The 72,089-nt window shown below is 31.2% G+C and overlaps 1 protein-coding gene across 9 annotated transcripts; it reads left to right on the forward strand.

The window, feature by feature from the left end:
• Window positions 1–3,248: 3,248 nt before the first annotated feature.
• LOC134680897 (uncharacterized) lies at window positions 3,249–59,178 on the forward strand. 9 transcript variants are annotated; one of them, XR_010100532.1, is made up of 13 exons: window positions 3,499–3,607; window positions 20,923–20,955; window positions 25,991–26,077; window positions 32,117–34,348; window positions 41,481–41,895; window positions 42,802–42,956; window positions 43,457–45,754; window positions 46,592–46,728; window positions 47,055–47,085; window positions 53,371–53,445; window positions 54,401–54,514; window positions 54,608–54,781; window positions 56,015–59,178. XR_010100532.1 is itself a non-coding variant. In XM_063540187.1 (12 exons), the coding sequence occupies exons 4-12, from the start codon at window positions 32,191–32,193 to the stop codon at window positions 56,066–56,068; spliced, it is 5,580 nt and encodes a 1,859-aa protein (XP_063396257.1). In that variant the 5' UTR covers window positions 3,499–3,607; window positions 20,923–20,955; window positions 25,991–26,077; window positions 32,117–32,190; the 3' UTR covers window positions 56,069–59,178. The 9 variants fall into 9 exon arrangements, 6 of the variants coding, with proteins under 6 accessions (XP_063396253.1, XP_063396257.1, XP_063396252.1 ...); XR_010100530.1 differs by having other exon boundaries at window positions 54,401–54,781; XM_063540187.1 differs by lacking the exon at window positions 47,055–47,085.
• The last annotated feature ends 12,911 nt before the right edge of the window (window positions 59,179–72,089 follow it).

Raw genomic sequence — 72,089 nt, forward strand, 5'->3', positions numbered from 1 at the left:
GTAATCATACGAAGAAGCTAGCAATTGTATACTTCTTTATTGATCAATCTTATAAGTATTTGCTGGAAGTCGTTTGTACTTTAAATATATGAATTAAAGTCCAAAGAACGATTTAAGACTTGAACACAATTTTGCAGAATTGTATAAACAAACTATAAAACTTGTTTTAAAGGAATTTGAAGTATCTTGATTTTGATCTGAATTATTTTTTTGTTTGTAACACTGTAACAATGTTTTTGGGCATTTTTCGTGATTCCGTCGAAAAACGGAAAACGAAGAATACGATATTGGTGAACATTTCAATGTTCTATGACATGCATGTCTCAGTCGAGCCGATGGTTCACAAGTGATAAAAAAAATTGAACAACAATGATGTTCTACAGAAGGGTATGTTGTTAAGATATTTTAAAAAAAGATGTATTTGACATAACATTTACATGATGAATATATATTGACTTGCATTCCACACGCAATAATTATTTGATTATCGATATTTTGTTAATGGGATATACAAATACTAGGCCACTTCCACTCTGTGATTTTGTTAAATGTGTTTATATTTGTTTCAATCCGAAGAGTTAAGCCTTTTTCAAATGATTTTTTATAGTTTGTTCTTATGTTTTAGTAATACATTATTGTCCCTGGTAAAGGTAAGATCCCACTAACATGTTTAAATCCGCCACATTCTGCATGTATTTGCCTGTCCAAAGTCAGGAGCCTGCAATGCAGTGGTTGTCGTTTGTTGATGTGCAACATATTTTTTTTCTTCATTTTTGTATTTAAATTATACCGTTAGTCGTCTCATTTTGAGTTGTTTTATATTTTTCATTTCATGGCCGTTAAAAGATTATTTTACGGTATGTGTTTTGATCTTAGTTGAAGGCCTAACGATGTTCTATAGTTGTTAACTTCTCTGTCATTCGGTCTTTTGTGGAGAGTTGTCTCATTGGCAATCATAACACATAGTCTTTTGTATAAACGAACGTAATATTTCTTTCTTTAGGGCAAAAAAGTGTTGAGAAGCTAGACTAAAGTCTTCCTTAATCTCCAAATGTGGCAGATGTATTTCGGTTCTTACCTGCGCCCAAGAGGTACTGACAACGATGTACAAACTATTTCAAATCAGCTGTTTTTTCAATAAGCCTTTTTGTTAATATTGGTTTTAATGTAATAAGACACTTCTATAAATACATATTCTTATTGCTCTGAGTAAATACTCATTCTTTCAAAAATGAATTGCTTCATTTGCATATAAGTGTGATAAGTTTAGCGTTGGAAAAATACAGTTATCAAAATACACATTTTAGAAAATGTTTTAAAAAGGGATTAGTACTTTAGATATAATAGCTGTTTTGCATTTATTTTCCGGCTTCTAATATTCATTTCAATACTTTTTGAATTACTAGAAGCAATAAATATAAACCAACTTTCTGTGCCATTAATTTAAAACAGGATATTTGTTACTTTGATCTAAGTCATGCTTACTGGTTGTAGAAACCAGTTTTCAGAAATATGTTTACACTAATACTAAACATATGAATTTGAAATTAATAGTTTGAGAAACGTATTTAGCATTGTTTAAACCTTAATGCATTTTAACAGGTAACACGATCATTATCAAGCCAGTTTGAAAAATAAAATTGAAACGCGAAATACTCTATGCGATCATTGCGTATTTAATGTTACCATTATTTAACATTAACTTTTCAATCAAACAAATGTTTTATAATGGTTGATTAAAATCAAACGCGTTTCTAAATTAAAATAGTATAAAGATCATGAAAGTTTTTCTGACTAATTCATTTCCAATCTGCATTATTGCCATATCGCTACATTACTGACTTTTGTCGGGTTTTATACCTTATACGTTATAAAAAAAACATTTTCCCTTTGATCTCACTGCTTAATATTTTCACTATCATAGACAGAACTTGATACTCGAAAATATTAGAGAATGACGTCATGTATCGGTACAATTACGTCACAGGTTCTTGTCAATCCGCTTCAATTTAGCAATGAAATGCACGCGACCTCAATCATACAACCAAACAACGAAACCATTTTTTTAACGCGTAAAAGTAGTTTTGCTTTTTATTTCATTTCACCTCATATTCTTTACAAAAAGATAAAACAGACTGACGATAAAAAAAAACAATGGCATTTTATTTAATGATATTGACGTCATAAGCTCAAATATCAGCTTCCCCTAGTGGGCTCGATTCGTATTCTTGATAATAAAGTTAGTATCAAAAACAAAAATGTTATTTATCTATATGTATCGGATGTACAAACACAGTCTTTATAACGACATCATCATTTAAAAAAAATGTCCAGGAAGTACACAAATTGTACACACCTTTGAAATGCCTATATCTTCCGCGATAAGTGTATAGTTACATTTTTTTCTTCTACTGTTTATTCATAGCTTTCTTCTAAAGTATAACGGCAGATCCCTGGTCAAATAAAACTAATGATTTAACAATTGGTTTTCTGCCTTTCATATGTTGAAACAAATGACAAAATATTGATGTTTGTGTTGACATAAATATTTAATTAAATTTTAAAGCAGTTTTGTGTTAATGTAATATACGGCAGTAACAACTATCATATAATCGAGTTCTGAGTTGTGTTCGATGAATCATCGCCAAAACTCTACTTGATAAACACTTTACTGAGTGTTATCTGGCGCCATCTGTTTCCTGTACGACAAATATAACAAAGAAACAAAGAGAATGAACTGCATTGTTTTCTATTTGTTATTTAACGTTCATATTCACGTCGTGACTTGGAATTTAATAATCACAATGTTACAGTTTGATTAACATAATGCACATAATTTTAAAATAAAGTCTTCACTTTTGTAGAATCGCCATGATGGTGTTTACAATACATTTATGATTGTCTAGATTTGAAGCAATGTTGAATTTTCGGGGAACATCTGCTACATATTGTTTTTTATTACACGATACAAGTCAATTAGCAAAATGTTATTTTATCTGTAAACGATAAAATAGGTCGTGACTACGCAACGAGCGTATCCAATCATCGCTAAGGAAAAAACACGCTCTTTAAAATGCAATACGCAACAAAGCGTTAATATATGTTAATATTTAATGGTGACTAATAATAAAATCATCAATAGCCGTCCTTGGTGAATCTCAAGCATTTAATGATTGTTTTCCTGCGTGGCCAATATATAATCATCGAGGATTTACAAAATAACAAATCAACATGTCGTCTGCTTTATTCAAATTGAAAATGAAAGAAGACTTTATTGAATCAGACTATACATTAATTCATGTATTAATGACATAGCAACCCGTACTTATCTTTTAATAAAAATAAACTACAGGACAAAGAGGTTTGGGTTTGGCTATCGTCCATCCAGGTAATGATATTTTATAATAGTTATTTAAATTGAATTCAAGGTGAAACTATATCTGCATATAACGATCAATATGAACACAGGTAAGGTATATATAACTTGTCGTCTATTTAACAATTTAAATGGAATCAGCGATTGATTTATATCACGTTGGAACAGGCATGTCAACATTGAGATGTCGTTAGAAGAGGTTGTGTATACACATAATTAATGCAATAACACGTATGTATATATATTCCCTGTATGATAAAAACACCACGGAAGTAAATTTTAGTTTGTACATTATAGAATGACGTGTCTGATAAATACTTGTGTGTAGATAAATAATGGATTAGATTACAGATAAAAGTAAGTGAACATTTTGTTACATACATTTAATGTCAGATATATAACTGTATTTGTAATTACGCATCTAAATATAAATACTAAAAAAATGGTTTCCAAGGATAAAGGGAATGTGTTAGTTTGTGGAATCTATTAACAAATATTTGTCATACTTTGTACATGTATGATTTCATATTATTTAACATGGTTAAAAGGTTCCCATTCGCATTGCATCAGATGCCATTGCATACTTTTGAGGTTCAACATTACTTCTATTGTCAACCTGGTCGTGTAAACAACTCAAATTAATTCTAATGTAACTAATACAACTTTAAAGTATGGCCTGACTAAGACATACTAACATGGCATGAATTCGGTATTTCATTACCGTATTTCATTACGAAAAATGTTCATGATCAGAATATTTCGAAATACACTTAGTTGTGTCGAATTTTCGAGATGTTCTTCTCAGATAATAAACGTAGTGTATTATGTATCCGAATGCAGACAATAGAGTGTAAATAGATATCGGTATAACAATCAGTGATTTAAACTGTGTAACTAAGTAAACAGAATCGAATAAATGCAGGTGTTTTTTTTATGTTACCTGTCGTCTTTTACTGGGACTAAACAAATAAATATCGGTTCATGCCAAATCTTAAATCATTTTAGCAAACTTTATTTTCTGATACTTAGAATGAATATTGAAATGTACGCACGGTCAATTTTGGAACAATAAATCTGATAAACCTTAATCAATTCCTTACTTTTAGAAAAAAACATTAGTGAAACGACGTAAGAATTGAGTAACAAGAAAGCTACTTTGATATGGTGACCCTTGTATCTTTCATGTAACATTTAAATATCCGGTCATCGGAAGAAAGTCTTACTGTGAGCATGGCGTACATTTTGTTTTTCATAAGAAAGACTTAACAATCCCCTCATTAGAATAATTCAAGAATAACACGTTGCTTTCGTTCCCAACGCTTATCATGCCGGCGATTTGTTTACGGGCGATACTACACAGTAAACCGTTGACAAATAATTTGCCCAATTATTTGTTAAAGGAATTCGTTTTAACGGCTGTTTCTATTTTTAGCATTGCACTTTCCAATTTTGTCAAATTTGTAAATTTACAATCCTCGTTGCTTGCCGTTGAAAAATAAAAAAAATAATGGATTAGCGGGATTTCATAGGGGTCGCTTTTTTGGCTCTAGTGCCAATAGGAGCATTGTCATAACTTAACACACTTCAAAAAACGTTCATATAAAGTTTCAATATTATTGAAAAGATGTGAAGTCCTTTCCTTACTTCACCAGGTTTATAAAAATCCTCACATATTTAAACAAAAGTAGAGTTTTTCTGCCTTTTATGTGGGCCGCATAAAAAATTACGGGGACGACAACACCTCATTTACTCTGCTCAAAGTTAGCTATATATTAAACCACATGGTTGTCAAATATGATTTCTAGATTTAATGATTATTAATGGAATCCAACCTAACACGTATGATTCTTCCACTGCACTCTGGCTTCCTCCAGCAATAACAATTGGCCGCCACGAAAACGCTAACAGTGTTGACAGTGGGGTTGCAACTTGTATAAAAATCATTCTATTAATGGAATCATTTTTTTGGTTATGAAAATATAAAAACTCGTTCTTAGAAAAGGATACCACACCATAGTTCAAAGCCGTCATCAATCGAATTTGGTCAAAAAATTCAATTTACATGTGTTTTTAACATGATTATTTTATCTCAATGTATATAGAATTATATAAAGAAATATTTTGAGAACATGTTTTCATCAGGAAAATAGTTAAGTAAAATCTGTGATAACTATTGAAAATAAATAGAAATAATTGATGGGATTTATCTCAGTCAACTGGAAAGAGAAGGAATAACGTCACTAGACTTCGTCATTGACGTTGCATAGGAAAACAGCTATAAACAGATTATCAGTGGTATTTCAATCTTGATGATGTTAATCGGCTCCATACCATCTCAATTAAATTGAGAAAGAAATGGGGAATGTGTTAAAGAGACAACAACCCGACCATAGAGCAGACAACAGCCGAAGGCCACCAATGGGTCTTCATTGTATCGAGAAACTCCAGCACCCGGAGGTGTCCTTCATCTGGCCCCTAAACAAATATGTATACAACGGTGTCGCCCTTCGAAGACGTTGAAGCTGAGACACTCCCTATTGATTGAAAACCAGTGGATTTTTTTTTAATTTGGTTATAGGGACAAATGTTTTCATTTTCATTTTATTTCACTTAAAAACACATTGTGGACATACTGGAACCCTTTGATACTTCGTGTTTGTGTTATGATAACAGAACTTTTGTTTCTATTTGAAAATTTAACCAAACATGTTGAACTTATGTCTTTGTCACTGTTAGACATTACGTGTTGCCCGACTAATATTGTTGAAAAGAGTAAAAATAATGAGTTTGTAAGCGTACACAAACTGTAAAAAATATTGTCTGTTGCAGGGGTTTGAAGTTCATAACCAAGTATAAATATAAATGTTCCATTTAGTCTATACTCCTTATCCAAGTCAGATCTTTGAACCGTCAAGTTATGTTGCAAACCTTACATTTCTAACGAAATCACTTTATAACTCTAATAAAACAAGTTCAAAAGGCCAAATGAAGTTCAAGAGCATTGTCGTTAACACCTCTTCAGGCAGTTACAACATACCGACACCATTTAGATGTCGTTGTCAAATTCAAAGAATTATAATTTCGTACGTCAGAAGCGCGTGTCATCTACACTAGACAAATTAATTTTAAACTAACCAAAGATACAATAAAAAAAATACAAAATTATAAATTATTTGAAAACACAATTAATCTTACAGGTTATTTTGAAAGCAGGATGCCATGGACAGGCACGTGCCATTTTTTCTCTTCAATTTAACGCAACTATACATAAATGTCATGCACAAAGTTGGAGGTTTAGCTAGCAACGAAACCAAGCTTAACCAATAATCTCAGCATAGATACTAGGATTGAAATTTAATATCTACGCCAGACAGAAAATGGATGTTAATAGTCGGGAATCTGACAGTTATTTATAACTCCGTCGGTTGATTGATAACGTTTGATTTCGTCTGTCTTCATTTTCGTCCCTCTTCACTTTCGTCCCTTTTTTAATTTGACCTTAGAGTTTTTTAGAGACTTTTATGTAATTTCATTAACATGCTACGATCTTTGCAATTTTTCTTCATTGATACTATCATGTTTTCCATATTTTATATTGTAATGCATAACTCAACATGTTGTGCTATAAAGTTATTAACATTTATGGCGTTACATGCTGTCTAGACTTGTATTATGTCATATCACAATGCCACGTGTTTCTTAAATTAATTACTACGCCTAAAAATAATCCACTTAACCTGATTTGAATGATGAGTGGGTTATTAAGTTAAATTATATTGAAAAGATAGAAAAATAATACAATCATTCATAAGTTTTAAAATCTAAAATCAATATCTAAAAACGTAAATCAATAACAAAACGTTCATGACGTCACGGTCACATTGCAAAAACGTATGTCTATTAGCTGACAAACAAAAGTCGGCAAATTAGAAGACGCGTTACATCAAAAATTTAACTCTTTGTTTAAATTAAACTTTCTCTTATTTGTTTTGTTTTTAGTAATGATGTCACGAGTCTAGTCGGCTTCAGCTGCTTAAAAATATGTGTTTATATGTTGTGTTGTAAAACCACTGTCCAAAGTACCAGAAATCAAAGGGTTTTTGTTACTTAATACATTTATTTTTAAAAATCGTTTATTGTTGTTGTAAATGTCCGGCCGTTTGTGTTTTTCTTTTTTATTTGTTTGACAGTTTCTCGTCAATTTTGTTGACTCTGTATAAGGTGGAGATAAGGAGCTGTTGTTAAAAACTTGCATTGGGTTTGACCATTTGCCTCGGTGTGAATATATATATCGCACTTAAAGGTCAGTTATATTTTTCAGTTATAATTCGAACTTTTCATCCAATTCGAAGGTTAAGAGAAAACATTTGGAAATAATACCATATAAGCATTTCTTAGCATTTCCAATTATATCTAAGCCAAATCTGTACGGCTATATTTCTGCGCAAAATTTATTATTCCGTTGTTAAAGTTACCACAGACAAATTAAGTTGAATCGGAAGTGAATGTGTGAACTCTTGTTTCAGCGTCTACCTTGAGAATGATACCATCACCGTTTGGTACGATAATTGCTGTCTTAACATTCAAATAACTTTCTAATTAACCTGTAATGCAAAACCTCAAAATATTCAAATCGTTTTTAACTTCATGATAAATTTAAAAGGATAATAGAGAGATATGACATGATCACCAATGTGGAAACTTTCAATCAAAGATAGGAACAGGATATAAATAGCTACATACAAAAAGCACTTGCAGTCAAGTAAACTATAAAATGTGAAAGCTTCGATTTCATAAGACAATAGTCACGACATACAGTTGCCAACTACCAAGTTGATGGTTTACGACTTAGAATATAGATAATGTATTGGGGCTAAACATTTGTGTGAGCGCTGAGGTCTTCACGTATATGTGAAGGTGATGTCACAATATAACATTCTTGTACTATACTGGATACTGGCTATTCAAAAATATACCAAAGCAAAATCTGACCATTTCCTTTTTTAAAGTGTTTACCATTTGAGTCATAATTGTTCCTCTTTTGTGTATGGTAATCTTTAAGTTAGACAGACATAGGTGTATTATTAATTATTTTTCACGTAAAGCAATGTTTGTATCGAAGATGTAGACGATCATCCAAATTATAATGTCGTTAAACGGAAGTCTAACTTTACTACTGTCACATGACTGCAATTAAAGATATTTTCACGAATAGTCTGGAACCATAACAACTTAATTGGAAATGTGTTTCTCATGATACCTTACTCAAAAGGAAATTTATGGACACCGTGGAAGATAGCTTGCGGTACCGTATGAAAACTCTGCTATGTAACGATTTTTGTGTTGACATCTACAGAATTTGTGGATTTATTGTTTGAACAATAGTCAACCAAAATATTATATTATATGTTCATTTGGATGTTTGCTGTACACGCACATTGAGGTTGTGTCAATATTTAATGAGATCCATCATTAGTGAAACTTGAAGTATCATTGATAGTGTATCTCGTTTTACTGTATTTATATTTTGACAATACTCAAGATCAGTCTGTTGCTGTTATTTTATTATTCCGAAAAAGATGAAGCTTTGAATGTTTACTATCCAAATATGTAAAATTAGACAGAATGGAGGACTATGAATATTCATAGGTGTTGAAAGCCATAACATAAATTTGAATAATTCAATTTGATATATTTTACAGTAAATTTATTAAATGATTAATGAATAAAATAATTTCAACAATTATGTCATGATTAGGAATGGGGCGTTTGTAGTCAAATAGCGAATCAGCCAACTGAACTTCTGTCTTATGATATAAGATTGCGAAAATATGTCGCTGATGAAAAGAGACACCAAATCATCGTCTTGGTCAACACAATCGTGATGATGGCCGTACATGTTAACCTCATGTAGTTTCGATCTCAGTGGTTTCCACTGTGACATGAGAATAAATTACGATTTAGCAGAACTTCAGAAGGTAATTTACTTTTGAAATATCAGTGATTACACTTTTTTAAATAAATAAATAAGAAATGATGCAGCCTATCTACTTTCGGTAGTTTTTGGAATCCGGAAAATTGTCATGATTTAAAACAAATCTTTCCAGAAAAAAATCCATGGCTATTTTACTATTCGACTTTGAGCGTCTTTTGTGGTAAAGGATGACGATGATAATTAGGAATATAGATGATTTTCTTTACTTTTTTTAAAACTTAGTTTTTTTGGTAACGTATGAAGTATTGCAATTGATTTTGCCTTTTTGAAAATTACTTTCCGATGTAATTGTTGTTTCCTTGTACATTTTTGACATGGGAACACAGGATATGATGATTAAGGCGGAAATTCATCATAATAGATTTGAACGCGATATGTATATTACATTTCCTGTGATAATATAAGTTCGCAATTATATTTTCCTGTTTTTTGATTCATAATGTGGAAAGTTGAGTAGTTAAAAGTTTTATAATTCCTGGGATATTTCGTAAGTAGATTTAAATTCTTATCATTTAATATAAAACAAAAAATATTAATTTCATTTTTGAAAGATTTATTCGATACCACTGCTGAGCCCCAGGTCGATACGGCTTAAAAGTCATTTTTTTCCTGTACTGCAACTATTTGATATTAAATTTTTTATTTTAAATTCACCTTTCATTTATTATCAAAACATAATACAAATAAGTTCCCATCTTCATCATGCCAAATTAAACTCAGATGGAATTGGCTATATAAAATGTCCCATTCGGACACAAGGCTACCACATACTGAAGTACTTACAAGTCCCTACGGACACTTTTTTTGATTGCTTGTCCTTGATAAAGGTTCTTCAAGAAGAGCGTTTCAGACAAACTAAACCAATAATGTGCAATTGTCATTTTATCAACATATACAATGCAGTGGTTCGGTTGATAAATTTAACAATGTTTTGTTTAATTTTATTTTAATATTTATGAAATTCATACGATGACTAAAGGATCTATCTATACATGATATATTGAAAGTAGTAATTAGCACAACAAATTCAAAATTTGGAAGTTGCTCGCAACCCTTTGTCAACTTATTAATTTGGTTTATAATACAAAAAGTAAAATCACAAAACAACTGAACGTAGAGGAAAACCAATTTGGAAAGTCCATAATCACATGGCAAAATCAAATAACAAAACGCATCAAAAACGAATGGACAAGAACTGGCATATTCCCGACTTGGTACAGGCATTTCAGATGTAGAAAATTGTTGATTCAACCTGGTTGTATAGCGCTAACCCTCTCACTTTCAATTGATGACAATCTCATCAAAATTACAAATGTTTATGATATCGAAATTGTTTTCAACGAAAAGATAATGTTATATTACGGATTACAAATGTGTCGAGGTTTGTGATTGGATAACAACACAGATATGTCAGTATATATTCAGGAAACTGCCGGGGTATATACGACGTTTTTATCCCTAATTTGAACCTCAAAAACCTCATCATAACACCGGTTACTGTGTGACGTAGTCAAAAGCTATCAGACAGTAACAGGCTCACAGAGGGAAAATTATGACGTGCTTCAGTCAATGATACATTTTTGATAGAAAATTTACACTTTTAATACTTAAATTTAATATTAAAAGTGTTTTTATAAATTATACATACACGATAAAATTATGTTCACAGCAAATAAGAAAATCCTTCACGTATGCCAAACATATCAAGTTGGGGTTTTCAATATATATGTGTTGTCAACAAATACCTGCACTGGAAAATAACATTAAGTCAGGGGTAGTCCGTAATTTATGTGTAATTCAGGTCTCAGAAAGGGTATATACTGTGACATTCCAGGCTTAGGTCTTATGTAAACTCTAAGCCGGGAATGTCACAGTATATACCCTGTCGGAGACCTGAATAACATATAATATCACATCCGATTTTGACCAGACCTTCTCTTTGATGTTAAAGAGTAAAACAATCATTTCATTTTGAGCACACACTGATATTCATTTGTTCAAAACACCGTTATCCATATACCTGCAGTATATCGGTGTTGTAGTATGTCCAATTATTATCTTATTTTGAGAATACTATATTCAGATCAATGCAGCTACAAATGTATCATATACTCATATTCGTATTCTGAAATTAGAAGATCTAAATGTACTGCATGATAAAGTAAATAACAAAACATATACTGGTCAATAAACTGTTTTTGTTATTGGGATTTGGAAAAACATATTGCATAAAAGATCAAAACAAAACACACTACGGGTAAACTCAATATATTTATGTTTTTATTAAGAATGTAATTTATTCTCATCATAAATACCTTCTCCGATCTTTTCAAATTATTTTGAGACAAACTATTATGAGAAACAATAGTTCGCATTCGCCAATCATTTTTTTCTCTGTTGTATGATAATCATAGAATATCCCTCGGTTGCCTTACTTGTTTCCTAATTGTAACAATATCTATATTTAGATATGGGGAACTTTATTTTCTGATTGAAATTTTCAATAATTATATCTATATTTAAATCAGGGGATTTCCATACTTCAGTTGAAAATTTTCACTTACATTTTAACATTTGATATGATCTTTAAATTATGATACAAATGTTTGACGAAATACAATACTTTTCCTTAGAATACGGTACAAGAAAAACTAACAAAAACAATGACCAGCATTTTTTTGCACGAATGCATAAAGCTAATGATCTTACGTTCAAATAAATTATATTGTTAGTCAATTTTTTGGTGTAAAAAAAAATATTTACTTAAACAAAATCTCCTGAATTTCTGTGATTATGCAAATCTTGACATACATTCTATAAAGTATTAATTTTAATATTTGTATATGCAACTTTGTTAACTTGTTATAGAATCGCTGTTTTTTTTATTAAAAAGATAGAAAGAAGGAGAAATCTTCCATAAACTTACTCCGATAAAAACTCCGATGATAATGACAAACCATCCGTTGATTCAACGTGATTCTTATTTACGTTTTATATTGTTCTTTAATGTGACGCTGTAAATTATTTACTTTACTATTTAGTCCATTTTTTTGCAATATTCTTTTGGCGTGGTTTGTTCCTATATAACCCGCTGATATGAAGTCAGGAATATGACAGTTGTTTTCCATTCGCTGAAGTATTCGAGCTTTTGATTGTGTCTTTGATAAGAGCCTGTCCGATTTGAATTTTCCTTGGAAATTAACATAATCTACAGTTGGATGAAAGTATCTTCCAATGGATCGGGATTACTACAACTTTATCTTCAGATTTTGTCTTTAGAAATTTGTTGAAGTCGCTTTGATACTTTTCATTTTTCTAAGCAATTGAAATTTTCAATTACTACTGAATCATGCCTATATGCCCATTGGAGATTAGGGGTAAACACAAAATTGAAACATATTGTTATATATCGCTTGAAAACATTTGCTAGGTTCTCTGTGTTCACATTCTTTAGAGTTATTATAACTTCCATCTCACAAATGAAGATAGTTTACTAACTTCAATCACACTTATAACAAGTATAAACAAAGCTGTCAGTTGGCTACATGAGAATCGTATGATTTCTAAAAAGACCTTGAGTCGATTCGTCAAAGTTGTCAAAGTTGTCACAAAGTTTGCAACAGGTGTAATGTAATCTGTTCAGTCCTGGAATAGCTTAATCAGCAACAAAATTACAGATTCAATTATATTTTATATAATAAGAATATCTCGTGCAGCCACGAAAATCAACCTTTTTCTTTGTTTCCGATTAATTGCTATATTCCTAGATAGTAGTTAATATACACCATTTTCATGAATAATCGTATTGAATTCCACTATTTGACCAGTGTAGTCGAATAAGTTGGAAAGTTTGTCAAGCATTTGGCAACAATTATATAAACACTGAAGTACATAATTTAATCATATCTAAATATTATTTACCAGACATCGGAACTAGACATTTGGTTATCCGATACAATGTTTCAGTGACTCAGTTTATCAGCGATATGTTTAAGCGCGATCTATTTGATACCAATTTAGCCGTTTTTTGGGAGCCACATACTATCCGTACAATATCTTTCCCTTTGATGCTACTAGACAATTACGATGAGTAACTCGAAGATTAAAGTGTGTTTAATTACGTGTTTTAGAACACTCTATTTGGGTATCATACCGCGATGAGTCATGTTAGTTGGTATATTTGGCAACAACATTGCGCAATTACAGTTGATGTGTCCGGATTTTAACTTTCACGAATATTGCATGAAAATGCAAAATTAATACCAGTACGGATGTATTCCATTAAGTGAATCTGCTACGCCTTTGTGATCGTCAAATCCTTCATTGACGTTTGCAACATATAAAATACTGTTCTCTTATGTTGCTTTAGATACATTTGTAGCATACAATCAGTTTTAATATTTGAGGTTATGTGTCTCAGTTGAAATAAACTAGCCACAGAAAACAAACGATACCCAGATTTTATCATAAATATTCATTTCATTTTTCAATAATGTTATTGTAGTTGTGTATTTTATGGAACAACAACATAAAAGCATACTATGGCGACCTCTTGCGTTGATAGCAACAGTCAATCTTCGACGCATTGATCCAATAAAACGCTGAATAAATGCCTCTTGAATATTATTCCACTCTTCCATAAAGGCGACTCGTACCTGTTTGACTGACTGACTGTGGTGGCTGATGACGCCTGCATACACATTTATCAAGTTTACCCCACAAATGACTATGGGTGATAGATCTGGCGATGAATCTGGCCATGGAAGAATGTAAATGTTGTTCTTCCCAAGATAGTGTGTGCATATACATGCCACGTGGCACCTAGCATTGTCCTGCTAGTAAGTATGCCGATTGCCATGCCTAGCAAAGAATTGTTGTACATTTGGAGAAAGAATTTTACCACGATAACTAACTTCAGTAAGACTTATGTTTATGAATTTCAAGTCAGTGCGTCCCACACTGCGTGATACCTTCCCCAAAAAAAACACCACCACCACCAAAGCCATCACATTCAGACACACATGCGTCTGCATACCATTCATTTTGACCTCTGTATACTCTCATTCTGCCATCACTTCTACGTTGAAATCTGGATTCATCACTCTAATTGACGCTTGGCCACCTCACACGGTTTAAATACAAATGTGCATTTGCCCAACTTAGGCCTGCAGTTCGAGGACATTGTTTTATAATGGTTCCAACTACTGGACGTCGCGAACGCAAAACAGCCTCTCCTAGCCTATTACGTACAGTTTGTGTGGATATTATTGGATATGCTTCCCTGGTGTTTGTTTTGCGGTTAAGTAGCTAGCAAAAAACGATCCCTGAATTGAGTGAATCTTATTGACGGTCAAGGTGTAACATTGTTTCTCTTGGACGTCCACTTCGTCGTCTGTCATTTGGGGACCCAGTCTCTCTTAAACTCATTAATATTGTTATTGTCAACTTCGAAACACCAAAATTGTTTGCGACGTCAATATGGCGCATACCAGATTGTACCATTCCCACTGCTCTGTCACGCTAATTTTGGCGAAGACGAGGCATATGAAACCGTTTTTTTAATGGCACCTTCAATCGCATTCTATATACCTGTGTTGATCGAATATTTAATCGCCCTCAATAAAACTAAATTCCGTGTTCGGACGACATTAATGTAGTTCCGATTAAAATTCAGAAATTCGCTACAATGACGTTTTTTTTTCGGTAAAACAAAAACAAAAGTGTAGTAACTTATAGACTTATGACTAATTTCGAACAAACAGCTAGTCGCAATACATATTTTTTTTGTTAATAAAAATAATTATATAAAAAGGTTGGGTATTGTTCATTTGTTTGGCTAGTTTATAATACTAGATTTTTATAATGGGGGTGAAACCTTAAATTAAAAATCTAGACAAGTGTGCTATGGTAAACGAGGTGTTATATTGTAATTATCTTAAACAAATTTTCAGGTTTACGGCACGAACTGATTGAGCGGTACGGTGTATTTTTATCTAGCTTCACAAAATGCATTCGACATGGAGCATGTTGATCTTGCACTACTTAGATTAATAGTGCACGATCATGTGGGCAAACCGGATTATATTTCGGACACTTTTCTTTATGTCGATCTCAATTAATTTTTTTTAATTAGCTCGTTGTCGATTAAATGCTCCTGGAGAAAATTAAATCTAGTCGTACTACGGTGCATACTATAAATATTATACAATCTGAATGCATGTGTCATTCTTCGTGGTTTTAAGACCCTCTTAATAAAACTATTTCTCGAAATCATTTCAACCAAAACTTTATTTTTGATATCTTTTTAAAGGCGTGTGTAGTGTAATGAATTATAAGTCTGGTGATATTTTTCTTCCTTTTATTAAGATGTTATACTCTGTCTTTTACTGAATGCCTTTCATATTTGTGCACTGAACTTATTTCTATTCAAGACAAATTGTTCAAATTTAGTGACGCCGTCCGTCTAACAGAGTGCACACACACAAATAGCTATATCGCATTGAATATTCACAATGTCCACGTGTACATTTGAGAAAATGTCATAATGGGTCTATGAGCAAACATGATACGTGTTAAATCAATAGTGGGGATTTAAAATATGATAACACATTTAAAGTTCAGCAGAGATGTAATTCATATTATCTTACAAAACATATCATTATACAAAGACCATGAATTATGTTCCCAAAGGAATACAATTGAACAGATCGGTTACGCGTCGTAAGTACTAGCTTTTCATAGTATTTAAAATATAGCTTATATGAGGTTTTATTTTTACAATTCAACGGTTTTAATTTCGATTTATAACTACTGAATGAATATTTCATCATCGCATTGGTTTTATATTTGATTAACCAATACACTTTTACCGGTTAAAATGCTAGTATAAAAATCAATAGACGTTGAGATTATAAATATAACATTCTTGTATTTAACGGTCAAAGAAAGATAACCTATTATTCAAATTTCAAATGATATACTATCAGAGCTAAATATTATAAAGTATTAGAACTGACTTCATTTTGATGAGACTGATGTACAAGTGAGAGGTTCAGCGCTATCAAACCAGGTTCAATACACCATTTTCAACATTTGAAAATGCCTGTACCAAGTCAAGAATATGATAGTTGTTGTCGTTTGATGTGTTTTGTCATTTCATTTTACCATGTGATTAGGTACTTTCCGATTGAATTTTCCTTAGAGTTCAGTATTTTTGTGATTTTACCTTTTACATGATAAATTCAAGATAATTTCGATTTCAAGCAATCTCATGCATTATGATATAGAACGATAAAAGACAGATTAATGAACAAATATCTGACGAAATATCCTTTAAATTCTGACTGTCTTTGATTCTGTTGGATGCGTTCACCTTGATGTGTGCGGCTTTCTCTAAATCGTAACGAAATAAGGGAAGATAAGTGTTTTTAGCTGTTTTTACCTTTTTCAAATATTATTAATATAATTTCTATTATTATATTTCGTCGGCAAAAGATTGTTTAAACAACTTTCTAGATTTGATGTGTACCGAGGAATACGCTTTTTCCTTCAGACGCTTGTAATAGAATTCATCGTGTTGTATTTATAATTTATCAAACTGATGATAGCGTATCTTTTGCTAATTATAGTATTTTTATATACGCGTCTGACGTACCAGTCTGTTATCGTATTATCTTTGAGTTTTTGTATGTATAATTGTGAACATTGAACCATATGGCGATCTGATTTAACACAGATGTATGATTTGGATTGTGGATCATATTGATATGAAATTTTGATTTCGTTAACCTATCCACAAGTTCAATATTGTCTAGATTGTTTTAACAAGTCAATAAGAAAAGTCCCTCTGACTGCTTAGTTAGTTAACCTTTTGAATTTTTAACGTAACGCTATATTGGTCTCATCTTATATTTAATTTATTCATACGAAATTATTGAAAACATAATAGTGTGATGGACGATATATGCATAAACAAATATTTGGCTTTCGTTTTTACTTGTGAGCGAGTTGATGTACGCCACACTGATGAAGACGAAAAGCGCGTCAGATGCACTTTATTTAAAGCCTGTTATTTGTTCCGACATTGAATTGTATTGATACAACTTCATAAAATACATGTACGTATATTCAATATACATGTCAATAGACGCGAGTTAGTCACGTTAAAACGAGGTCAAAGGCGATATACACTTAAACAATGTCTCGTTTTAAACAAGCATGAACACGGAGCAAAGTTATTTGATTATATATTTTACCAACAAAAAGTATGGCATTTAAATCTTTAACAATTCATTCAATCTCTTGTTTATTGAAATCAGTCGCCCGTTTTTAAGGTTGACCAAACATGTATTAACTTTTCGTATTACTTTAAATAACACGCAGTAAGGATATTTTCTGTACAAGGTAAGTTTTAAATGTTTCTTCAATTTTCTTTATACTTTACAAACATATTTATACAACAGAATTAATTCATAAGAAAAGAGAAGATATTCCAATCGTATATCATGTTTCTCAAATTAGATTCAGGATTCATATTTGTCACGGAATAGTTTAAAAAGCAAGGCATTTATAATGTCTAAAAATAGGAACGCCGGAAGCGTCTGAATAAAACAATTAAACCCTTTTTGGGATTGTTTTTTCTCACACTGAGAGAGGGTTGTAATATTTTAATCATACATAAGTGCTGTCTATTTTAAAAACTATAATAAAAAAGTGACAAAACTTTAAATATTCATCAGATGAAACTTGTGTATGGTGCTGTCTTGGCTGGCAGATAAGGCACTCAGTTTTGCCCTTGTGCGTCTGTCGGTATGTCAAAAACAGTTCCCGTTTTCTGAGTACGTTATTCTGCCACAAACAAAAATGTATACATAATGCAATTACTTTCAAACACTGCTCACTCTTGAATGTTGGTGGCGTTGATATTGATTGTTCTTACGTTATATCTCTTTTTAAATCAAATTTTCTTGAATTATATATTAGGAAGCAGGGGCCGTTGTGTTCCAAAGACAACTTGTTCTTTAATTTTATTGCTTTAAATAAAAAAAATCCAGCAGGCTTATTTTTATAAAACTTTAGTAATTATGGTTAATTCAAATGTCGGCCCAAAAAAATATATACTGACACATGGAAATATGTTTCACAAAACTTTCTGTAATTCTTTGTTCCATATATATATAGTTTAGATTTGGTATTGCCTTCAGATGTCATTATTTTGTTCAAGAAAGTATACTCATTTCTTATGTTAAATGTGATTCCAAAGCCATCATGTAAAATTAAAACGGGTTCTCCTATTCTATCTTTCAAACTAGTTCATTTATCCTAATCCGCTCCCAAATGTAAACTTTTCGCCAACATCACTCAAATTCAAAAACAACCCTTTCGGTGTTACAAAATCAATTATCACGTGGAATGAGAAACTGTGAAACATGCAACCAATAAGGTAACAATCAAAATCTGTCAAAATGGAAAAAATGTAAGGAGGCTTGTAAAGTTCCTAGAGTTAATGAACATCAAAAGTATTTAGATATGAGAAAGCCTTCCAGCCAACACGATTGCAATGGATATGCAAATGCATTCTCTTGTGGAGATTTGTCTCATTGGCAATCATACCACATCTTCTTTTTTATATTAATATTCATCGCAAGATATTGTCGAATATCAGGAAAACAACAAAAGAAAATACAAAAATTACTCTTTCCGAAAAAAAAAATGAATTCAAGAAAAAATATTGGAATAATTGCCCGTGAATATGCATCTTTTCGAATTTTATAGAAAATATCTATTCACTTCTTGCAGATGGTAAAGTCTTAACACAGCCAATTTTGACGATTTTTGTAGAGTTTAACTGTTATTGAGAACACTTCGAAAGATTGAGAGATATGGATAGAAGCAAAACATTATAAGCAAGACAAGATAGAGAAAAATTAAAATGTCTGTAGCCATGTATTAGCTCCTTAAACATAGTACATACCTTTGTCCTAGCTAGACAATTTAATAGCGTTTTGCTGACCTGGAAGGCTGCAAACGATTAACTGAAACAAAACAAAAAACATTGTAAATGGTTTATTGTCCATTTATGAAAATTCCGGCAACTCTACGTTAATTTTGCGGTGGTCTCATTTCTTTGTAATGGCTCCTCTGAGCAATGTTTTGAATTTTCAAACGGCTAAAAGACAGTTACGAAATAGGATTATTAAGGTGGTACCCAACACCTTGACTAAAATTAATTTGGCTCGTTTAATTTTCATAAAATTTTGACAAAATATTTACTTTGACCTTTAACAAAAATATAAAAATTTCAAAAAAATTGAACCAACCAATTTATCAGAAAAATTACACTGGTTATATAGCAGTTTAACAAACACTAATTTTGATCAATGAGAAGCTTAATATTCCCTTAACAACACAACGTAATTAAAACGTTTAGCCGATTTTACAGAGTTATCTCCCTGTAGTGTAAGGTACCATCTTAGATTCCAACCAAAGTTGACATAAAAAACTGATAATTCTTTATCTCTTTACATTTCTTTCAACATGTTGTTGTTTCCATTGACCTTCCATGGAATATTTAGTTCAACAGATGGTTTTAATGACTATTTATCAATATTTAAAAGATGGTGAAAATAAAATTATTGAACGTGCGAATTGAATTCTCCATTACTTTCAATTGTTTATATACGAAAATGCGATGTGACTGCCCAGAAAAAGACTGGGAATGGTACACTTTTCAAGTTTGTTTTCTTGTCTTTTTATTTGCTTCTTGTCTTGCTTTTTAATTATTTGCTATAAATTTTTATTGGAACATTTTTCAGTCTTTAGATAACCTTGAAAACCTTTAAATTATTTTTAGTATAATTTCCAACAAAAATGAAATGGTGCATTGTGTGCATCTTGGTCAAAGATAACTCATGTTTTCTGTGACATTTCGTCACGATTAACAAAGTGCATTTACATATGAAGAACTGTACACTCGTGTGCATTGCCTTAGTGATGTTGTTTAGAACACTTGTAGGTTAAATACATTTTCGCGTGTGAATCATAATGTTACATAGGTACATCGAATGATAACATAGATAAATAAAACATGCTTGTCATCTCCAGATATATTACGTTAACATTGATAATTGTCAAAATATCTGCTCAAATTCACCTTTGTACAAATTATGACCGCGCCCACAACTCTATTTCTATATTTAGCAAAAGGTTTAAAAATTAGGTAAACAATTAAAAAAAAAATGGCATACTAGTTTTAGTGAATAGGTCAACCGTTTAAAATGTTGATCAATGTTTTTACATTCAGTCGAGCATATCACATATATTATCCTGCTTGATACCATTCTTTTTTATACCAAACAGCCTTGACATAAGTTCAAAACAATTACGATTGCTTCCTGTCTTTTGATGTTTTTAGTTTTACAACCTTAACATTTGTGATACTTGAAATAAATCAAAACAAAGAACAAGACCCCATTATATTAAAAAGTAGGCTTAGTCTTCAATCAGTTTGAACAAAACACAATTGACTATGATCTTTACTTTTTAACTTCAGAATTAAGAGGAAATCAACAGACTGAACAGAAAGGTATGTACTGAAAACAACCACAAAGCACTTGCAAAGTCGACGGTAGGTTAGATGATCATCACAAGAGGTTGACTATACCATGATTATGTAAACGATTTTCTTACACCAAAATTTAAAAAAATAGATTCAGAAATATATCTTATGGAATGAATGCGTTGTACTGCATTTATCAACACTGATGGGTCGATGCCACTACTCATGGATTGTAAGTAAACAATTGTAACATAAACTCGGTTGTGCTTCGGTAGTGAATTGAATTGTAACAAACTTTTCTTAAATTTTCCTCTGATCAATTGATAAGCTGTTGACGAACGTTAACCTGAGTTCAAACTCTCTCTAGCAAAGATGTTTTTGAGGTCTTCGCTTTTGTATCATAGTGTTGTGAATTTTACGGCAAGCAATTAAACATGATTCAAATCACCTTTTTTTCTCTTAAAATATCATATACGAAGTCAGGAATATAGCAGTTATTATCAAATTGTCCTTTTCTATGTATGTTAGCGTTTGTTTTGTTTTAGTTCAGTGTTTCTGTTGTTCTGTTGTTTTCCTCAAATAGTTGACATTTTTCCAGCGGTTTTAGGTTTTAACCCGGATATTTTTTAAATGTCAATCGAGTTGTGACTTTTGGACAGCGGTATATTACTGTGTCCTTTGTTTATATCTTTCATCATTGTTTGCTTTCGAAACATGTGCGAACATTTCACTATTGTGTTGTTGGGTTTTTTTCTTTCTTAAACTTGAACTTTCTTTAAAAAAAATAATATAACGCAAAAATTAATAATGTCTGAATCACGGAAACACCGTTTTGCGTATTTCGTTTGTATGTTTGTTCGTTCACTATTTATCAGTTAACTAATTTGCGACATTTTCTTCTTCATTTAGGTCAGTCTACAGCCTTTAAGTCAGAATGTTATCTTTTCCTTGGTCTTTCAATTTATCGCCCCATTTTATCTTTTGATTGCACACCATGTTTAAACCTAACTGTGCATTGAGATAAAGTAATCTAGATCAGTAAATATCACGAGTGTTAACCAAAGGCCATTTATTATCTGACAAATACCGTTATACGAAAAGTTTTAAGATACCAAAGTATCAAATCTTCATTGCATTACATGTAAGTAATTTATTACCATTTATTTTTGTTGCTGGAAGTTATTAGTAAATGCGCTCTTTAAAAGACATCGACGAGTCTGACAAAAAGGAGAAGTAGAATAATAGAAAGTTGGTCTTTTTTTAACTCGAAACGATAACAAATGTTGAGATTTAAACATTGTGTAGTCACAAATTAACGCTTTTGTATTTGTTTGGCTTTTTAACTATTTTGATCTGAGCGACACTGATGAGTCTTATGTAGACGAAACGCGCGTCTGGCGTATAAAATTATAATCCTGGTACTTTTGATAACTAATTATAAATAAAACTTTTATCGGAGATATGTTGCTAAATGAAATAATGTGTCAAAATTGAAATAAGTAAAACATATAAAAATTAACATCGCGATCAAACTTGTTATTATTAAAACGTTAATATGCCTTCAGTTGATTTCTGATCCTATTTGCACTTGCTCTTCAAATCAAAACTGGCGAATAAGTCAACGCTTCTCGGACAGATTTGACCATAAATGTGGGTTTGAGCAAGCACAAATCAGTTCTTTCAAATATTTCAGTTATTTGAATGCCAAATGTTATAGTTTTTTTATATTCCCAATTTGAGATTTGTGTTTCACTTGAACACGAACAGGTACGTGTATTTTATTTTTAAAGTATTTAAAATTATAATCAGATTAACAGCATAAAAAAACGAAAAAAAATGTATAATGAAACTCATACTGAGCAGTTGATAAACTGATGACACAATCGAGAAAAACGTGTTCAACATTCAAAATAAGTGTTCTATCAGCAAACAAGCGTACAAACAACAAAAATGAAAATAATATGCCTGGTATCTTTCCTGAGTCTTATGTTAACGTGGTCTACATCGCCACCTATATATGGAAGTTTTATATTCGAGGGAATCAGTCTAGTATTCAAAACAGTGGTCTTTTACACAACATATAAATCACTGAAACCGTACATATAAAAAAGAAGATGTGGTAGGAATGCCAATGAGACAACTATCCACAAAAGACCAAAATGACACAATCATTCACAATTATAGGTCACCGTACGGCCTTCGACAATTAGCAAAGCCCATGTCACCAGTATGTCGAACCTCGTGTATATAAAGAGCTAGACAGATTTGGAATACTGTTTGAAATTGAATAATTGCAATGCTCTGAAAATTTTTATTTCACTTTGTTTTTCTAAACTTCATTGATAAGTCTTATTCATGCACGTCTAGGTACCGTATTGGGATATCTGTGTTATCTTCTTGAATCGTGTTATGGAAAATGAGTTTGAATAATAGAACATGAGTTTGTATTATAGAACATGAGTTTGAATTATAGAACATGAGTCTGAATTATAGAAAATAAGTTTGAATTATAGAACATGAGTTTGAATTATTGAAAATGAGTTTGAATTATAGAAAATGAGTTTGAATTATAGAACATGAGTTTGAATTATAGAACATGAGTTTGAACTCTAGAAAATGAGTTTGAGTTATAGAAAATGAGTTTGAAATATAGAACATGAGTTTGAATTATAGAAAATGATTGAATTATAGAACATGAGCTAGTTTTATAGAACATGAGTTTGTTTTATAGAACATAATCCTTAGAGTAAGTATAGTTAACGAAAAGATGAAAGAAGCTCAACTTAAAAAAAAATATCAACCTTATATTTCAATCAGCTACATACGTATAGACTTTGAAAACAAAGATGGATGGATTTTTTTTTGAAAATAATAATTGAGTAAATAAACTCATTAAAGATACCAGGATTAACATTTTATATTGACGCCAGACGCGCGTTTCTTCAACAAAAGACTCATCAGTGACGCTCGAATTAAACACATTTAAGGCCAAATAAAGTACGAAGTTGATGAAGAGCATAAAAGACCGAACATTCCTAAACGTTTTGCCAAAACAGCTAAGGTAATCTATTCCTAAGGTAAAAAAGTCTTAGTATGTAAAAAATTCAAAGTTGTTACACATAATTCATTTATCTGTACGGTTAAATAGTAATAAAAAATGTCATGGGACTATGATAACTGGTGAGTAAACTAACAAGAGACAGAACAGTGCCAACAGATATTGTCTTTATGAGCGTGAACTTTTTACATGTGAAATATTTGAAAGGGTTGTTGTAGTTTTAACATATGGTCACGAAAAGATCCCACAAAAACAAGTGCAAATAATTTTGACAATAACCTTGCCATGTTTGGCAAAAACCAAAACAAAAATGTTGTTATTCATTTTATATGTCTTATACGGGAAATTTGGATTACTAAGCAATGATAAACAAATAAAAGATGCATGCCTGTTCATCAAACTTTTGAAGGAGGATTCCGAAAACCAAACATTAAAAAGATATGTATGATGAACTCAAATACAAAAACAGATCACATATACTTTCACCTGTAACTAAACACATATATTCTGTATTATATGTTAACAAAAATATAATACACTTGTTCATTGAATTTAACAGGTACCGTTTATGCTTGATGTTTTCGTAGAATTTCGATCACCTGATCACAGTACGAAATACTTCCATTCTCGAGTACAAATTTGATGATAGGTTACGCTTCAAACCGTTTCAATTTAAAAAGAACAACTGATGATTCCGTCCAATGAAATTATCAACCTCGTTCTTTAGCACTTTTTTTTTTACAAGATCAGGTTCTTCCAGTTTACAAAACAGATCACAGTGTATGTCATAACATAGGTGCTATACATCTTTTACGAAACCGCGTGAAAGTTTTTCTAAAAAAACCAAAAAACACATACTCTTAATTGACAGAAAGTCACTTCAGGGGTATTTTCACAAGACATTCTTTTTCTTATCATTATGCAATGGACCTCTTGGTTTAACCATGATCAAGTTTCAGGTTATAATGAATTATGTGTAATGCTAAGCATTTCAAGAGCTATTACTTATGTATAAAATTATTAAACATATAAGCTTTTAGTTTGCTATTAGAGAGAAGTGTTAAAATCAATAGTTTAAAGGATTGTTTCTGAATAAACTTGCGAATATGCTTACCATTAATGAAGAAATAGTTGTGTTGATATCATCTTGACCTTGCCCTCAACTTTCAAATTATTATACAAGACGTCAGATCTTTTATGCGTGTTCCATATTTTAAAATACAGCACAAGTACAGTTAAAGGGTACAATAGATAGTTTCATTTTAAGATGTTTCTAGATCGTTTGAAGAAATATTTTCATATTGTTAATAAAACTTGTGTTCGTAACCAAGACGATAGAATATCAACAGAGATAGATTGTCTGAGATGATATAGTCAAATGCTTTGCGTAATATATATATATCTTCTTTCTGTAGTTTGTTTGGTTCCCTTTTGTTCAAGCTATGGGCTAGAGATATTAATCATGTTGATTGTTTTTACAACATTAACAAAAGCAATTGGCTTTTATCTGTGGTCTCTGCATGTGAATCTATTATATATGTTCTTTATACGTTCGGATAGATTTTATTGACATGATTCTTTAACAAAAGCTATATTTTATTCTTAAGAACAAACTCATGCACCATGACAAATCAGATCAGATTATATTTCTGTAACACCTGCATAGCGGGGCCAATCTGCGATCAACTTTATTGTTAAAAGAATCATGATTAAAATCATTTACAATTTACATTTACGTTTGACTGTCCCTTAGGTATCTTCCGTCCCTCTTCTTTTACAACAAATGTGTGATAATCATATCTTTACGGTGAATTGTTAATAATAATCAATCCGTAAAGTTACATAATTTAGAAAATGATGGCAGTTGTGTTTTACACATTGAAGTTTAAATTTAGTTTGAAGGCGCAAACATGTTGTTTACACGCATTCTTTAATTATACAAACATATCATATCTTTCGCCATTTGAAATAAACTTTACACATGAATATTTTTGTTTCTTTTAGAAAACCAAAGTATCTATTAGAAAGAGCATACATCTAACGTTATGTGGGGAAGAAAACAAGTGAAAAATATGCTGTAGATCACTACAGGTATAGTATTTTCACTTCGACGTTAAGCAAACAATATACTGTGGTTTCATTTATTTTCGTGGGTACCAATTTTCGTTGGTACCAATTTTCGTGGGTACCAATTTTCGTGGTTTGAGGAAAACTTACATGTTCGTGGATATTTAATTTCGTGGTTTTGTCGATGTCTATACTCATTCCTTTAGAAAATTTGTAATTCGTTGAACATTTGAATTCGTGGTTCTACTGTACCCACGAAATCCACGAAAATTGGTATCCAACTATTAATAATGAATCCACAGTAGGAAAAATCGATTATGACAACATCAACAAACGACAATCAATGAAAGACATTGGAAAGCCATATACAAACTGTGGTTGGGTTTATTATATTTGCTGGTGTCTAACCGTCCCATAACCTATGCCAGTGGTGCTAGAGCACAACATAATTGCAAACTACAAAAATCAGTTGAATAGACTTAACTCGTCAGATTAACCAAAAGTCTCATAAACAACTAAAACAAAACACTAAATGCACAAATTACAGATCAGAAAGTACTCAAAGTCCCTGAAAATAATTAAAACAACTACGAAAAGCCCGATCCTAATTTTAAATTCGGATAAGCTTAACACAAAAGACACACAGAATCTGAAATATTTTTCAAATTGAAATATTCATTCAATCAATCGTTTTAGACTCCACTCCGCAATTTTAATAACGGTTTTCATCAAGTATACATTTATGTTCATGCTTTAAATTTAAAATAGAAATGAAAAGACTCATCATTGACGCTCGAATCCAAAAATGATAAAAAAAGCCAAAATAAGTACGCAGTTGAAGAGCATTGCATATATAGTTACATGTAGGTCCGTGTTAAGAAACAAAGCCATTGTTTAAACATAAATGTTAAAGAGGACTTTACATATGAAAACTACCGGATCTGTCGTAACTGAACAATGGTAACAGTTTCATAGGACAATTCGTTGTATTATTCTTAGAAGTTATTTCCTCTTTATCTAAAAACCGTTATTTCAGTCACAGTCTTGCTTACAAACAAAATGTTTCCTGTTTTTTACCTTTATTTACGAGACATGACTGTTTCCTTCTCACGATATTAAATGGAAATGACTTGTTCCTTCTCAAGTATATTAACTGGAAATAACTTGTTTCCTGTTTAGTTTTGTTTACTAGAAATAACTGTTTCCTGATCAAATAAATCAAGTTTTTATATTCAAATAGTCATTTTTTTTATGATTTTAATCTCAAGTGAATGTTTTTTTTAAATATGTTTATGGTTCAAAGACAAAACCAATTCAAACACAACAAAAAATAAGATAATACAGGTTGAAATTAAATTTAAAATACAATTAGAGAAAGGCAACGTTATGCGCAAATAACAGCGTCAAGGTACAGTACTACTTTGAGGTATCAAAAAATGGATGACATCTGAAGATGACCACCAGAAGACCAAGACGTAATTTACAAACATTTTATGCAACTTTCATACAAGTGAGATGTTTAGCTAGCAAATAATCTTGGATTAATCCACCTTTTCTACACAAGAAAAAGTCGTTACATGAGCTCGATATTTTATTCAGTCATTTGATTATGAACTTTCTTTTATACATTATTCCTTGGAGTTCGGTATGTTTTTGTTTTACTTTTCTTTTTAAATTGAGAATAAAACGATTGTACTGCAAATTAAAATAATAAACGTGTGTTGTGTTTTTTTATTAGCCATTTAATTCATAATCTTGTCACAGACAGAACAACATAAAACAAAAGCAACAAAAGTGTGTCGACCGTTCCTGTGAAAATGAACGCATAAAAATAGCAAACAACAATGAACGAGTAAAGTAGAATGCGATTTTTAGGTCTGCACGACGTCTGCCTGTCTGTCGTATGTCTGTCAATCTGTCCATCTGTCAGTCCGGCGAATCAGTTTTCCAGACTTATTTGCTTCATGCTGGAAGATATTGATTTGATATTTGGTGATTTGTTTTATCCTGACAAGTTACAGGTCAAGTTCGATTTTCATGATTTTGGTTTTTCTCCATGTTCATTTTAAGCCCTATCCCAAGAATTCATTTTTTGTTGAAATACTTATTAATTACTAGATTTCTGTTCAAAGGGAACTAACTTACTTTTTAACCTCCTAGAATTAATTTTTTATAGAACGACTTAATAATAACTAGATATCTGTTCAAAGGGGAATAACTTATTTTTTAACTTTCCCTAGAAATAAATTTTTGATGAAATACTTATTAATTACTATATTTCTTCAGAATGCTTTTTTTTTGTGTTTTCTTTTTTGGCCCCAACGATTGCACGTGTTTAACCATCCATTGAATGATAAGATTGTATTTCTTCCTAACGATGAAAAATCCAAACAAGCGTTTTAATTGTGTCATTTCCGAAGTATGTATATATACATGATATATGTATATGTCATCAATGCAAACGTGTATTACGATATTCTCCACTCAAGACAGTTGACATTTCAATATTTAAAGCGCGAGGCTTGTCGAGATATTTCAATAATTAAAATGTAACTGATGACAGTGGGAAAACTCGTTTCACACGAGTTATAGTAATTAAATATGTTTCTCTAATGTTCGTGATAGGTTCAACAGTGTCATAAATTTATGATATTAGAAAAAAATAGAATTTTGCGACAATAAAACCAACGATTGACACACATTAATGTACTGGAGATAGTCCTGTTATGTTTATATACTCAAAGCACTCTTTCAACCAAATGATCATAAAAGATTGGAAACTACGGTACATGTAAATGATAAATGTATTTAAGTTTACGAAACAAATTATATAGTTCGACCAACTCTTATTAAACACTGAATTACATATGTCCAATGTGAATAATGTATATTTCTCTATTGGCAGGAAAGTATATTTTTGAAGATTTGTCATTTATTTTCATTAGTTGCTTCGTATGTTTAACATTTTCAGCGACTTAGTCGCCAGAAAATGTATTTTCTATATTGAACAAGCACATCTGCTACCTACATTTTGTGCTGCCTTACATTGGTGTTCATCCTGTCACTTTTGCAATGTAATTGATTTTCTATCCTATTCATACTAAGTTTTTCATTTTAGGTTAACCAAGCCTCATTTTTCTGAACGTTACATCATTTGATGGAGTTCTGAATTTAAATACACTTCCAAACTCTTATAATGAGTATCACTATTTAAAAAACTGTAGACGACTTAAGCGTGCACTCATATTGTGTGAAATATTATATCTAGTATATTTTTAAAGCTGTTTGTATTGTTATTAGCTAAATTTAAGGAAATAACTTTTATTTTTAATTCTGAGCGTCCGTTTTATGTAAAGACCCTTAATTATAAACATCTAAAAGCTGAAGGGTATAAGTAGAATCGGAAGAAGCTTTTACACCACGATAGAAAGACTAACACAATTAACATTTCCTACGGAGGTTGTAACCTTGGTTTATAATAGTCTCAATATTTATCAACGGTGATTTAAGAAAAGTTATAATTGTTTATTGCGCATTTAGGTTTATATAAATGTAATTCCAATGCAAAGTAACTATCCAATGCAATTTGTTTTGCTCTTTCGTATACTAGCATCTGTTCATCAGCCATCATGTTTTGTCCACTTTGTTGTCAATGTGGAATGTTATAAAGATCTTTCGTGTATGAATTAAAACGTTTACACAACGTTTTTCTATGATCATGTTGTAAAGGAATCCCCTTTACTTTTATTAATAAGATATAGGAAGATGTGGTGTGAGTGCAAATGAGACAACTCTCCATCCAAATAACAATTTGAAAAAGTAAACCATTATAGGTCAATGTACGGCCTTCAACACGGAGCCTTGGCTCAACCGAACAACAAAGCTATTAGGTTCTTATTTGATTTATGAAAAACAGAGTAATTATTGGAAAAAAAGTCATATTCTAACGAAAGAATCGATTTGGTTTTTTGTTCAGGTAACTAAATCCAATGATACATTTCTGCTAGCAATATGTTGTTTCGTCGGAGTCTCGTTATCGGAAGTAGTTGCTAAGCTACAACAGTAGACTTTATCTTCTGCACATGAAATGTATCTGAATAGAAAATAAGAACAATGATATGTGATAACACTATAACACTATAAGCCTCAATCTCGTTTAAACTTGAAACATTGTATTATTAAACCTTTCTCTCTCTGGTTGTAATTGAGTTCATTAAAGGAATGACTGTAATGATTTTTTTTTTAAAATGAAGAAATATTATAAAAAATATGGTGCACACTGAATAACCCACGTAGCGTGTTATCATACAGTGTGCACAACATGTTCTATGTTATTTCGCACAGACAGAAAGCATATTACAATCTTTCCTTTTCATTTAATTCTGAATTCCGTTATAAGCCTGAAAAACGTCGATAACGTCACAGTCACATGACAAAACTATGTATATCAGCAGACCCAGTTGCATTTTTCGCAAAAAAAAAAAATCTCATTCAATTCTGAATTTACAGTAATGTTTGTATCAGCATGGAGTGATCATTAAAAAATGTTTGTATTTTTTCTTTAACAGAGAACAAAGTAAAAAAATACAGCAGCTGTAAACAATGTTTATTTTTATTATTAGCATCAAATTACATCAAAAATACAAAATATCAATAATATTTAAGCGATTGATATGCAAGCAAGTTAAGAAAACCTTTGTAAGTAGTCTACTTTAGACATTAATCTTCGACTTTAATTTGTCGTATGCAGTATATTTTCAATGAGAGCATGCCATGTACAATGTATGTCCTTATTTGCAAATGCTGTTGTAAACTAGATTTGAACATGTGTGTGTTAAGCTATTCTGTAAGATAACGTATTGTCAAATTTAAATTAGCAAATATTGATTTGAAAAAGGTTAAGATCTAATAAATAAAGTATAATTCCGCAATATGTGCATGTGAATATCATGAGCTAGAAACCTTATTAATGATACATTTTGACATGATATAGACATTTTTGGAAAATTGCTATTGAAGTAAATCTGTGTTGTTTGTTGCTCGATCCGTGTCACGTCGAGGTTAAATTGAAAATAAGGGACTAAATGTGGGATTAATGTTTTTAGAGTAGAAATACTCGAATACATCTTAACAATGGTGTGTGAGATACTTTATGACGACATTTTGGATAAAACCTCTTAAATTGGTTTAAGGAAAATGTTGTTTTACATGTTTCAGCCCTAAATTGGCTCCAGAACATTTGTGATTCAATGTGAAGGTTTCGTGTAATCCCAGCCATGAAATACTTCTGAGTTACGATTGGGTTAACACAATGGAGAATAATGAACAACTTGAAGACAAATAATTATTACAAAATAGTCAGAAAAGAACAGACTAGATAATTATTGGGTTTAGAAGTAATAAGAATAAATGTTGAAATGAAATTAGGCAATACAATATTTAAAACAGAAATAAACAAGTCACAGATTTTTTTAAATAATAACATCCATACGGATTGTAAATGCTGGATGTAAAAATTATTTTTTAAAATACATATTTATTATAAATTGAAGAAAGTAAGAACCCCTATCGAGACTCTTAAATCTGTAACTACAAATATTATTTTTTTCCCGATTTAGACAGGTAATTGACGTTAATGTTTGACGTCTATGCAGTATAAATTATTGACAGATGTCAACATCTGTTACTGTTGTATTTTATTTCAATAATTTTATGAAACAGACCGTAGCTGTAGTAAATCGATTGTTATAATGAAAATTACTAACTGAAATTGATATGTTTTATACAAGTAATCAATACTCATTTTCTATCAAATAAAGGAACAAATATACAGTAATGTGTAATTATCATCATTTACCTGTGTAATATTCATCAGGTTTATAATAGCAAAGCAACAAGACAAATGTGTCGTCGATTTTTTAATTAAAACCTTAAATAAACGCGTCAAGACATGATGCGTTTAATTATGAATAGTGGTATCTTTTTTTAAACCGTTAGTAACGAACAATTACCATGGTAACAGCATTATTCTGAAAAGTAATATAATTTATTTTTGTTTTTCAGATGATGACATATAAAGATTTGATGAACACAATTATTCAACCTTAAACACATTGTTATTATTTGAAAACTTGAGAATGAATAAAGTGAAGCCAGAAAAGAAAGGGCCAGGAAAAATAAAAAATCTCCCCGGCCGACCTAGGAGTAAGTTAAAGAAAACAAAAGAACTAAATCGTTTTAATTTGGACATATCTGAATTCAAGACGCTCAACGTTGTTTCATCTGATTCAGTGCTGCGTAGACGCTGTCCAAACTATTTTGCCAAATGTCCCCGCGTAACATTGAGCCGAATAAACACAAATCATTCAAACAATCAGAGTAGAAACGCTTTTGATATTTTTGATGCGAAAATACAAGGACTGGATAACAACAAATATTCAGCTCCTGAAAACATCAAAGGAAACATCAATGGAGACGTTTCAACGGAAACCGTGAAATCCAACAATACGACTCTCAAAATACAGGAAGGAAATTCATCTGAAAGTGTACAAATCAGAGAAAATCAGATTGCTCTTTCAAATAATATTGTCACAGAACTAGATGTCACAAATTTAAAATTGACATTTAAGAATTTAATCAATCATAAATCATCGTCTGTATCAGCGGGTGATGAAATATCGTCATGTGAGCAGTCAGGTGAATCAATGCAACCTGTATTGAGCTCGGATGAAGTATCTGTAACTGATAAAACTAAAGATATAGACATGCTTTACGATGATAATCAAAATAAAAATGCAGGTAAAGAAAATGATTCATGTTTAAGTGAAAAACAAAACAACAACAATGCGACACGTGTATCATCAAATGACACGTCCTTAAGTGAAACATATGGGAATTATTCGAAAGACAATATCATAAATCATTCGGATAAGTTAGCAAATTTACAGGAGGACAAACAAAGTGAAACAAATGAAAACTGCGAACAACCTATACTTTCCGAGATAACAACAAACACGCCGTCTCCAACTGTACATTCCAGTTCCCCACCAGTGTTATTAGCAGTAGATTCGGTTGAAACTCAATCAAGCATTGAAGACGTTCCTTATATGTGTACTAACTCTAAGGCGGATGAGGAACTACCACAAACTGTTGCATCAAAACTTCAAAATAATGAGCAAATATCTGAAATCGAATTAAATCAGAAAGAGGTCGATAAAGATCTTCAATGTACAACACTCAATATTTACGTAGTTGAAGAAAACATATCCCGAGGTCAAGATACTATAACCGAGGCAATAGCGCCTTTAGAAAAAGATTCTGAAATAAGCAGCGTTAGAACTAATGATGTGTCTAGTGAAAAACCTGAATGCAGGGTACCAGTTGTTTTAGAAAATCAGACTGGTAGTACTTCAAATCAAAATCAAGAGATATCAGCACCACCAAATTGTCAGTTGGATGAACTACCGCAAAGGTCCTTACCTAAACTATCAAAGAACGACAAGAAACAATCAATAATAAAGAAAGAACACGAAGAAATAATAATAATGAGAAAACCGCTGTATCAGCACGATGGTTACGATAGCGATGCAACAATGATTTACGATGAGGAAGAAGATAAATGTGCTAGGATTGTATGTAGAAAAGGTTCGGATTTTGATCCCCTTAAAATCAAACAGACCCAACAACTTTTAAGACTAAAAAGTAAAATAGAACAATCAGCCGAAAACCGAAATGAAATAGTAAAAACACCAGAGACAATGGAATGTCTTGAGAGCCTATACCCACCATTCCGCGGAGAAAACCGCGATAATTCAGATGATTTATCTAATAAGGCGTCATCAGACATAGATGAAAATCATCTCTTTATTGCTGAACCGTGTGAGACTGTTGATAACGTAAGTCGAGTTTCTAAAATACACAACTCTGACAAGAAAAAAGACAAACATTTTAAGCCAATCAATAAAATTCGCATTGCCTTGAAGCAAAAAGAGGAAAAACATGAACATTCAAAATACCAAATTCAAAAGAATGAGAAACAACACAATGGTGGTATTAAACCTGCAGCAAACAAATGGGAAGAAGTAATGACCAGTTGTGATGCTGTGATTTTAACAGATATGACCATATCACGTGGCATAGCAAAAAAACATTCTGAGAAGACAAATAAGAAAAATAAATCAGCATCACCAAAAACGAAAAAAACTGAGAGGAAGAGAAAACACGATACTCAGGATGACATGGTTTTGAAAAACATAAATAAAATCTTTCCAAAACCGAGGCGGAAAAGGACAAAAGGTAGGTAAAACTTATTAACAAAAAGAAATTAAATGAAAATTTTGATGTATTTAGTTTTGATTCCAGATTTGTTACAATAATAACTTGATAATTATGAATTCCAAATTAATAACTTTAAATGCTATTGTCCTTGAAACCAAGTTTTACCCGCCATTTTTTCTTATAATTTCATGTACCAAATCAGGAAAATGACAGTTGTTATCTTATAGTTCGTTTCTATGTGCGTTGCATTGTTGTTTGTTTTGTGTTCTCATTAGTGTTTCTGTTGTTTCTTTGTTTTTATAATTGATGTGTTTCACTCGGATTTAGTTTGTAACCCGGTATTCTTTATTTTTGTTTGTCTCAATCTAGTTACAACTTTCGAACACCAGTAAACTACTGGTGTCTTGATTTATCAAATTGAATGTACATAACTCTAAGTCCTTAACCTCAGCAGTGATCTTACCAGATTCGAGAGAGTTTGAAACTCAAAGAGCTACGTCTTGTCGAGAGTGTCAGTTACTTTCGAGATAGTTCTTCAGGTGGAATGTTATACCGTTCAGACAGTATATCAAGAAAGTTTTGAGCACCGTTTAAGACATTCAGTTTGTATTGCGAAGTACAGTTTAATAACAGCTACTGAGCAGATCTGTATAGGCTGTATGTGAATTGCCTGAAAAGTTAAGAAAAATGCATATTTTTGAAAATTAACTGAGAGATTGAATTGACTGAGAAAAAAGTTTGTTCTGTCTTAAGGGCTGTTTTGTTTAAAATGAATGATTTTTTGACGGAACACATTGCAGAAGATATTTTGACAGCGAATCCCAAGTCCAATTTTATAATCCTGGTACATGTACCTTTGATAACTAATGAGTAAATACAAGTCAAACAGAAATTTGTTGACATAAGATGTATTAGCTTGTTGACGCTTGTGGTACCGTTATTTCATTTTTTATATGTTTTCTAAAATATCAATTGATGAAGCAAACTAACAGAAATGTAGCGGTATGATCTTTATTTTTTTCACTTTTGTCATTTCTGGACCTTGTATAACTCCCTATACGGTTTGGGTTTCGCTCATTGCGGAACACCATACGGCGACATATAGTTATTCATTACTTTGTCGTTTGGTTTTTAGTGGACAGTTGTCTCATTGGCAGTCATACCAAAATCTTCTTATTTTTATAATCATTTTGTTTAGAATGTGTTTTCATGGTGGTTTGCATTTGCTTTTATCAGCCGGATGTAAGCAACCACCTGTTCCTCCTACCAAATACTTTAAATAACAATAACGTACCAATTGAACCCACTGCCAACTTTTGTTTTAGAAAACTATCCTGTATAATTTTTATCGGTTTTTTATTTCAACATGTACATTGATCGTAAATCTTTACTGCTTGTTCTTAATTATAAAAAAATGCACAATATTCATAGTTAATTGATCTTAAAGTATTTACAAGATGCATATTACGTCAACATACAGAAAATTAATGATAAAATCAATGCCTAACAGGAAGTTGATTAATTCAACAATTATAACTCAAATAAGAATTTTATGTTTTAAAAAAATTTTTAATCACAAGGCGGTTGGTTCATTTTCATTTTCTTACATTTCCTATTGACAAAACTTTAGATTTTTGGAAAAACCAAGGATTTTTTTTATCCCAGGAATTGATTACATAAGTTAACCGTATTTGGCACAACTTTTTTAGAATTTTGGGTCCTTAATGCTTTTCAACTTAAGACTTGTTTGGCTTTAAAACTATTTAAATATGTGTGTCACTGATGGGTGTTAGGTAAACGAAACGCGCGTCTGGCGTATTGAATTGTAATTTTGGTACCTTTGACAACTTTCATCTTTTCATTTTTCGTGTTGTTGTATTTGATGTATTTTTAGAAAATCAAACGACTTTGCCGACGTGCCAGTGCCTTTATATGCCTTGCGTCAATTTTTTCCACATAACAGAATCATACCTATTGACATATTTTCCTATTTTAAGAGATGCACGTTTTAACATTTGTTAGCACTGAAACAACATATGTTTGCACAATTATTATACTTCTTTTAATAAAAAATCTATCATTTAGAACTAAGATGACGTGTGAAATTTGAACTTTTTTTAACAATAAAACTTTTAGACTTACATATACAATGTTAACTGTGTCGAACATAAGTTATCACGTTTTACATTTTTATTTGAGTATTATTAAAAGTGAGGATAGAATTAACATTCAAACAACAGAAGAGTAATATACATGAATTTCGTGTAGGGATTCGTTTATTTTAAAATTCGCCAATTGCAAGGACTTACGCATACCTTTTTTAATTATCATGATGGCGTATTTTACATGTTCTAATGTCCAACTATAACACTGTCACGGAATAGAAGTTCCTTCATAACATAAGTTCCAAAAGGAAAGAATATTCTGGAATATTATTTCAACAGGAATAAATATTACAGTATATGTTCCTAACAGAATAAATGGTATAGAATATTTGTTCCCACAGGTAAAGGTATTATGACAATGTTTATAATAAAGTTTCCATTAGAACTTCTGTTAGGTGGAACAAATATACGTTGAAAACACAAATAATGTGTTATGCGTTAGATTTCTATATCCGGGTAAGTTGATATGCATATTTACATCGACTAGACTTGTACAAAAAAAAAAAAATTTCACTTGTTAATATTAATACTAGTGGCGCAAAAGAGTTCCCTCTACATTGCAACCGTTTCCGCAACTAGCATAGAAGAAGAACTATAACTAGTATTATTTTATATTGTTATATAGGGAATATGTCAAAGAGACAACCCGACCAAAAATCTGATAACAGCCGAAGCCACCATAGCTAGATAGGCTCTACCTGTTGGACTCCTCGATTATAGATGCTTTCCAATTTCGTACTTTAATTAACAATCTATACAGTTTGCCCCGAGAGCCACAGATGATTCTCTTGAAGACACTTCTTTCTATTCCTCTTATCATGTTTATAATTGATGCGTTTTATTTGTTTAAGTTTGCAACCCGGATTTGTTTTCTCTCAATCTATTCACTATTTTGTGTACAGCACTTTACTACTGTTGCATTTACTTTTCAAATTCACAACCACCCCGCAATTTACCAGATATACTGTTTACACAACTCAGAGAGCCAAAGAGGTATTAACACATATACTGTAGATGTATTATTAAGTTACCCGTGAACATTTAGTTCTTATGTAAAACGAATAAGGCTTGCATTCAGACTTTTTACAACCATTAAAATGCAAGGTATCCATAGTACAAAGAAACCTATGTGCTATAATAAAAAAAAAAATATAACGTAAAACACATTAACCAAATCATTCTGTGGTCAACGTTTTCTAATTATGTTAGGACGTTCAGAATCGGTAAAAAATTCAACCTTACAACAAGATAAGGATTAAACCTTTAAATACAATGGGATACCCTGAAAAGACTTGTCTCATTTAAGAGGATTGTACTCTGTATTTCCCTTTTTTTAAGTTGTGTTGCAAAAACTTTTTAATCTGTTTGTTGAACTAGTCAAACTATAAGTCAAGGTAAAAAAAGATATTATGTTTCCTTTTTTATTGCAAAAATATGTTTCTAAAGTTTATAAAAGTTCAATTCCGCTGTATGATATAGTATTTTTTATATTTTATACATGATTCATGAATTATGTATGCTTATAATTTAGTCAAATAGTTACAAACAATCGATGGTTATTTGATCCTTATGGATGAAAGTAAACCAAAATAAATAAATACAAAAGGAAGCACAGACCCCATGAAGGCTTTAATTTGCAAATCCTGCACATTATTTTGAAGAAATACCTTTGATTGTGTTTAAATATTTTTTCAATAGGACACCGTATGTTAACATTCAAGTCCACTGAGTCTGATATGCCCTTAAACAAGCAAATAGGAAAGATACTTAGGGTATACTAAAAGGTCAGAAGTTGGTAAAAATTGGCTACGTCATGGTAAATAACGTAAATTGTTTGATGACCCAATCAAGAACAATTCAGCTATAAAGAAGGGATCGTGTTAATACAATGAACAAGTGAGACGTTTAGCTAGCTATAAAACTAGGTTCAATCCACCATTTTCTACCTATTAAAATGCCTATACCAAGTTAGGAATATGATTACTGTTATTAATTCGTTAGATGGGTTTTAGCTTTTCACGAGTGTTAAAAGCTATTCAGCTTTAGAATGGCTACTATTTTCTTCATTTAAACACACCAATACGCTTAATTGGAATAAAATACGAAAAAGACACCATCCTGTTCATTTGGCATTACAACACGTTTAAGCAAAAGTTTTATAGTAGATGGGGATTTTTTTTCAATTTTTGTTGATATAATATTATTTAACTTATTCGATCCCTCACCTGAACACTAATAAGTGTGTCATTGTTAAAAGATATTTTTATTCGGTTTTAAAATCAATGACAAGGAAATTTTTGTGTATAAAGTTTTAAATATGTCGCCAATAAAATAAAACAATGCTTTATTTTCTACATCGTTTTATTGTTAGTTGATAAACGTTTACATGGTTAAGTAGCAGCTTTTACAAACTTGTTAAAAGAATGACACATTCATAAAATATTGATCTACAAACTAAATACACATATGTGTATGTTGGAAAACAGTACTTGTAAATAGCCTTCCGGATAATTAATTGACGAATTAACATGATGAAATTTACATGACGAGATTTACATGTAAAGCGAATATTAAGTGTGATAATTTTCGAGTTAAATTACTGATAAAATGAGACTTGAACATATGTGTGTAGGACAAGGTCTATCTTTCCGAGATAACACACGATAACAGACACATGTTTATCTTTCTGCAGGTAAATATAATAATAATAATACACTCCCGATTTACAAGGCAGTGTGACATAAGTATAAGTTATAACAACAAAGCATGCGCATTTTTATAAGTTGACATGGTCGAGGGATTTATGTATACGATATAAACCACGTGATATCAGGAGGTAGGCGATTTAATCAACGTTATTATCATTTAAATTCATTTATTGTGACGTTTATTATTTAAACCAATCACAATTCTATACGTAAGGCGTTTGTTATTAATAGAATAAGATAAGTTAGAGTCATTGAAATCTATCGTAGGTCATTCGTGTATAAGCATGTATATGACATGGTTTACGCTCAGCAAACAATATATGTTTATGCATAGGCAATCCATTTTTCATTGATGTTGGTGTTTATTTATAGCTATCGTGGGAACACTAACAAAAACTGTCTCTATGCATAATATCATGGGGAAATGAACTTGAACAATTCTTATAGCAAACTTATTTTATCATGAGCTTTTTAATCGTAAAACCAAGATACTCACAATATTTCCCCAAAAATTGATACATATCCTAATTTCAAATGACATGAATGTATTGGTGTCGTAATATGTTCATATTCATAGTGAGAATGACAACGTTTGAGCCGTATAAGGAGGTATACAATGTTAAATTGCGTTGTCTATCTTTGCAAAACATATATGACGAAAATAATTAATAATTTATGCATGTACTACTTACGTTTTGGGGAAGAGAGTGGTATTTTGATTTTTAAAGAGTTTTAAATGGATTTATATGTGGCGGTAAACACTACATTATGAATCCCTTTATAGCATTTGAAGTTTTTTTTAAATCTTAAGGAAAACACTCATTGCACCAACAATTTGTTTGTGTTGTAATCAAAGTTATTTATGTCCCCCTGTTTTACCTCCAAATAACGTTTCAGTGGTCTCGTGATAGCATTTCCTCCTGTAAGAATTTGATGTGAACACCAGGCCGTTTCAAACCACAAACTTTGAAAGAGTATTTGCTGCTTCTCTGCTAAGCACGTGACATAATAAAAAAAAGCAGGAAGAATAAGTGGACTAGCCGTCATAAAAAATTGTTTGGGAATGTTGACAAGTCTTTCTGTGGGTTGTAACCATCATATCGAACAAGTTCAATATTCAGGCCAGTATGTTTGTCTTGTCCAAAACAGGATTATAACTTATTTTGCAGAGGAATCGGCCTTTTCTGTCAGTTATTTAATTTGCCACAAGACGTTATACAACTATATATATTTTTTTTTTGCTTCAGATGCATGTGTAGGAACTACATATATTTAATCACTGTGGATTTTTTTATCTAATGATTACATTGAAGTCTTTAATTTGCTTAATTGATATTAAAAAACAAAAATATTCAGCATAGTTGATGTCTTCAAAATGGGTAATACTAAATAGAATTTTGTTTAAAAGAAAATTGATTTGTATGCTTAATTTAATTATTGTTTAGTACTTTCGTGTACAAATTTTCACTAGGAATCAATTATTTCAAAAACTTATTTTGCAAAATTGTATCAAATTGAATGTAAATAAAAGCAGTTCACTGTCATCATTTCTAAAATTATTTTTTTAGATTCTCATTTTGTTTTCTTTTAAGTAATTTATCACATGCTATCATATCAATAAGTGTTTTTGTTCTATCAATACTATTATTATTCTACGTAACCTAAAATTACATAAATCAAGTATATTTTTGAACCACATTTATAAAACTTCAAAAGTTAATTTCTTATCAAATTTTAAGACATACAGTAACGAATTTAAGTCCTGGTACGAAATTCATATTGTTCAGTTTCCAACATTATTTGCAAAGATTTCTATAATAATTCTGACCTGAACAGGCTGCAGATGATATCATTAAATCATTTTAAGTCTTCGGCCAATTTTTAGTTCTGCGGTAAATTCTGCACTGTTTGCTTGCAGTCAATTAGTATCTGTTAAGTATATGTTTTAACTGTTCAGTATTTACCTGCATCTATATACATTGACTTTAATGTATGAAAAGCTAATGGACAGAACTGAATTGACTAACGGGAACTGTCTGATCAGTACTTATTTTGCGGCATTAGTAGTTTACAAATTGACAGACACACTTCTCATAACTGAATGGATGATTGGTCAGAACGGTGTTAAAACCAAAACTACCATTTAAGACTATACTTCATTTTCAAGTGGGTATTTGACGAATGTGGTGATGTAATATTTATTCACAATAAATGTGATTTTGTAAGCCAATTTTCTATGAAAATATATTGTTAAGAAGGGTAAATCATTTATTTCAGACGAAGATGACCTACCAAAAATATTGCCCCCTAAACGTAGACGGCAAGAAAAGGGAAACCTAATGGTGGATTCTAAAAGTGATATGGACAGAATTAAACAAGAGTTCCCTCAATTTAATTGGTTGGAAAAGAAATACAAGGACCAAAATACTACTTATGACGACAAAAAAGATACCAATGTAATAGACATTAGTAATATTGAAAAGACATTGGAAGTTTGTAACACTGATACTGTAAATCCTCCTGATAATACTCATCAGGATGTTTACAGAAATCCACAAGAAACTATCCGACAGAATGAACATTCCATTCCTCCTGAAACTACCCAGCCGTATCTACTTAATACAGTAGTTGAAGACCACGGTGCACCTGTACTCTCAAATATAGAAGACAACGACCAAAATGATAGTTCTAGGTAAAAATACTTTAATATTTTTTATTGATATTATTGTTTTCAATTCGAAAACTTTGTTTCATTAGTTATTCATGTTTTTGACTGGGATTTCAATATGGCAAATTTCTAGACACAGAAGTTTAAATTATGTATCTGCAACGACGACAGCATGTACTATTAGTTATAATAATATATTTCAGAAGGCAAGAACGCTTTAAGGTAAATATCTTGTAAACATGCGCATTTTGTCTATCATAACTTCGGCTTGTCCTTGACTTCTTTATTAAAGTTTCATAACCGCAGACACGTTGTAAAGTTGTTTTCCATCGCGGGAATTTTTTAGAAATAATTAGTCCACGGTCAACTATATTTAGTTTTAAGAATCATGTGGTAGCAATATTTTAATCAAATTCACTTGGTTGTGACATCAGCATTAATTTTGGTTTACATTGTATGTGTTAAATTACATCTTGGGGAATTTATCACACAACATTCGGATTTTTTTTTTAATTTCTCGAACAAACAATACATAAATATTTCATAATGTAGTAAGATTTATATATAAAAAAACCAGTTTAACGGTAAAGCAAATTTATAAATCTGTAGTCAAAAACGTTAATCGACAATAACATTTAAACGAAGAACAGACAATAACATTACATCAAACGAAGACAAAATACAAATAACCTCACATGTTGCTATATACTAAAAAATAGAGAATGAGCAACATGAACATATACAAAAACATAATTCAGATAAAACTTTAATTTGTGATTTCCTTTCCATAGCCGGGAGATGAAAATAATGGGTTTTAGGGTATCCAAAACGATGAAATGAATGCACTGGGCATTTTGTCAATTGTAATTTTTCGTTAATCAATAGAAAGTACGTATTCTTGATTTTAAATAAGTTGTATTTTCATTGCAGCCTATCACTTGCAAGCAACAATGAAAAGTCAGACAACAACTCAACGACAGAGAGTATTCCAAATCTTGAGTCGAATACAGATGTTCAGATGACGGTCATTGAGCATGAAGTCGAAGATTCTGAAGTTACACCGGTGGTGATGAATGAAGATTTTGGTATATATAGAATAACTTCTCATTAATAAAGAATCAAATTAAAATAAAAGAAAGAACAAATAGAGAAAGAAATACAAAAATCTGTCTAAAAAATCTATAGCTAAAATTGAAACCAAAATACAGATAATTTAAACTAAAACTTAAGGATGAGATATGTATATTTATGTATTATCAAGATTTAATAAGTTGCAAATTATTGTCAATTAATTAAGATCAATGTTACAAATGTATACCATTGATATGTTTTAATTTCGTCTAGTTCGAATATTCGAGTGGAAGTCTGTTTTCTTTCAGGGTATGCATTGTATTTGCTTTAAAACATTTAACTTTTTTTTTTCTTTTTTTTAACCTTTTCAACATTCAACATACACCTCACTCATTTTTCAAAAGCATAAAACACTTTTACAACATACACTATACACTATTATACATGTCCAGTTTTACAAGGTATTGTATACCATTCAAACAAATCTTTCTTAAAATGCTACAAATATTTTCAGAAAATTTTGGAGCAGATGTAGATACCGTTGAAGTAAATAGCATCACAACAACATTAGTCCCAAGTTGCTACATTGAATCAGAAATATGCTTAGACCATGTCATGGATCAGAGCACCCAAATAATTACTACAGAACCGAGTAATGATGCTGACAAAGGTTATGAAAAATCGATTAACATGGATGACGATGTCATTTCTGGTTCAATCAATTTCATTATGCAATCAGACGAAACTCCATCAAACCTACTGAATCAAGATAACGATATAGTTTTTAATACAAATGATGTTCCTGATAGTTTAAAAGAAGTAGACCAATCGAGTATTTCGACTAATAAAATAGTTGGAACTGACATTACAAACGGGTCCATTAATGAAAATAATTCAAATAAGGGAGAAGCTATGCAACAACTAGAACCAACCATTCCTACCACTACTGCCGTTATATCAACAGGTGTATTAGGCGTTACTAAAAACACAAATAGCACAACTTCAATAGCTACAAATTGCAATGAGGGATTGACAGAAAATTCCAGGAATTTATCAAATGAACCTTCGAGTCATTTATTATTATCTGCTCAAATACCGACAGACCTAAATACCGAGTCCTCTTGTATATCAACATGCCAGTCAATGGAAACTGTAGCATCAAGGTATTCACCTTCAGTTGATAGCAATCAACCACAAGAACGCATTCCAGACAATATTGCTTCACAAGAACCTGTTACCAAAAAGCAGCGAACAAATGAAATAACATCTCCAAAAACAAACGATTATCATAAGAATATTCCTCCGTTGGTTCCAGTGTCCTCTGTTTCTAAAACAAATAGACCGTTGTTTAGTAAATCACGCTTATTAGGACCAGAAGTGGAAGCAACATATAATGATATCAAACAGTTGAAACATGAACTTGAAATGAGAAATCGCGAAGCAGGACAAATGATGCTGTTACTGAAGGAAAAAGAAGAAATGTTGCGTAATTTGCTCTTATCATCTCCTCTTGGGCCAAATAAACGTCCAACACCTGCTACTGGAATGAATCTAACGAACCGTGGTAATGTGTCTAGTAATGATGCACAATTACAAGTAATACAAAACAATTGCAAAGCTGCGGCGTCAAAAGTGTTTACTTCATATGGTCAAAAGAATAAAGTTCCACCTCCTGCGCATTCGTGTAAAAGAGAAGACACGAAAGAAATACTAAGGACGCTTGAGATCAATTCGAGAACAGTTCCTAATAACCTTCGACCGACCGGCCCTTTTTCTTCTCGACAACGTCCATTGTCACCTCCAACTCGATTTAAAGGAGCTTCTATGTCTGGCCCGTTAACGGCTGCACATGCACAAAAACCGTTTGAGGTACCAGGAAAATTAATAACTGTAAAGAATGAGAGGTCAAAAAGTCAAGGTAGTGAAGTCGTTAGCATATCTGATATCAGTACTTCAAGAGCTCTATCAGCTCCTGCTAGAGATAGTCATCTAGGTTCCCCCATAAATTTGCAACAGCAATTTGGCAAACCTTGTAATTTAACCACGAATACCCCCATACAGTCAAGTTTTCAATCAGCTGTGTCTCCTACACAAGTGCAGCAGCACATAGTTGCTACTCCTCAGACTAGACCTCAGCATATAAATAGCAGCATACCAGCCACTAAGCAGACAAAAGCGGTGGCCAAATGTAGTAAAATTACTGAAAATGCCATACAACAAGAATTGGGTGAAGCTATAAGACGTCGTCAAAAACAGGAACGATTAGAACAGGATTATCAGCAGTTCAAAATAGCAAAACCAACAATGATGAATAATTCGCAAAAACCAAATAGCATACCGAAACCTTCTTTTGCAGATACTACTAACTTTGAAATGCACAAGAACAAACTTATGTTAGAAAATGGTCCAGGAATAGTTCCTGCAGCTCGACCAAGCATGCACACTCTTTCAAAAACAGGAAATCCTCCACAATATCCAAGCGGTCAATTGTTAACTGTACTACAGAGATCTCCACATCCTGGGGAAGTCAATGCCCGACCTAATAATCCTGTATCATCCACAAGACCATCTATAAATCCTGCTCACCTACCACATAGTGTTCGGCTAATCGGTGCAGCTACAGTGCCATCAAATCAAGTAATCAGAGGCAATGATCCAAGAAGAACTATTCCAAATATATATCAAACACCACAGATGCATTATCAGCATTCCCCGGTCGCTGTATCAAATAATGCACCGAGAGTTCAGAATATCCATATGCAGCCTGGAATGCTTCCTCAAAATCCGATGTCCCAACGACCGTATCACGAAGGTTTGTTTAAACACTGAATCATAATTTCACTTTTTATTCGCCGAATACGTTTTTTTACCGCGAATTATCTTCGTCAGGTACACATGCAGTTGAATGCAAGTTACAAACAATCAACTATGAAAAAAACTACATATTTTATTCACAGAAGGAATAACCTCTTTTTTAAATACACATGTATTAAACAATTATGACAACGTGACGAATAATTGTGTTTGTACTTGGAAAGTGAACAACGTTCACATCAGCACTAGTAAGGGTTTTAGTTGTGATCAGCAATGAGTTATTCTTTTATGTTCAGACTTTCATGCAATTTTTCTGACTTATCCACTTTGGTAAATTCAGAGCTGTTCAAACAATTTGTTTACAGTCAATTCAGTACTGTTCAGAAGTTTTTTAGACAATTCAGTCCAATGCAGACTTGTAAAGGTAAATATTAACTACTGAAAAGTCTGAATATAGACTGAACAGATTATCATTGACTGCGAGAGAGCTGTCTGAACATTATTGAATATAGTGGATTAGTCTGAAAGTTGACTGATAGACTAAAAATTCCTTGATAACTTTTTTCAGTCTTGTAAGAACTTGAGATTAGAACTGTTCAGATACAAATTTTCGTTTCACATTCGTAATTGATTAACTAGTGCACTTATGTGATAAAAAAAAAAGCATGCACACATATATACTAGTAGTTAACATTATGACTATTTCATTATTCAATTAAACCATTAATAATTAAAATAAAAAATGTATAAAATATGACTGGCTGACTGTTAAAATCAAATAATTAATAACAATATGACACGTATGATATGAACATTTACATTATTATTTATTTAGGTCCGAAATCATTTCATTCCCCGCCAGCACAGTTCCAGACAGCACAACATATACAAAACCAACAAATATTAGTTCCTGTTTCTGCACATCAACAAATGGTACATCAACCACCAGGGTCTGCTGCAAGATTTCAACAGGTAGTTGGCACAGATAATTCAGAAGAATCTAATAACAACTTAAACGCACTCGTTCATGCAAGCATAGTTCAACATATAACTAAGCATGTCAACTTTAGAGCATAGATAATAATTAAAATCTCCGATGAAATTTGTTTTCCCATAAATATTTCTTTTAAAATATTTGATAACCCTGCAAATCAATTTTATTTGAATTTTAATGCTTTTTGTGATTTTCCATCCATTCCTTTACAAAATGCCTTTGTACATATACCATGTTCCTTCCATCTTTAGTTTGTATTAGCTTCGATATTTTAGTTTAACTTTTAAAATTGTTTTAAACGTAGCCTTTTTGGTGTGGATCATTTCAACAAACGTGTATGTATTATCATTTTTGCATGATACTGTATTCTTCTTTTTTTTTTAATGAATGTGGTGTTTTTGTTGTATCTTTTCCAACTTTATTCTTCAGTTTGTTTTCCAATATCTATTATTTAAAAACTTCCTGTATCGTCGTATGAAATTTTGCAGTGTATACATACTAGTTAAACAGTTTAATTTATTCTCAAAGTTTACAATACTATTTTGATGTGTTAGAAGTGAAGAAAAAAAAGCAGTTCTCATAAAATAATTGCTTGATGTTTAGGTACAATGATTTTTTTTTATATATTTCCATGTATTCATTGTGATTTTTGATTATAAAAGTTATGGACAACTTGTAAAGGAATTAATTTTTTTATTAAAATGAGGTATAAAACAGTATTTTTATATACAAAAAGCAGGAAACATTGAACTCTTAATTTGAGTTTTCAAGGTAGCAAGTGATCATCTTAACAGATTTGGAGTTAAACTTCGAACATAAGGAAACGATGTGTTCCCTTGAAAGCAAAACTAAAATAAAAGCGTTTATAGTGATAAAAGTTCTAGGATGTTGATAAACATTAGTTTTTTAAATGCATATTTGATAAAGGTATGCCGTGATTACCTTGTCAATACAAAGCTTCTTATCTTCACATGAATCTTAAATAATATCTTATATTTAAATTCGGTCATATTGCGTTCATTTGTGCTATCATATAACAAGTTGATTGGTTTAATCGGAAAATTTTGTCTTACATACGATAATGGGAGAATACTATGTCATAATAGTACTTCAATACCATGATTATCATGTTAAAACAACAATAATTACATTAGATGTAGGTTTCATTATAATACGTTATTCTGATTGGCTAACATGTTATTCCGTAAACAATTGCATCAGACAATAACATTTATCATGCATGATGACACGAGGTCCCACAAAAAAGTGCACAGGTGAATTAAATTAAACTGGATAAAAATCGTGTTTTCATGATTTTAGCTAAAAAAAATGTAATTATAAGTATTGAATACTTCTTTTTGAAACTTTATAGGGTTGTAAAAGCGTTGACCGTGCGTAAATTTTTAGAATGAAGCGCTTCCGCGGTTCATACAAAATGTACTTCGGTCAACGCTTTTACCACCCAATAAATTTACAAAAAGAAGCATTCAATTCTTAAATACATACAGACACATTTTACTGTATGTCAGCGACTATAAATGCCTCCTGTCGCCTCCTCGTTATGCATATTGCTATTGACATTGGATTCAAAAAATAATCTTTGGTTTGTAGGTGTTATATGGACTGTTACGTATATGTTTTCGTTCTTTTTTGTTATGGTTTCTCTTTTTTGGATTTTTGTTTTTATTCAATTTTTGGTGTTTTCGTTGGTGTGGCCTGTATTTCAAACAGTGTTATTTCATTAAAAAAACCATATAGCTATTTGCCGTAAGAAAGTCCAATTTTCGCTTCTATATAGCATGATTAACCGAGAACGATGCGATGCTCTCCTTAATTTTAAATTTTAAACTGTATTTTCATTAAAAAAAACTATGAACTAGAATCTAACCTTCATGAACAAAATTATTGGTTCGTTTATTAGACACCGAATACAAGACGTTTTATGTGGTCTATAAACATGTTTCATACAATTGTCTGTGTCAAGTTCCTAATCGCTCCCAGTATTGATAAAATGTTCAATTAATTTTCAATAATTTTTGAAAAACAAATTCACTGAAAACGAAATAAGATAAACGAAAAGGCAATGACATAAATATATGTAAACAGAAAACAACCACATAAAGATATAAACATAGGACAGTGACCTATAAACATACGTAGTGTTTGAGGTATTGAGTTTGATTTCGATTGATCGACTGCACGATATTACAAATGTTTTAATTATGGGTCGTTTATTACGATAAAAGACCTCTCGCTTGCGGCTAATCCAGGACTGTTAAGTTTTCGTTTTAAGCTATCAAGTATTTATTGTGTTGTGCAAATATTACAATCACTCAAACGGTTTTAAAGGAGAAACACTTGATATCATGCGTAGTATTAAAACGTAACTGAAGTTCTGGTATTTGATATGTCAAAAAGTGGTGACTACAATTTGTGAATGAAGAAAGAAAATAAACGTACTTTCATATTCGAAGGCGTTGATTTTGCAAAATGACATATCAATCAATAAGCGCATAGCTTGAAAGGAAACTTTGGTTTATTCAAGGTTGGGAATTTATAGACCGACGTTTTGGCCCTTGCATTACTTGTTCATAATACTCAAAAAAAAACATGGAAAAATAAAGACGTTTTTTTTTTATATGAAAAGACCCTGAGAGAAAAAAAGTCATTCGAAATCTGCAGATCACTGGCATAAATGTTCTTGAAGACTCATTTCATTTAAAGTGTGTTTAACCGCGAAATTGTTTATCATCTTTCATTTATTAAACACAAGTTGACATACGTTTTGTTTTTACTCTGTTCTCCAAAGTGTTCCTATTAGTCTTTGGATCCCGATAAATTCGAAAATTGGCAGTAATGTTGTCTAATTGCACTGCTCTTTTATATCCGGCGCTTGTATACATTAGAACCACATTGAAATGTCCGCTTAACATTTTTTTTATATCTTCTTGATATTTTAACTTTGCTGCATTTGTTTTCACTTATAACAATCATCTAGTTTTTTATTAAATTTTTACTTGCAACCATGGCTTACATTGCTTTGAAATATTTTATCACATATATTGTTTATTTTATTATATTGTTACGATTGGTAATTTAGCAAATAGATCACGATTTTATTTATTTTCCCAAACAAACAAGAAATATCAGTAATTATGTAAATCATGTGCCATTTTGTTTTAATATTCAGCGTTTTTATTAAAGGCTGCAATGTTTTCATTAAAGAACAACTTACACATTGAATTACCAAAATATGAAATACTCTATTTTGGTTTACAATATGGTTCCGTACTGATATTCGTGGTTACTATTGACATTTTTTGTATTAATACAATTATTGTGTAGTACAGTTTTAGTTCATCGTTTGAAGTTTAATATCACATACAAGTACTTTGTTTTATTTATTAAGTTATTCACTGATGATCAGTTACTTATTAAAATTTTAGTTTTTTATGTACTTACGTGAAATATTAAAATACCACGTGGCAAATCAAGGGGCCAAATCGAGGGGGCATATCACATCACAGAGATCAACAAGGCATAAACGAAATTAGCTGTGACAGAGTAAAAATCTGAAAACACCTTTACTCACTATATCACACGTTGCATCATGATAACAAGTTTAATAATTTCGTAAATGGACAAAGAATTAAAATATCTAAGGCCATTTTGACCTGAAGCGATTTTTGATCTTGTCTTATTGCAATTTTTGATAATATAACGTTTAAAATATATATCTATGAATATCCATATATAAATACACATTCTTGGCTTTAAAAAATAATGAGTGGTGGGATTTTATGGGGAACGTCAATCAAGATAGGATCTTATGACAAAAGGAATGATAAGGTGTTATACTAATTTGCATGACTAGAAAACATATGTGATCAGTGGTATTCCGCTATATCAGCATGATCATTTACGAGAAATGGAGAAAGAGTAATCGATTGCCAGCTATTAGATGGATATTTTATTTTCAGTCAAATAAGGCATCGCGGCGTCTATGAAAATAAAATTATTTCAGTATCACCCCATTAGTTAGAATATTTAAATGAGAAACACAGGTCTATAAAAGAGGGACGAAAGATACCAAAGGGACAGTCAAACTCATAATCGAAAATAAATTGACACCACCATGGAATTAAAAAAAAAATCGGATAAACTTATATAAGATATGTTAGATCTATGTGGTGCTTCTGTACCATTTTGTTTACAGGAAATGAAAAATTTGAAAATTGACGCATTGTGGAATGTTTAAATCTCAACCATGTTGAATTCTAGATGTAGGCCAAGATAAACAATGAGGAATTAAAACTGCAATGTACAGCATAAGATAAATATTATATGAGAAGTGTGCAGTAATTAGATCTATGTTATTGTTTAAAAAAGTCTTTTTTGTCATGTTTTGCTATAGTTTCATAGTACTACTTAAATAATCATAATGAAAACATCTTACTATTTGACATAATGTATGAACTCAGAATTTCCTTTCATGTCCAATGTATATAAGGATCGTACATTTGTCAATACTTTGAAAAACAAAATCTCGATAAAAAACAAATTTCTCGAGAATTTTAGTTGGCACCCCAGAACAAACATTGAATATATCTATTAGAACGTACATTTCTATTTTCCTGGCATTTTCTGTCGATGATCTAGTAACGTTTAACCATGTTTTATACTAGCAACATCCTTTAAAATATACATAAGAATTACAAAATTTCTATTGTTCAATAATAGAATGCTTTTATTAAACATTGGTATTTAATTGTAATTTCTGTCTTTCATCAGTAATGGTATGGGCGCTCTCTAAAACCGTATTAACTTAAGTTTGTAAGAAGGAATTTAAGTCGTGCCGTTTGATTGGTTAATGCGAAATTATAATGGACGCACCGTTTTTCACTTTAAATTTTCAATCCTCAATGCTTGTAAAATTATATTGTGTTTATTTGTATAAAAGAATATAAGAATATAGTATTAGTCATTTCTGTACAGATATGTCCTATATGATGTCAGAGTGACGTCATTTATGATGAATTTCGCACTTGTTTTGTACATTTTGGTAGATATTCGGAACCCTCTGGCTGTATCCATTTAGTCCCATATAATTTTTCGACTTACCTTTTAAGTTTCTGTTATAATATAATACCATATATTTTGAAAAGCAATATCAAGTATATAACATATAATCATCTCCTTTCCTAAAGTTCAATTGTTTATATTTAAAACAAAGACTAGCTACTATCAATTTACACTAGTTCAGTAAACAGCTTGTCACATTGAAACAGAGAAGCGAATATCCTAACATAACTGTACATGCACTTTTTTTTATTTCTTTAATGATGTATTCTTGAAAAGGATTTTTGAAATTTTGCAATGACTTATTTCTTTTTCATTTCACTACGCAGGAAAGCAAATGGTTTTAAAGTATGATTACCGTTCAATAAGTGGAAAGCTAATTTATCATACTAATAGATCATTGTTAGATACTTTAATGATGAATAAACGCCAATTGAAAGATCTGGAGATATTTTTGTGATATATATATCGGTATTTTCTACTTAATCATTAGAGGGTTGAATGTTGTCGTTTAATCCCATATCTTTTGTAAGCAATTCGTAATCAAACATTGAGTTGTCCTTGCTATCTCAAAGCTTGTTTTCCAATACTTAATTTTCTAATTCGAAATTTGCACGTTTTGATTATTCTATTCAACCTGCTCATTTTTACAATAAATGTTCGTAGATGTTTTCATATTTTTTAAGTAACTAAATTTTAGATCTTAAAACCGCTTGAAATTTAGTCAATAACACGAATTTCTAATATATCATTTACTTGGTGCTATGATACAAAGATAATTCCTTAAATTGTGAGAACAACAGATATATGCCTTGATGACATGTTTCCCAATGTATATTTTTCATATTACAGTTTATCTTCAAATCAATAACCTGTGAAAATAATTGACAACCTTTCAAAGATGAACAAGACAGATATGATAAGATCGTGTATTTTTTTCTTTATTTCAATTGTGTGTGATGAAGTTTGGTTAATAAGCACTTTAATACCCAAATATGCTCTAAATGATGATAATGGTTTCGTGTAAAATGGATGCCGATATTTATCACTGTGACGTAATTAAAATTATCAAAATCTCTTGGAGTTTTAAATTATTAATAGAAAAAAAATCATCAGATAATTGGTACGTCCAGTTTATCGAAAAAAAATTAGCAAATCCATCTTTCCTATTTTGTTCCATGTTCGTTCTAATAAGTCTGACTTATAGGTGTAATTATTCAATCTATGACATTCTATCAAATTTTATTTATGATTGACTTAATTTTAGATCACAATCAGTATACCCATGTTTTTTCAATATATCTACAATGTATTTCTCAATATGAGACAATGAACTTATATCGTATTTCGGTCGTATAAACGTAGAAGTAATTGATATTGTTTATGTCTTGCGAAAACAAAACACATAGGATATAACGATACTGTGTGAAATGAGCTTGATGATACATGGTAATTACCCATTTGAAATTGAAATGGATGCCTCTTTTATTTCATTTCAACAAATACAAATACATAAAAACAAAATTAATTTAAAATTTCAGGGCGCAATGCAAGAAAATGGATACCCAAAAAGACGACTTGCGCATATCCTACCGAAACCGAATCCATCTCCAAAGGTACCAAAGCACCTTTACGATTTTTTGATAGCTTCCGCTTTAATATTTCAAATTCATAACAGTTGTCACTCTTTTATTTTATAAATGCGCTACATTTTTCTTCTTTTGGTTTTTAAACGGGTGTTTGGATTTTTACGCATGTGATGCCTTGATTTTATGTCTTTTTATTTAATTCGGTACCATGTTCTACATACTATCGAATATAATAATCGTCTTTGGTAAGGAAGCCGTCATTTTTGTATATAATAAAATGTTAAAAGGGTCAATGTGTATTGAGGTGTATAGTGGGGTAACTATAAATGCAGTACGTTTTATTTTGTACTCCTTTATGACTAGCCTGATAATGTGCATGTGTTAGTACGTCATTATGTGTTATCCATCTACAGAAATGGTCGAAACAAATTTGCTCATTTTTTGTAAGGACTAAAATTTTATTTGTTTATAAATACAATCGACATTTAACAAGTATAACAGTTGATGTCCATACGTTTTTGGTGTGTTTTGTCATTTGATTTTGTCATGTGAGTAGGGACTTTTCGATTTGATTTTTCTCTGAGTTCAGTCTTTTTTTATTTTCCTTTTTTCCTTTTTCCAGTTACCAACCAGACAGATGAAAGAATATAATGTTCAACAATTACCTGTCATGTTTTTTTCCCTCTCTTAAGAAATGTTTTAGAAACATTTCAGCATCTCAATACATCATAACATTAAAATATACATTACATGCCTTTCAATCAAATACATACATTTAGTCTTATATTCTTCTGAAAAAACAGAAGTAAAAGTCTAACCATGTGAATATTCCATACAATTATATCTTCTTGTTAACTTCTATCCCTTTCGTCAATGATACATGCAGTAAAACAATATAGAATTCCCATACTGTGTTACATATCATTACTGTGTTACACATCATTACTGTGTTACATCATTTATTTGTTTAATCTTTCAACAGGCAAAAGTACAACAAATAATTCAGCAGCAGCAACAACAGATACAACAGCAACAACAGCAACACCAGCAGCAGCTACAGCAGGAAAATTGCGGTCCAGACATGTCGAATACCAAGGCCCAAGGGATGATATCCAATTCACAACAAGTAGTCCACGGCAGCGGTATGCCACAACAGGGAAATTGCGGTCCGGACATGTCGAATACCAAGGCCCAAGGGATGATATCCAATTCACAACAAGTAGTCCACGGCAGCGGTATGCCACAACAGGAAGCAGGTTCCAAGGCCCAACATATTTTTGGTAACTGCATAATGTGTGGAAAGTTTAGTTTGTACCTCTGTTCAACATGCCAGAGCATTTGGTATTGCTCCCAACAATGCCAGGTTTGTATAAATTCAATACTGTAAACCAACTTATTTTCGCGAGCGATTTATTTTCGCGACTTTCGCGAGTAGAAAAATAACGCGAATATAAATCGTCACGAATATGTCAACCTTGGATCTTTCTTTATTAAACTTTATCAAGTAAATCCGAAAATCGCGAAATTAAATAGTCGCGAAGTGGTCAAGAAGGGGTAAAACGCAAAATAAAGTATCCGCGAAAATAAGTTGGTTTACAGTATGTCATAAAAGATTCTGTTCATGGATACTTTTTTTTTATTACCTGCTCCATCTGGAAACCTTGTTTATTGAACATATTGACTAATATGACTAGATTAACCTTACATGTGACGGCAACACCATTAAAATATCTGACAATACCGTTATATATAAGTTCTATCCGGTCATGTTAGTCCTTGTTTATAATACAGGGTTTGATAAATTGATGTATGCATGGCTAAATGAGAATATCATTGAATTTTATACATCAATGAAGCAGGATTTAACTAAACATAAGAAAATAGATATAACATAAAACTATCACAATATTCACGATTTCAAAAAATAAATAGGTTTAAATATCATATCAATATGCATATCTTATTAGTCCTTAAATTATTTTAAAGGGATAATCATACGTGTTTGCTGCTAGCACCATATGGGCATTACGCAACTAACAACAATAAATATTTGGCATCTGCTATTATAAACAAAGGAAATGTTAACGTTGGTTTAGTTGACAGTGCAATTGTATTACACATCAACCAAAATAAAGGCATTCCTTTTTTGAATCAGATGTACAAGTATAGTTTATAAGAATAGAGATATTTTTTCTGCATAATTCTGGCAATTTTTCCTCTTCCGACTTTGTGTTCAAAATGGATGACAGTAATACCAAACTGCAATTAGTTCATCCGTTTGTACATGCAACTGTCCTGTAACAAATGTATCTTCTTGGTGTGTCATCAATCTGCAATGATAAAGAATGTTACCTGATATTATGTAAATAACTAGCCTTGCTTTTAATTTGATCCTTGATGATAATACCAGTAACGGTATGTTTAAGTTGTTCAATGTTGTATAAGTTTCAGTTTTTCATGAAATGATTTTAAATTCACGATGTAATTACTGATATTAACTGTTTCAATCCAAACTTCTCATGCACTGCAACGTGCTACACGTGTTTTTTTTTATTTTCTTTGTTTATACGTAATAAATGAATTCCCTTTCTTGCAGCTAAAACACTGGACTACACATCAACATGAATGTAAATACACAACAACGAAATGACATTTAACGTTATAAGTATTCATGTAAATATCCTTCATCGAAATTTGTGCCATTTTTTATAATGTGTGTTCTATTCATATATCTTTTTTACATGTTTTAATTGTACATATATATTTTTCTACAAACCGCGTTTAATACATGTAATAATTATTATGCATATGTTTTCCAAGAACGTATGATTACATTCCTATGCAATGCGAATGTTAAGGATGTTCTTAGATGAGGTTTTGGAATTTGTGTCAGATTATCGAGTTCTTTGGTGTTTTTCCTTACGATACAAGGTAACATATCTTGCCCCAAAACACCTTTACATCTTTAAATATAAGACTAAATATAAGGTCATTTGACAACATTGAAGTAGACTCCTAATTGTTTTTCTCTTGATTTTAGACCCAAATAATACCAATGTAGATATAAGTTAAAAGTCTGAGTTACCCATGTTAGCCTTTTACCGCATTATTTTAAAAGTGAAATGTCCCGTAAAGGAGCTCCATGTATTATCAACATTTTTAACTTATTTTGCTTCTTTAAAAATACTTTTCCAACTTAAAGTATCAATTTTAAATTCTTGATTTATCTAATTTCACCAAACATTACCTTACTACATCCTTAAAGCAGAAATGGTTGTTAATAATATTTTGTCTATAATCTCATTCCTTCATTTTGTGATCATGTTTATCATTTAACATCAGTTAAATAACTTTTTCGGGTAATAATTGTAAGATACTATACTTAAATTCAACTATCACTGCCATGTATATACTTGTATACTTGATTTGTGTTATAGTAGTAACTCACGCTGTGCTAATTGGAATATAAAATATACCAGAAAAGCGAATTCAAATCAAACAAATTAGAGAAAGGACTGTTATTCATTGAATTCATACATGTTTTTGTAAATAAAAATATGTTATTACTTACATACACTTAATGACACAAATAAACCGTTCAGTAGAGTTATACTTACAATTTCAAAGAAGAGAGAGGTGCATTTGGCATTACTGAATATATTAGTCGAGCTTAAAATTGCAACTCCCTTCATGAAAGTTTAGATTTAAGTTCTGTTAAGATCGTTTTACTTTGATGTCTCAAAATGTTTTATTCCTTAAACTTCTACTCGCTTCGAGCTTAACATTAGTTTCAAAATGTTTCATTATCAACGCTTTTATGTGTTTGGTCTCATGTGTGAAAGCTGGTAAAGTTTGTATTATAATGTTATATTGTTTAAACGAAGAGTTTTTTCCAATTATATTATGAAAGTATCTATTGGTTTTGATTTTAAACGTTTGAACCTTGGACATTTTTAAAGAGTCGGTAAGTGTCGAAAAGCACAGGGAGTGTCATAAGATTGTTACCATTCATAAAATTATTATTCGAAAGATAACATTTCTATACCATTCACAGTCCATAAATAAGTATTTCATAGTGAACGCTCTAGACTAATATACATTGCAGTACTTAAAGAAGATACAATCTAATCAGCAGACAGTATATCAAACAATGTCAGCAATATTTACTGGAAACCTAGGAGACCAGCTGAAAGTCACTAATTATTAAAATGTCACATAGTGTTTATACATTAATACTGTCAGCAATTAAAATGTACAGGGTTCTATGTTTTATCGAGTTTGTGTCTAAGGTAAATGTCCAGTGTCTTGTGTTGTCGTCATTTTCGTATTACTCTTTACATGTAGTTGGAATATAAATTTTATATTGCGTAAATCCAGAACCATATAATTCGTTATATTATCCGTTTTGAAGACAGCTTCATGTTTTGAAGATTTTGATTATTCTATGACATGTCCAGGATTTTTTTTATGTCAGCTTCTTGTTTTGTCTCAATTTTCGTATTTTGTGCTTAGTGTTAATATTTTGTATATATATTAATATTTCATATGATCTAACAACATCAGTGCTTACTAAAGTTCATGTCATACGGTTCCAAAAGCATGATATTGACATTTCATTTTGGTTTAAGGGATACCAGAAGATAAACAATTAAACGCGATATTTACGTTTTCCGTTTTTCACTTCAAGGACATCTTTTTCATTTTGTTAAGCTACATAGATATTGTAGCATGACATTTGAGTGAATGCAGTTTAAAAATGTCTGTTCTGTCACCAACAAACAATGTTTACAAATAATATAAGATGTCTGTTAACTGTCACTGACTTTTGATTGAAGTGTTATACGACTATTCAAATATTAACAAAGTGTATGACAAAGAAGACATGTAGGTGCGTACATGTTTGCAATTAAACGTTTAAAAGGGTGGGGTGTATGTTTTGCTTTTGTTCTCTCGCAAGAATAAACTCTTCGCAGACTTTTTTCATTGATTGTCGAGAAAAAATGATATTTTTTTTTTAAACAAATGACAAACTGATTAATGGTTATGTTTTAATAATGATAATTTTCAATAACTAGATTGTTTAATTACTATTATTTGGTTTTCTTTTTGTGTATTTTTTTTTTAATTTTTCACATTTGTCATATGATGAAAATTTATACAATTTTAAAATGTAAATCAATCTGTTTACTTGTTATTTCTATAGAATATATATATACGAGTTTTATTAACCCGGGAACAGGAAAATAATTTAAATGGTCGACAAAAGTATGCAAAAATAACTTCTATTTTTGTATGAATCAAGTGCTGTAAACATATTTTAATCCAATCGTTTCCATAATTGTTTTGTTGAAACATGTGGTTTTATCACATAATGTTTCTTATCCATTTATTTTGAAATCAAACAGTTTGTATTCCTCAATCTTTATAAATATCTCTGTAGTTCGTTAAAAAAGTTGTTTGTGTTTTCTAATAATATTTTATTTATTCAAAGCATAGTACATACTACCATTGTGTTTTCGAGTCCCATTAACATAAAAATCATTCACATATTGTTAATTTCCATGAAAACATTCCTGTTCATTATTGTGCCAAATATCAAAATTCAGTTTATCATGACATGTAGCAAACTTATGTTTTCTCAGAAAAGGGCATTATTTTTATTTGAATTTTCGAGGTCAACATATTTATTTCGTCTAACGAAATGCTTATTATTTTATGTAGATTTTGTAAATGATACGCAAATAAACCAATTGTATATGCTGTGTTCTGTTATTTACAAATAGAAAACAAAACAAAAAGACACATTTTTATCCTTTACAACAACACAAACAACAATAAAGACATATGCCATCGGTATTCAGCTTTTCAGCTTTCAAATATTTTTTTTGCAAAATCAACAGTCTAGAATTAGTTACAGAATCAACATAAGTCGGTGTAAGGTATCGTGGATATCGCTCGGTAGCAAAACTTATTGAGCAAGGTGGGAATGTAAGGTTAGCATCGCCTACTTTTCATATAACAAACGTCACTCTTTTTTATGATTAACACGATAAATTACCTTAAACGCAACATGATGCCAATTATATAAAAGCGTTGAAAGTAAAACGTTTCCAAAAGTATAATGAGATCTCACAAACATGTTTAACCCCGCCGCATTTTTGCGCCTGTTCCAAGTCAGGAACCTCTGGCCTTTGTTAGTCTTGTATTATTTTAAATTTAGTTTCTTGTGTACAATTTGGAAATAAGTATGGAGTTCATTATCACTGAACTAGTATATATATGTTTAGGGGCCAGCTGAAGGACGCCTCCGGGTGCTGGAATTATTCGCTACATTGAAGACCTGTTGGTGACCTTCTGCTGTTGTTTTTTTTTCTATGGTCGGGTTGTTGTCTCTTTGACACATTCCCAATTTTATCATTTTCAAACTGATGAGACGATATCTATTCGTCAACGGTAGTGTAAAAAAAACCACAAAACTCCGGAATTGTAAGATCCTGTTCAACATGATACACCAATCGTGTCACTAATGTAAGATTAGTATCGGTGATGTCACATTCAAGGAAAGGAGTAATGGGTTGAGGAAACGAAGATTGAAAAATCCGTCGTCAATTTTGAAACAGATATTTTATAGCAGGCAAGCATATCGTAATGGATTCTGAGAAATTTCCGAAGCATTTACGTTGATAGTATCCTAGAAATCAATGGTTAAATAGCTTCGTGAAGCTGTAACACCTAATCAAGAAATCATGATAGGAATCACAAAATATTGAATATCGTATCAAAATAGGGAACTATATTGCTCCTACAGCAGCTGGAATGATGTTACATCGTGATGGAAGTTAGAAAGCTTTGGTATCATTACTTTTGTCGTAAGGGCTTGATCTTAATTGACCCTCACTTTTAATTTATATATATGTTAGCGGCAATAAGTAAAACTAGGCATTAAGCTTAAATCCTAGGCAATAAGCTAACGCCTAGGCATTAAGTTATTGCCTGAAATTTTCAGGCATTAAGCTTATTGCCTGAAATCTGAGGATGATTATTCATTCTATTGCCGAACATAATTTTAGGCAATAAGTAAACTCTGGAATTTATACATATTGGGTGATTTATTCTTGATATAGAGTCGTTTATAAATATACATTCCTTTGACAGCACTTCAAATTTAGTTAGTTTATTTAGTAATTTTAGCAGTTTTAAACAGAATTAATTCATACTTTTTCATGTTTGTGTGGTTTTACTAAGTATCAAAAAGACTTTAAAAAAGTAATTGTATCCAATTGAAAAAGGGGGGGGATTCTATAGAATAATTATAATTATATTTATTTGAAAATTTGTACACTTCATTAGTCGAGCTAGTTTAACTGGTTCATTTGCTATTTATTTACGCCAATACTTAAGACATCCCAGGTAATAATTACATTAGATGTATGTTTCATTATAATATGTTATCCTGATTGGCTAACTAGCAATCTCGTGATATGCCTTAATCAATTGCATTACACAATCGGCAACTTTTCATTCATGATGACACGTGGTCCCACAATAAAGTGCACAGGTAAATGAAATAAAAACTTGATAAAAGGCGTGTTTTCATGATCCTATAGTTAAAAATGTAATTATAAGTATTGAATGCTTTTTTTGGTAACTTTATAGGGTTGTAAAAGCGTTGACCGTGCGCACATTTTTAGTATGAAGCGCTTCTGCGCTTCAAACAAAATGTACTTCGGTCAACGCTTTTACACCCCAATAAATTTACAAAAAAGAGTATTCAATTCTTAAAAATATTCCTCAGATAGCTTCGATGTGCAGCATACTGAGAAATGTCGTAGGTCTATCCTAACTAGATCATATTTTCTGTCCTAAGGATATCTTATAGGACTAATCTTAGGACAGTTTCCATAAACAGGCCACAATTATCATAATGTTATTATGTAACAAATGTATTTTAATTTAAAAATGAATAAATGTTTTTTATTTACTCGCATTTACATTTTAGGCATTAAGCTTAATGCCTGCACACATTTTTCAGGATTTAAGCTTAAATCCTAGGATTTAAGACTAATGCCTAACATCATTAAGGCAATAGACTTACTGCCTAGGCGTTAGCTTATTGCCTAGGATTTAAGCTTAATGCCTAATTTCACTTATTGCCGCTAACATATATAAGTAAAACTGTGAAAATTACTTACATAAACTGTATCAGTGATTTTGACATTTGCAATTTCGATTCAATAGAAGCGTTTTGAATAGTCACAAAAATGAAAGCTGGTTCGAAACTACAATCGGTTCAGAATAATTGCTGTACTAAAAAAACACTAGCATTAACGTATCTTATTAAGCGAGATATGTAAGCATATGAGACCGAGGTAGAGAAATTATCACTTATAAACAATATGGTGTTAATAATATATCATAATGTTCATATATTAGAGTAAGGCGAATGTCTAGCTAGATATCGAAAAGTCTTTCGTTTCTGAAGTACAATGTAAAGGTTTATTAAAGCATACTGGGATATGTAACAACTTGGGATATGAAAATAAACTGAAAATGCAATCTACATATTAATACAATGAAATCAGAAATACAGCATTAAAGCAAGATTTAGTTTAGAACGGTTGTTTATAACTTTCGACTTGCATAATTGTACAGTATATATACATGTATATTATGTATCGAAAAACCCTATGTAAAACAGCAAATACAGCAAATATTTTCAGACTTTTGTATCTCAATTTCGTGTAGTTATTGATTAAATAAAAATGTTCAAGTGTTTTCCATGATTTCTAAGAGTGAATTACACGATACACACATTAACGAAGATCAAAGAAACAGACTTAAATTAAAATATCAATATCAATCATATGATGTCTTTCAAGAAATATGACGTTGATGTAGATTAAACAAAAAGTGTAGAATTAAAATATTCACATCAATTAAAATGTTATCTTTCAAGAAATATAACGCATGCCCTGTTATCAAACATACTTACATTATCGATATTTGAGTTTTAAATTATCCCAGGCATAGATTACTTCAGCCGTATTTTGCACAACAGATTACTTGTCTGGGTTTCTAACTGTTTTGATCTGAGCGTCACTGATGATTCTTATGAAGACTAAACGCGCGTCAGGCATATCAAATTATAAGCCCGGTAATTTGATAACTTATATCCTGTCGCAAATCACCCTTGGATCAAAAGACAACTAATTTCTATTTCAATTGAGATGAGAAAACAAATAGTCAGTGTTTCTATTGCTGATAACTCAGCTTTTAGTTTTAATAAAAAAGAAATTTGAGAAATGAAAATGTTGTTTAGGTCGTGATATTGTATTATTCTAATATTTAAATTACAATTACAAAAGATAATCTTAGAAATAGTCGACGATAACAAAGACATTCACATAATCAGTGAGGACAATGAAGCTGTAAAAGATACATGTAACGTACAATTTGTATGTAGAAAGGTACAGTATCTGAAAGCTATAGTCTGGTGTTTATCGCTTGTGTACAATTGAAATTATTAAGTATATGTAGACAAATCTACATGTACATTGGGACAGCACGGAAAAACATACAACACATATATTATTCTTAAAATGTTGTTCATTGCATGTTCACTTCACAACCATATCTTAGAGGCGTTGTACGTATATAAACATTTTTTCATATATCTCTCAAATATTTAAGTGGTTAAAGAAGGAAGTTAGCATTCTAAGTAAAGCTATAAATAAAAGGGAACTTTAACTGATTGTGAGTTTTTAAGAACAAATAATGTGATGTCATCATTCATAATACAAAAGGTTTCAATATATCAAGCTTTTATGTCAGAAGATCAAACGTTTGTCTTAGATTTTACGTATTTACTTAATATAGGCTAAAATGGGTGAGGCACAAGTAAATTATACTTATGAGACATTCTGCATAATTCAATATAAATATTATCAACATAACAGAAGCAAAATTTGAGTAATTGTTACAGTTTTTATGAACATAGTAATAATATATCTCAGTATCAATAACTTTTAATGTAGGTACAGGAAAAATATGTCCAATCTTTATTAAAATCATGAATATTTTTCAAAATTAAAACAAAACACGTTAAACGAATTGACAACAACTTTTATATTCCTGACTGGATACAGGCATTCTCAAATATAGATATGAAAGTAATAGGTCCTTCTCCTGACAAGACTTACTTTATGCATGAAGAACAAAACAGCTCAAAAACTTCACAAAGACGGAGCATTAAACGCCAAATACTTCACCTCTGAATATAAGAACCTTAGTTTTTCGAACGATTTCGTTTTGTTCTTTCAAGCATATTGCTGTATCTGTTCTGAAGACATCTTTTTGAAATTTCGTTTATCACTGTTCTTCAACTCAATTTTACTTTATTTAGATTTGCAACTGTTCAGAATCGAACGACATTAAAGATTCTTCAGAAGTCGTGTGCAAACGAAAGGCACGGTAATAATGCTGGATTATAAGCCTCGTGTTCATTTAGACCATTTAACTTTGTTTTTTCTTGTGTTAAATTTTAATTCTACAGAGAAAACATGTTTTCAGTTTTTTTCAGCTTAATGATAGTTAATATATGTCGACATCAAAATCAAAATCTTCTAAGATTCTGTTCATAGACCATTTAAGTTTTTATGTTTCCAAATATTTTCTGGTTTACCAGTCAATGAATGAGGAAAAAAAGAAAAGGAAAAGTAATATATCATTGTCTTACTCCAGATTGCACTTTGAACCATTTCGATTTGGACCCATTATGGAGGACACAACATTTATAGTTATAAAATGATCCGATGTTGAAATTTCAGGAATGTCGTATAATAAGTTTATTATTTCCCAAATACATGCTGTCCTTTTCTAAGCTCTCAAAAGCTTTTTCGATGTCTAAAAAATTTAAGACATTGCTATGTTCCTTCTCAATACATGGTTAAATGATGTGTATGAGTGTAAAGATGTGATCAATATACCCTTTTTTTGCTCTAAACTCTGATTGTTCCTTCCTCAAGATATCATCTAAAGTTGATTTTATTCTCCTTGCTTTAATACATGTCAGGATAGTAGATATATGACTCTCCAATTGTTGCAGTTCTTTAGATCGCCATTTTCCTAACCAGGTAGTTCTTCTTGTGAGTCTTACTGAATAACATATACTGAGTGTAGTGGTTATGTTGTTAATTTAACAATTGATTCAGGAGTTCTTCAGCAATGGTGTTATCTATATAGATATAAGAAGGTGTGGTATGAGTCATCATTTAGAAAAGTAAAAATCATAGGTCAACGTCTACTCTATTTTATTTCTTGTACTTAACTCTTTATTTATGTAAAAAAAAGCATAAATCTATGTCTATTTTGCCTTATTTGATGTCTATTCATAACTCTCTACAGTGTCGTCAAATTGTGTTGATTTGTCTGGTTGTTTTCAATTTAATTTTTTTCTCTATTCGAACTTAAAAGTTGTGTGTCTCTGTTAGTACTTTTCATGAATACATGTAGTTGTTTGACGACCTTACCAATATAGAGTTTTGTAGTTGGCAGACATATTATGTTTCCTTGGCAAGTTCTTTATATACTGCAGTTTGTTCCTTCTCGCATTTTTCATATCTTTATCTAGCTTTGTAAAATACTTCTGTAAATTTTCATTCAATTTATCTGGTTTTGGCTTTTGTCACTTGCATCGTGTTGAAATCCTCTTTTGTGATACATGTCTGTTGTATCTGATCTCCGTCTCGTTCTCATTTTGTCTCTTATTCCTAGTACTTCAAATGCTGTTTCGTTATTGCTATCACTTTATTCCAATGTTCATTCAAAACTGGTGTCGTTGCTTGTATGATTAGTTTGCAATGTTTGGTATCTATCGTGAGTTGATATCAATTGTTTGTCTAATCTTATTATCTTTGAGATGATGGATGTTATATGTCTTCCTGTGGTGTTGATGTTGAAAAACTTTCTCAGTTGAAAATTAATTTTCAATTTTAAAACAGAAGATGGAGGTCATTCCAATAATTGGTCCCCCTTTTTTTACCATTTTGTCTTCCTTATATTAATTGTCCGCGCCAATCAATGCATTAAGATTATCATGGTGTTTTACTGACAAACGATTTGAATGTTTCTTTTATTGTTTTGTTGTTGTTAACTTCACATTTTAAGAGTCAAAACGAGCACAGCTTGCTGTCATTACTTGAGTATGGTGCAACTCCAACGAGGTGCTCCTTGTCTGTTAGAACTGAGTTTAATTAGTCGCATCTATGTCAGAAGTAATCAATCTTCATTTTTTTACCTACATTCACTGACAATTAGTATACCGATGTAACACCCTTCCTTCTAATTCTTTACTTGTTCTGTTTTACTCGTCTCATACATGTTCCGCAGATTTTTCGCCCCTATGATGAAAATGCTTAGTTGGACTTAACAGTCACATTTCATATATCTTGATGCATTTATTTATTCACTAGACACATTCATACGCCTTTAATGAGAACTCTTAGTTGGCATTACAAGTGACCTTTCATACATCTAGCTGCATTTCGCCTTTTACTACACACATTCATAGTCATTCGTGATATGAGTATCCTCGTTCACGCAATATTAAGATTTTGTGTGATATCCGTACAAGTATATGTGTTTACATATTACGTTTTTTTGTATTCGGATTCTTCACTCCTTCTTTCAGATCCTTGACCAGGCAAACGGTGGATTTGCATAGCTACATAATATGTCCTTATTATCTACGAAGTTTTGTGAAATTATGCTGTGTGGTTTCATGTGAGGTGTGATGACAAAAACAGAACTGACGCACAGTCTGACAGATGGACAACTGACTTACAGACAGACGGGCTAAATATATAATACCCTGGAATGCATTTGAAAGTTGTTATGGCTGGTATAAATGAAGGGAATTTAAAAAAAATAATTGTTCAACAATTCGAAACTTATATAAATTTACTTAAAGTTGCAACGTATAACTTATTAAAATTTTATATGCGATATTTCATATGCAACACGTAGTTTAACAGTCTAATTCACATGACACAGGTTTTCACCATTTTCATTTGATCTATTTTTATCCTATAAAGGATATAAAAAGAAGTACATTTCAATTACTATCAATATGATAAGAAATTTAAAATCGAATTCGTCTTTTAAAATCCATTAGTTATAATTTACATAAGCAATAAATAAAAATAAGATCTTTAAGTATCATTTTAACAAAAAAAAACATATATACAGTTGAACCAAACTATAAAAATAGCTTTTTATAATTATCTGGTTTTTTTAATTTTTTCAACCAATAAACTTAACGGCAATAAATTTTCTGATCAATGTATTTATTAATGCAAATTACCTAACCTTGAGAATGAATGAAGAGAAGTCGTGGGCAAAGCTAAAAAAAAATAAGTCAACAACAATAAACAAACTGATTTTTTAGGTCAGCAAATGATCTTCAACAATATTCAAGTTCCTTTACAGTACGACATGCTATTAGTTACTGTTACCTGATCTTTACTACGTGTTCATACACTAATGCGTACCTGAGTTGACTACTTTCATTCCCAAGGTCAGAAAGATGGATATACCACGTTTTTATATTTTAATATATTTATTTGAATCAAAACACCTGTAACATTTAATCATGTAGCAAATACATGTAAAATAAGTAAAGTGTCCTTGATATAACATGGCAAAAATTAAACGGGAAAATAGTAGATAACTAAAACGTTTTTACGTTTTCGTGCAGCCATAATCGGATTTCGACTTATTTTCTGTTCATTATCGACTGAATCAGGTTTTGAATTTTTTATAAAAAGTCATACATTTAATTAGAGGACTCTAATATGACAGTAGAATATGCTTCAAATGCACAAATATTTTGCAATGCACTTGATATAACAAATGTATATCGAAAGTCAAAAGGTTCAAAGATTTAAAAAGTGGTTTAGATTTTAAATGAAATTTCAGAACGGACACAGTGAGTCTCCTCAAATGATTCGTTTGTCTTCAGTTGACTGGTCAAAACACAATTATTGTCCAGTACTTGAGTCGGTTATACTGCTTGGCCACTATCCATGTCATAGAGTCTATGAGAATTAAGCAATCTACAACTAATTAGTTGAAATATCACAATTTTGTATCTGATAGTCAATTTGGATAACGATTGAAGGAACAACCATTTGAAAACAAAGAAATTCAACGAATGTTACACTGGTGATTCCTCTAACAAATTGTTTGTATGTTCCCTCCAAAATATCAATACAGTCCAATATAATATGTTAAAAACTGACAATTTTTCCTTAATGATCGCAGATCAGACTTTATTGCACGATATCATTAATTGCTTTTATTAGATGATCACATTAACCATGAAAGTGATGTAACTACTTCCTTGTCCGAAGTTCTTAATTGAGAAATACGGTGAGACATCGTTAAAGGCTTTTTATGTAAAGATAGAAATCGATGTTACAACTTTTTCGCATTCCTACCACTACAAGCCAAAAGAAACATCTTCTTCCATTTTACAATATACTTATAGATTATCGGTGATCATCTCAACGAGATTGATTTTCTCACTTGAGCCGGAACGGCGAAAGCGAGAAAGGCAATCGAGTTGGGATGAACAATGATAATCTTTTTATCGCTATTTTACCTATGACGAGGTTTTCAATTTCATGTCAATTTCGTTATCAACGCCACGTGCATGCTTAGTTTTTAGCGATAATTTTCCATCTCAAGCGAGTGGCATGATATCAAAATTATCACACAAAAAAGATCAAAGGAAAAATGCACAAACTAGAGATAAAAAAGGATATGTGACGGATAAGTAACCTCAATGTCTGGATATGTAGTAAACATTGTCTGTTTCGTTTGATTGTGTATTTACAACTCAATGATTAGAAGTAACATATTACATAACAATCGTTAACTTTACAAAAGATATGATGACTTGAATGAAAACGGCGTTAAAGGTAGCATTAACGTTTGGCGTAAATTAAACTCTTTCTAAATCACCGACAAAATATGTTCACTATAGCAAAAACTATATATATGTATGGCCAAATTGGTACGCATAATTAAAAAAATATCTTAAGAATAAGACAAGAGAACATTCGCCAAATAAAACTCGTAAAGTTAAAGATGTTGAGATCGCAATGTGATGACATTCAAATACATCAACGAAGCAGGAAACCTGTACATTTAAATCAGAACAAAAGCTACGTACATACAAGTATGAATTTAAACAACGTGCAACTAGTCAAATAACAGACATACTTTAATCAGACAAATACAAACTGTATATTGACCTTTAACAACATCTTTACAGGTACAGCATATAATTGATTCATTAGCAAAAAACATTTAAGGGAGTGTAAATTTTATTCTAGTAGAAAAGGAAACATTGTTTTTTTACATTTCGAAGATTTCCAATAAAACTAAATCTTCAAACGAACAGTTTGCTTTTTTCATAATTCGGGAATATCTGCCAATATTTACCAAAGGTTAAAGAAAAATGTGTTTAGAAACTGATTAGTGACGACGAAACGTTATATTTATATCTAATTAAAGACAGTTGATATCGCAAACATGTCATTATCGGGTTTGTTTTTCAATAATTCATTAATTATTCATGACGTTCTTATTTTTATTGACCGACAATAATCGATATATAAATAGAGTAATACATGTATATCGGTAGATCTATATAATACAATAGTTTATCATATACTTAGACTAAATAACATTTTAATTTTACCGTATGATAATAGCATTAAATTGACGTATATTTTATTTTTTTCGAATTGGTGCTTAGCGGGCTGATATGAAAAGTTTATCACATGCTTCGATTGTTATCACATGCCTTTCCGTAACGTTATCACATGGCATTCCGGTAATACTCGGCCAATTCCGGAAAATACACTTCGATGCTACGTTTTCAGTAAAAAACATTACAAAGTAGTGTACAAAACAATTATAATTGAAAGTATATCGTGTAAAATAATTAAAATAATAAAAATAATAAAAAAAACAAGCAAACAAATTAATTAAATAAAATGCATTTTTTATTTTTTTCTAAAACATAATTTAGAAAGTTTCTTTAAAAAAAAACTGACTTTTCCAAACAATGTTCATAATTATGTATATTGTTCAATTATTTTTTTTGTCGATTCGTTATATGAAACTGTCGGTTTTCTTTTCTCTCTATTGAGGCATATGATAGAAAAATTTCATATTGAATGTATCAAATGTTGGGTCCGAAGTCCGTGAAAAGTTTTTACTCTTTAAACTTCGGGAACCACATTTAAAAGGATCAATATATTAATCTGTTATTTTTCTTTACTTTTGAAGCATATAATAAAAAGATCATAACATGTCATTTTTCATATCGCATGTATTATCAGCCCTCGGTCAATATCAGCCCACGAGCCATGCGGCTCTTGGGCTGATATCAAACCTAGGGCTGATAATACATGCGATATGAAAAATGCCATGTAATAATCTGATAATATCGGCTGTCAAATGAAAATATAAGCAAACTACATTGAACCATGTGTGTGCCTCTTCTTAAGCTTGTTAACGACATTTTGGTGTACTTTTTCATAGCTCTATATAATATATTTTATATCGTTTATCTTTGTCATAATTCAAATACTACGTACAACACCTTTTTTTTAACTACAAGCGTTTCTTTTTCTTGTTTAAACATGCACACTATCCCTTTATGAATGTTTAAATTCAAACGAAATCAAATAGGACAACTTTGTCGAACACCTTTTCAAGTATAAGTACTAAAAAAACTAGGAGTTGCAAAACTTGTTTCCCAATCCACTATAAATGAATATATTTTAAAAACAAAACTAGAGGTGATCGTTCCGTTTCATGAGCTGTTATATGCAGTATGTGTTTTGTTTATTTTTGAAGCTGGTACAGCAACCATCAGTATCGAACATATATCCTTGTTGTCAAAAAGAAAACTGTCAACCATAAGTTTGTATCTCTTATTTTTTAACAAGATTACTCTATTCAGTATCTAAAACGGTTAGTACATATACGGCCTTTAACAATGAGCAAAACCCATATCATTCAAAAAGCTATCAAAGTCCCCAAAATGACAAATGTAAATCAATTAAAGCAAAAAAAAATTTGTATGTACAAAATAAACAAAAAATGTTCTTTACAGCAAAAAAAAAGAAAGAAAAGCACTGCATAATTGTCTGCTGAATTCAGAATTGAACTTCCGAAGTGATCAGGGGTAACACGGCCACCAATTCTCCCTAATCCGGTTCAGAGTACAAAAAATAAAGAAAAGAAACGCAACAAATAAACAACAAAGGTGTATACAGTATAACCGTTATAGAAACCTCTTTTAAGCCAAAACTAACAACTTTCAAATTCCAATCAGACATGGTCTGAAAGGAGTTGGATCACAATTAATGTTTGAATTATGATTTTGAGAAGCTTTTAACCTCGTAACGGATTTTATTTTTGATATAGTTGGATACTAACTTAAAATCAATATGTTTAAGTTTGGGACTATACATGCTATATGGAGCTTAGTCATGATTCATAACAGTTAAGGTACAGATATACGATCAGAAGGACTGAAAAATAATATTGTGTACTCTGGATTCATTTATTTTCGTGGGTACCATATTTTGTGAATTGAGGAAAACTGACACTTTCATGAATTTGATTTCGTGGTTTTTCACAAATCTGAATATAATCATACAGTCAGTAGATTTTAAGCTTCGTTGAACATTTACATAAGTGGTTTCATTTCATCTACGAAAACCACGAACATTTTTATCTAACGAATGATACTGAATCCACAGTAAATACCTTTGTAAGAACTTGTATATATCATATAATGCTTATCATTTTCTGTCGTATAACCTCCGTATGGAGGTTAAAATGATACGGTGAAATATTAAAAAACACGCTATTGTACTCAAACATTTAGCAAGAATGTATTTCATCGGAGTAATATGGAATTAAGAAACAGATCTCACATATGAACTGTTAATAAAGACGTATTTCAAAAATTTATAAATATAGATATATCTATTATATCTGTAATGAAGATCACGATACATTGTACTGCTATCTGATATTCATATATCGAGTACGCAAAACCAAATCCTGGTTACAAAATAAAACCGACGGAAACTAATCAACTATAAGAGGAAAACTAACGAACTGCAACTCAAACAAACACCAACAAACATAGAAAACAACTTCTTATATTTGATAATATACAAGTCAAATTAATAAACTTGATCGAGTGTTCCTGATATTTTAAGTTAATTTTCACAGCAGTCAAAATGTGAATAAAACCAATGCATTCAGATAATGATCCAGTAAGAAGGTAGAAGTTAAGTCCACCCTTTTCTACATAAGAACTATCGAAATGTGGAATGTTGTGCACAAAAAATGGCATCGTTAAATTCATTTCTTAATTACTCTCCTAGTGGACTGTAAGTCCCCCGAGGGTATCATCAGCCCAGTAGCTATAAATGGAACACTTTGGTACTAGCGCTAAATATGGATATATTGTAATTGAAAGGAGTAGGTCCGGTAAGGGACGGTTTTGGCCTCAAATTTCAAGTTCATCTGACGATAGGTTTTGGACATGTTTTAAACACTTAACTGTCTATTTCAATTGA

This window comes from Mytilus trossulus, chromosome 8, assembly GCF_036588685.1.
Source record: "Mytilus trossulus isolate FHL-02 chromosome 8, PNRI_Mtr1.1.1.hap1, whole genome shotgun sequence".
NCBI lineage: Eukaryota > Metazoa > Mollusca > Bivalvia > Mytilida > Mytilidae > Mytilus > Mytilus trossulus.

What these genes read in the sequence shown, in the direction of transcription:
- LOC134680897 (XM_063540183.1), top strand. Translation starts at nt 32,191, where the DNA reads ATGAATAAAGTGAAGCCAGAAAAGAAAGGGCCAGGAAAAATAAAAAAT. An exon ending in GACCAAAATGATAGTTCTAG is followed by an intron (nt 41,896 to 42,801) that starts GTAAAAATACTT and finishes TTTTCATTGCAG; the next exon opens with CCTATCACTTGCAAGCAACA. An exon ending in ATTGCTCCCAACAATGCCAG is followed by an intron (nt 54,782 to 56,014) that starts GTTTGTATAAAT and finishes CCTTTCTTGCAG; the next exon opens with CTAAAACACTGGACTACACA.